This window comes from Spinacia oleracea, chromosome 5, assembly GCF_020520425.1.
Source record: "Spinacia oleracea cultivar Varoflay chromosome 5, BTI_SOV_V1, whole genome shotgun sequence".
Classification (NCBI taxonomy): domain Eukaryota; kingdom Viridiplantae; phylum Streptophyta; class Magnoliopsida; order Caryophyllales; family Amaranthaceae; genus Spinacia; species Spinacia oleracea.
Window position 1 is genome coordinate 84,813,705 of NC_079491.1, and position 72,089 is coordinate 84,885,793.

General features: G+C 37.4%; 3 protein-coding genes across 7 annotated transcripts; all 3 read left to right on the top strand.

The window, feature by feature from the left end:
* Nucleotides 1-17,071: 17,071 nt before the first annotated feature.
* On the top strand, nucleotides 17,072-23,856 carry LOC110798674 (uncharacterized). 5 transcript variants are annotated; one of them, XM_056828827.1, is made up of 9 exons: nucleotides 17,072-17,225; nucleotides 18,475-19,275; nucleotides 19,471-19,734; nucleotides 20,145-20,887; nucleotides 20,993-21,167; nucleotides 21,264-21,383; nucleotides 22,982-23,119; nucleotides 23,248-23,448; nucleotides 23,535-23,856. In XM_056828827.1, exons 2-9 carry the CDS (start codon nucleotides 19,021-19,023, stop codon nucleotides 23,634-23,636), a joined length of 1,998 nt encoding a protein of 665 aa, XP_056684805.1. In that variant the 5' UTR covers nucleotides 17,072-17,225; nucleotides 18,475-19,020; the 3' UTR covers nucleotides 23,637-23,856. The 5 variants fall into 5 exon arrangements, with proteins under 5 accessions (XP_056684805.1, XP_056684806.1, XP_056684807.1 ...); XM_056828828.1 differs by having other exon boundaries at nucleotides 18,480-19,275; XM_056828829.1 differs by lacking the exon at nucleotides 17,072-17,225 and having other exon boundaries at nucleotides 19,139-19,275; nucleotides 19,493-19,734.
* A 755-nt stretch (nucleotides 23,857-24,611) lies between these two features.
* Nucleotides 24,612-25,468, top strand: LOC110798667 (beta-glucosidase 11-like). The gene is given in 5 exon segments (XM_022003857.1): nucleotides 24,612-24,681; nucleotides 24,771-24,842; nucleotides 24,935-25,022; nucleotides 25,139-25,218; nucleotides 25,221-25,468. Coding segments are annotated over 5 exon segments (549 nt in total). The 5' UTR covers nucleotides 24,612-24,620.
* A 17,544-nt stretch (nucleotides 25,469-43,012) lies between these two features.
* Nucleotides 43,013-45,108, top strand: LOC110798664 (uncharacterized). The gene is made up of 4 exons (XM_022003855.2): nucleotides 43,013-43,309; nucleotides 44,069-44,387; nucleotides 44,474-44,593; nucleotides 44,673-45,108. Exons 2-4 carry the CDS (start codon nucleotides 44,090-44,092, stop codon nucleotides 44,747-44,749), a joined length of 495 nt encoding a protein of 164 aa, XP_021859547.1. The 5' UTR covers nucleotides 43,013-43,309; nucleotides 44,069-44,089; the 3' UTR covers nucleotides 44,750-45,108.
* Nucleotides 45,109-72,089: the final 26,981 nt, after the last annotated feature.

Sequence of the window (72,089 nt, forward strand, 5' to 3'; positions counted from 1 at the left end):
TATATATATATATATATATATATATATATGGAAAATTGATTCTAAAAATACAACTTTTAAGCGATCTGCATAAAAAGGGCTGACTTTTTGTTTAACTAAGAATAACACAACCTTTTAGACCTTTCTTCTTTTAACTTATTTTAACAAGTTATTATAGAGGGGAGCGTTTTAAATGAAGACATATTACTTATTTTAACAAGTTATTATAGAGGGGAGCGTTTTAAATGAAGATAGGTCCAAAAGGTTGTGTTATTCTTAGATAAACATAAAGTCAGCCCTTTTTAAGCAGATCGCTTAAAGGTTGTATTTTTAGAATCAATTCTTCCTATATATATATATATATATATATATATATATATATGTATATATATATATATATATTGTTCATCCTCTAAAAAAAATTCCCACCATTGATCTCTCTATAAAAAAAAGCTTTTAAAATTTGCAAGAATACAATACCAAAGTTAAGAAAATAATTAAACATATAAAATAGTGTGTCTTACTTGATTTTTGCACTACTATATGATCATGTCCTTAATCCTTACTTTGGAAAATGTGGAATCAATCATCTCTATTATATAAGCCAAGAGATGCGGGATTTTTTCGTAACATCACTTTTCGTGTTCCCAATCAAAATGTCTAATATACCCTTCACCCTTCACTGCAACAAAAACTCTTTGGCCTTCGCTCCCCCCTCCCATTTTCTTCTCTCTCCTCCCTCCCTGCAACATAAACCCTTTGCTCCCGCGTTCGTTTTCTTCTCACTCCTCCCTCCTCCCTCCCGTTCGTGTTCTTCTCTCTCCTCCATCAGATCCTCTCCTTCGATCTTATTCATCTTCTGCAATATCAACATGCTCGAAAAAACCCATAAAAAATAAATAAACATGTACAATCGAGATATAATTGGTGAATGTTGGGTCCAATTATCGGAAAATTATCTCTATTATATGGGGAAGAAATGGGGGAAGAAATCAAGTTCAGAATCACGCTACATCCCTCTCTCTTAGATAAATCATTCAATTTCTCTTATTTCTTAAATATTTTGATTTCAAATTATTTAGATTTGGGGGTTTAATTTGTTCCAGCTCCATTGATTGATGATTAAGATTTGGCGAAGAAATCGAGTTCCAGAATCACGGTCTTTCTCTCTCAGGTAAATCACCCAATTTCTTTACTATTATTGATATATAGTTGTAGTTGATCAAGGGAATACCGGGATTTGTCTAACATTAACTGAGATGTGTTATAATCCCCTAAAGATATATTACCAACTTGTATTTTTGTGTTAATTATTTGAATTTGGTTGTTTAATGCCATTGTGTTTGAATTTTGATTACATTTTTGTGTTAAATCTTTGAATTTGGTTGTTTAATGCCACTGTGTTTGAATTTTGATTTCATTTTTGTGTTAATTCTTTGAATTTGGTTGTTTTATGTTTTGTGATTTGAATTTTGATTGCATTTGTGTGTTGATTCTTTGAATTTGGTTGTTTGAATTGATAGGTTGCTGCCATTGGAGTTATGATTATTGGTGATTTATCCAATCTATTGCTTGATGGTCTCTGGATTGAATTGATGAATTTCTTCTAATAACATAACAAGATCATGTGTGGCAAAAGACTTAAGAAAGAAGCTGAAGGAACTAATGAAATGCTATGAACAACTCAAGCAGAAATGCTGGAGAAGTGCTTGATCATCTCACACTTGTAACAAGTTCAGTTTCTCTCATTGCATAAAAATTCTTAGTGTTGTCTATGGACTTGGGAAATTAAAAAAGCAATGTTGATGAGGGGAGTGTAGGGTGAAGTTAAAAGAGCTGTTAGATTTGAATTTGATTGATTATCATCATAATGTTTGGAACTCGAAATGTGTTGAAATTTTGTATAATTAGAATCGAAGTTTGAAAGTTTCAGTTCGTATTCGATGCATTAAAATTAGATTAAGATCAATTAGTGTATGATGAAATGTTAAAACGATGTTGAATCGAGTCATATATGAATCTGATGTAATGCAGGAATACAGTTAAACATAATAACATGTGCGGAACAATCCCCAAAGCCAGGAAACATGTATAAAGCACAGATTAAGCAAACTTACATTCGAAGCGTGTTTTCCACAATAATCTGTCAACGAACACGAACAAAGAACTCCACTTGTCGTTCCTCTACTTGGTTCACCGACACGATCAGATCCGTCTTGATAATCGTAGCTTAGACAATTGATCAAGATACTTTGCTTTTGGGAAGAACTCACTTTGGAGGCACAGAGAGAATTAGGTTTCTCTGTGTCTCTAGGGTTTGAGTAATATGAATTGTGTGTTGTTGGAAAATACAATATGCCTATTGTATTAATGATGTAACCGGCCAAGAACCAAAGGCCTTGACCGGCCACATCACGCAAGCACACACGGACCGCACGCCCGCGCCCAGCGACACACTGCAGGCCGAAGCCCACAACGCGCGCGCCGAGCAGTTGGGCCGTGGGCCTTGCTCGCTCGTCGCTGCTGTGCGCTGTTGCGTGCTCGCGCCCAATGGGCTGGCCTTGCTCGCGAGCTTGCTGGCTCGTTGGGCCTTGCACGCTTACGTGCTTGGCTCGACAGGCCGGCAACTCCGATGCCCTTCGTATTCGCGATTTAATATATTTCCGATATATTATTTATCGTTTCGTATACGACGAATCACCGTCGTACTATACGATTTATTCGTGTCGCCAAGCTTACGAATATTCGCGATACGATATACGATTCCGACAAAGGTCGTATCGTATAATACGTTTCCAACTAATTCCCGAAAAGCTATTAAATGAATTTCCGATTCATTTAATCCGGTGATCTGTTACGTGTCATTGGTGTGACCTTGTAGGTTCAGTCAAGAGTAAGTTGTGAGTTCAATATCCATTAGAACTCACTGATCGGAAGCATTGCTCCAGCTAGCTGTGTCGATCACTTGATCTCACTGAATTAATTGTTCGCAATTAATCTGAACCTTGGTATTAGACTTAATGCACCTTGGGTGAAGGACATATTTCCTTCAATCTCCCACTTGTCATTCAGACAAGTGTGCATCCACATTCCTTTGTCACTTAGTGTTACTTACTGAACATAAGGTAAGATCCAAGCCATCCTTATTAGGTCCAGAAGTGTTTCTCGGATTACAGAGTTCAACTGTCAAACTTTTGCAGAAGGTTAAGCCTAACCATTCTGAGCACGGCCATGCATTTTACAGTATCTAACTCTCCGAGAGGCCTTGTTACACAACAAATACCGTATCCTATCAAAGATAGGAGGACAATCCATTCTTGCAATCTATGAACACTCACTTTGATTCATAGTACGCCCAATAACTGCTTTTATAGCCTCCTTTTACGGTGCGACGTTTAGCTAGTATCAAAGCGAACTAATTCTCAAACGAGCAGACATAATCGCTCATGTTCTGAGGAATGGTTCTAATCACCATTAATAAGAACTACTTATGACATTAATTTAATATCTTAAAGTGTTCTCATGGTCAATCCGATACAAGATCCAATAAGTATCTATACAAATGATTTCTGACATCCAGTCCATCTAGTTCAAGAAACAGAACTATAAATCAACTTGCAATCTAATCTTCATTAGTCATTGGTCGTCCACCTTTCAATGATCTGGATTAGGGATCCTTTGTGACTTCAATATTCAAGTTCACTTATGGGTGTTTCTTTGTCGAAGAATCCATCTTGACATCCCATTTGAATGATTTGAATCACATGGACTTATCATTTAATACTAAACCAAGATTAAATGAACTATGAAATATAATTTCATAAATGATAAATGTTTAAACCAAATTCTTACCAATATGTGGGCCTCTAATCCCAAAATCAAGCATTTAATGTTTTACAGATATAGGCCTTTCACCCAATACTTAAACATTCATGGAACTCAAACTTGATTTCATATCTGCATATGAATGTTGTGTATCATTCAATGCAGAGGTTTAGTTTATCATACTTTGCTATCCTTAGCATCTCTTCTATCGAAAGCCTTTCGATGTAAGATGAAAAGATATTTGAATATGTTTCTAGAATGATCTAGTCTTTCGTTGCTGTTTAGAATGATAATCATATCTAAAATAGAAAATCATCCAGGTAGCAGACTTGTGATCAACCTGAGTTCATTGAAGAACTCCCACTAAAAACAATTCCCTTTTATTGCTTCTTAGGCAACAATGAATTCATTTGAATTATGTAGAATTTCAAATGATGCTTCCCTTTTGGAATGCTCTAACCAGTTCACATAGATGTGGGAGATACATCTTTCAACTGAGAACTTCGAAACTAATCATTGATTCAGTTTCCCATGCATCACATATGGTTTAGAACCTATGTAACCACCTTTTAATCACGACGCCTAATTGCCCGCGTTTGTTTGTGGTTTGCCTAACAACAAGATTCAACTTTTGCTTAGGCAAATGCATGTAGCATCAAAACTTTAGTTATCTTCACTTCCTCTTATCAAGTGCTCATCCTACATCTCCAAATGTATTGGATGTTCTTGATACTGTTCCAATGATCTTTGATCCAGATCAATAGAGATTGGTATAAACTCGTCACGATACAATGTTCACGAGTTATCTTGGCGATCTATATATCACATTATACATGATTGATTGTAATGCAAAAACCATTCGCATTTAAAAATCCATCCATGTGACTTTTAGCTTTATTCTGTTTCAAGAGATACTAAATCTTGCTAAAATCTTGGCATTTCCATGTGATATAAGGTGAAGGTACCTCTTCAAGGTCCTTCATGCTTAACTCTAGTGATAACAGCCTAGCTTTATACTTAGTTAAAGCATTCATAACTTAGACTTAGTCATATGGGTTGAGAGTCTCTTTTGAGTCTCTCCATTGTGTTTGATTTAGTAATTACTTTTACAGAATCCAAACAACGCTTTAGATCCTATCCAATAGATCTTTAACCCAGTATGTTATAAGTTTCGCCATGGTTCTAATATTGACAAATACTTTCAAATCTAACCATTTGAATGTCATTTTCAATAGAGAGATATGTATCTCATATATAGAACCAATAAACATGACTTAGCTCCCACTAAACTCCTCATCTATAAGATGATCCATATTTTCATAAAGCTATGATTTCTCAATAGCCTTTTATACAAATATGGTCCAATTCCCACTTGCATGATTTATTCTACGAATATATTTCTTAAGCTTGCTCATTTATCTAGCATCCAAAACTTTTACATTGTGTGATGTACACAATTCCTTTCTACAAGTCCAATTGAGTAAGGTGTTTCGTTTTCCAATTGCCATATTGCCATATGCAATGATTGCTAGATTTATCCAAAATAGTTCAAGAATTCCGACTTTGTGAAAAAGATTTCAACATTATCAACGCCGTAAAGTTGTTTACAATATTTTAACCACCAATCTAGCTTCTCTTTTGTATGTGAATACAATATCATCTTTGTATGTTTTGAAAACATGTTTGCAACCAATGGGAGTAAACCCTTTATGCAAATCAACGTTGTATGTTTAGAAAACATGTTTGCAACCAATGGGAGTGAACCCTTTATGCAAATCAACGTTCTATGTTTAGAAAACATGTTTGCAACTAATGGGAGTGAACCCTTTATGCAAATCAACCAAATCATAGATTTGATTCTTCAAGATGAAGGTACTTTGGATGAAATGGCCTCAAACCATTTTGTATGGCCTCGAACCATACTTGGGAATTTTAATTCGTCGTAGCTAACCTGTAAGTCGTATGTTTTTGAAGCACTTTCCAAAGTCTTCATAGTTTTCAATCCTCAAGATATCTATGTATCTATCTTGGTTGAATTCTATTTCTTATACGATTTACCTAGGTATTGAACATCAAACGTTAGTGTCTATAAAGACATTACTCAAGTCCTTTGAGTATTAGGATTCTCTTGAAGCACTTCTAAAGTCTTCATGAAGCTCTTCCAAAGGCTTCTAAATACGGAGCTTTTCCAAAGACTCCTAAGTATCCTACATTTGTTTGTTGCTTGACTCGAAGTCCATTCGAGGTCATTTTTCTCCCACTTGCCTTTTTGGAAATATGATGGTTTCTTAAAAGAAATTATCTTAAGCAACAACCATATGTTCTCAGATTTGTGGTAGAATCAATACCTTTTGTTTCTATGAGTCGCTCATAAAGAAACATATATCTATCCTTGAGTTTGTTTGATGTAAACATTAACTCCCACTGGGTTCGACAACCCTAGATATATATGTACTGAAAAGATGTACTGAACCGAAGTTCAATCCTTATGACATCTTATCCTTAGCTTTGACAACCTTGTTTAGTGTGATAGTAACTTGAGAGTGTAATTAGAAACTATATAGGAAAATAGTCGTGATTATCGTTAATCGAAATAGATTCCGATTTCTCCATTTGGACATACCATATTCTTATGGAGCTTCGATTGTTATAATGCCATATAAACAATCTAGATAATCTTTCTTGGCTCATGCAAACATCACCTTGACCCAGCCTAGATGTTCCAAAATTCTTGCCAAGTTGATTTTATACTCTTTTGTGAATCGCATTGAAGCATTCACATATTTCACTTTGAGTAAATATAGCCATATCTTCTCAAACTCTTGTGAAATAGGTAAGTCATAAAATCCATCTTTGGCCCATGAACTTCATTGTCTAGAAACTTCTAACAATAGTCCATTTCTATGTCATGTTCAACAAGCAAGACCCACGTGTCTTAAATTAAACAACTTTCAGATGGAATCCTAGAATGTTGTCTTGTTGATATGGTCGTATGACATTGCCAAAGATATGTGGAACACAAATCAAAATGTTTGATTTTAACCTTCTGAAGTTTGAGTGTGAAGAGATTCGTTTGTTTATTAATCAATCATATGACTCAACCCTTAAATGACCATTTCATTCAAATAAACACTCAACGAATGTTTTTGTTTACTTTGAATGTGAGTCTTTCCGTTGTCCAAACAGAAATTGATTATGATGATTAATGGAACATAATACCATTAAGTTCCAGCCTTTAGAAGGACTTTAAAACAAACACGATGACCCTACAATTAATGTAGCACAACTTTGCTTCATTTCCTACTTGTAGGTCAATAACCAGACTTAGCTCCCGGAATTTGAGTTCTTAACAAGAGTTTAGAACCTCAAGCGGTAATCTAATACCATAGGAGTTTATTTGCTAAGTCGTTTCTCTTTAACATAAACTTCAAGGTAGAAATTGAATATTGAATTCATTTCTTTTGTTCCCCTTTCCTATCCTTTCTAGCACATTTTCTTATAGTCCTAAAGATTTTACTCTTTGCTTGATCTTCTTACTTTGTTACGCTTACAAAGTCCCTTTCTTTTGTTCACTTTGAATGACAACATCCAATGAGTCTAATTCATCATCGAATCAAAAGAAAATTGGTTGTTAACCATTGGTTATACATGAGTCTTTAACTCAATACTTCATTATTTCAAAACCACCCAGTATTCTGAATATATGAGGTCCAATTGGTCTACCATTCAAAATTTTAGTTTGAAAACAACCATGAAGATCACTATAAGAAAATAGCATTCAAGCTACGCTCTCACTCTCCTTTTCTTTGAGAATCTCTCTCAAAATAGTTACCAATCAATCGAGGAAATATCGCAGTTCTATTGTCCGAACGCAATAAAGTTGAAGATTTACGATTCTATAAAATGAACTAGCAAAGAAAAACACTTATCATACTTTAATAACTTTAAATAAAAGCATTCACGCAATCATCAAAGCTATTAAACATTTCATTCATGCAAAAAGCAAAAACATGGTCCAAAATGAATGAAACGATTCCAAGACCCCAAAAGTCCTAAATCCTTAAGCAGCTTTAGCATGTCTTAAGTAGTTTAAGATTTTAGGTAAGCAAAACCTATTGCTAGTAATCTCCAAATTACTCTTGGTTAATAAATTAATGCCATAATTTATCCCATTGCCACAACATAATGCCATTGTAGTTTGAGTTGAAACCACAATCAACGTGCTCCTTTAGGACGCCTTACCACCTAAGTCAACTAAAATAGCACCTCGCTTTAGCGTAAACCTACTATCTTAGATCCTTAGATTTTTGTAAGTGCTTGATTTGGAAGGCAATTTTTAAACTCAATATTACTTGGACCTAGTTGTTTCTATGTTGGTTCGATTATTTAGTGAACTTAATCTAATTGATTCATAGGAAACAACCTGTTCATGCAAAGCATACATACATTCATACATTCACGCATAATATATATATAGAAGTGCATAAATAAATGGTGATCTAGTTTGGCCCAAAACATCTTGTCTTGAAGCATCCAATCTTCATCACCTTCTTGTTAGCTTGGCATCGTCTTGAATCTTCGTTCAAATGCTAACTTAAAGTTCTAAACTTAGTAATACTTGAAAATAATAAAATTACATCAAAATTTCCATGGTACGCAGACCATATTTAAAACTTTACATTCAAAGATAGAACGGTACGTAGACCGTATTTAACTACCCTAAATTGGCCATACTAGTCACTTGGAGTACCTGTATTACATAAAATATACATTCTATGCATTCACCCATCCGTGTGCTAAAACGAATGGCCCATATAAATATGCAAGTATTTACGTGAATTAATTAAAATCCACGTTCACATTAACGCGTCCTAAAAGATTAATCAATTTCCAAATTATTAATCCTTAGACTTTATTCTAATTAAAATTGAATTTAATTAAAATAATGCGACCTACGAAAATAATTAAAATAATTATTTCATTTTAATTTCATTTAGTGGCTCCCACTCAAACCAATAATTATTTCGGATAATTAATTATGAAATATTAAATTAAAACTCGCGGCCCGACCCAAGCAAATAAAATATTAAATTAAATATCCCGTTAGCCCAAATTAGTGCAAATCTACGAAGCCCAACGAATTAAACGATTTTTAACAAAAAAGTCCAATTACTTAGTCGGGCTAGGCTTGCGCCCAGCCCCGCCTTGCGTGAGGCCCAAGAGCGCACGAGCAAGGCTCGCACACCCCTAGCCCCATCGCGCGAGCGCACCGCGTCCCCGCAGCCATGCTGCCCATGCGTGCGTGTTGTGCATCGTGTGTGTGCTGGACGTCGCAAGGCTTGCGCCTTGCTTCGTCGCATCCCCGCAAGCTCACCCGCCTGCCCCTTCCTTGCCCAGCGCGCACGAGGCACGCAACGTAGCTGCTGCTGCCCGTGTCGCATGCGGCTCGGTCCAAGCACAATGGCCTCGTATGGCTCGACGAGCCATACGTCCACCATGCTCATGTTCGTGCCTTTGGTTCGTAATACGGACCAACTTAATTAAAATTAAATTTAATTCACGAACTTGCATTAATTTTATTTTTCAAAAAGTTACTATTTTTATTTTCGAAAAACAACGATTTTTAACGATTTAATAAACTTTAACGACAATCCAATTTCGTAAAATTAATAAATCAAGGGCTAACAATATTCAAACGTTTAAGAACGACCGAATCAACATTAAAGTTTGAACTTTTAATTAATAAAATCCGAAGCTTTAAATCGTTCATAAACAATTAAATTTCAGATTTTTAATAATTTGGTTTAAGTGCGATTAAAATTAACGAAACCATTAAAAATTTTAATCCAATAATTTTTAAAATTAGCCACTGACCCATGAAATTATATCCCCTTTCCCAATTAACCGAATTATTAAACCAAAATTAATTAAAATTCAATTAGGGTTTCAAATTTTACGAATTGGGGAAAGGAAAAATTGGGGTTTATACTTATCGGAAAAATCTGAAATTTTTACCATAGATCAAGCATGTACTCAGCAACATTTTGTCCAAAATTCAAGAAATTCCGAGTAGTTTAGGTTGACCTTTTAATTGAATTACTGTCCGACACTTTTAATTTTTAATGAAAAATTAACAAAAACGCCCAAAAAACGATATTTCGAGGCCTGTTTTCGCAATTCTATTCCCATTAATTGATCTTAGAAAATCGTTTTCCATCAGATTCGGGTTTTAAAAATCGAAAAAGCGAAGATTTTTGATTTCGGACCTGATTATTACGCAATTCATCCAATAATTCGTAAAAATTCCGAAAAATCAACAAAAATTCCAAATATTTCGACAGATGCAAAAAAATAATAATCATGCTAATTCATGCTTTGAATACATAAGGCTCTGATACCACTGTAGGGGAATACAGTTAAACATAATGACATGTGCGGAACAATCCCCAAAGCCAGGAAACATGTATAAAGCACAGTTTAAGCAAACTTACATTCGAAGCGTGTTTTCCACAATAATCTGTCAACAAACACGAACAAAGAACTCCACTTGTCGTTCCTCTACTTCGTTCACCGACACGATCAGATCCGTCTTGATAATCGTAGCTTAGACAATTGATCAAGATACTTTGCTTTTGGGAAGAACTCACTTTGGAGGCACAGAGAGAATTAGGGTTCTCTGTGTCTCTAGGGTTTGAGTAATATGAATTGTGTGTTGTTGGAAAATACAATATGCCTATTGTATTAATGATGTAACCGGCCAAGAACCAAAGGCCTTGACCGGCCACATCACGCAAGCACACACGGACCGCACGCCCGCGCCCAGCGACACACTGCAGGCCGAAGCCCACAGCGCGCGCGCCGAGCAGCTGGGCCGTGGGCCTTGCTCGCTCGTCGCTGCTGTGCGCTGTTGCGTGCTCGCGCCCAATGGGCTGGCCTTGCTCGCCTTTGCTCGCGAGCTTGCTGGCTCGTTGGGCCTTGCACGCTTACGTGCTTGGCTCGACGGGCCGGCAACTCCGATGCCCTTCGTATTCGCGATTTAATATATTTCCGATATATTATTTATCGTTTCGTATACGACGAATCACCGTCGTATGATACGATTTATTCGTGTCGCCCAGCTTACGAATATTCGCGATACGATATACGATTCTGACAAAGGTCGTATCGTATAATAAGTTTTCAACTAATTCCCGAAAAGCTATTAAATGAATTTCCGATTCATTTAATCCGGTGATCTGTTACGTGTCATTGGTGTGACCTTGTAGGTTCAGTCAAGAGTAAGTTGTGAGTTTAATATCCATTAGAACTCACTGATCGGAAGCATTGCTCCAGCTAGCTGTTCCGATCACTTGATCTCACTGAATTAATTGTTCGCAATTAATCTGAACCTTGGTATTAGACTTAATGCACCTTGGGTGAAGGACATATTTCCTTCACTTGAGGACTGCAGTTATGCTTCTATAGTCAATTATTTTGTTTTTAAAATGTTGGTCTTTTTATTACAAATTTGGGATGATTCTTTTTTCATCTTATTTTGGGTACTGTAAACTGATTGAGTGCACGGAGCAAATTTGTGAATATTTTGCACTCGGCTTCTCTATAGAAATTCGTCGAGCAGCTTGAGTGCAGGGAGCAAATCACCGGCCAGGGCGTTCGTTGAAGCTGTCAGCGACACGCTGTCGACGGCATTTCTGGTATGGGTTGCTCTAGGATTTGAGTGGGGAATTTGCGTTGCCTAAAGAAGTTATCGCCGGATGTTTTCTTCAGTACCGGTTTGTTTCTCATTACTGGAACTTTTAGTATGGTTTGTTCTTTCAATTGTTCAATATGTTTGTTCTCTTGATAATTGGTATAGATTGTGACTGCAAATTATACATTCAGTTAGTTTTAGTTTTGTATAATTATACTTTTTGTTTTTCTCTTGGATCATTTTGACTACTAAATGACTAAATAAAATGAAAACCCATGTTTTTTTTCCTTTGATAATTTCATGATTTTTGATTTGTCACAAAATTAAATTTGGAAGTTTTTTTTATGGGATTTGACAGTTGGTTGGTTGGATGATTTTGGTTGAAATAGTACTTGCTTTGATGAAATTGAATAATTCAAGATCATTTATTTTTAATGAAATAATCATGGGTCTGATCATTTCTTTTTAAAAATGGCAGGTCGTTATGATCTCAACCCTTTCGAAGAAGAAGTAGAGGTCAATCCCTTCGCTTTAACTCAAATTTAATTTTTTAATTCAAAATCATGGATTATGGCTTTGGTCCTGTGTGTTTGATTAAGTTTTTGCATTAGTAAATTTAGAATTTTTTGGTTTTGTTCAGGGATTTAAGTTATTAATCTTTATCTGTTTTGTTTGTTCTGGTGAAAATGGATTACTTTAGGAGAGATGTGAACAAATGATGGTTTACAGAAAAGACTCTGGCTTTGTATTCTGTGGTTCCAAGTGGTTAAAGGAGGGTATATCTTAGAGCAAGATAATCTCCTAGAGTTGCTGCAATTGGCAGAGATAAAATGCTCGATGGGTATGATTTTTTTGGTTACTTCACTTAGTTTAGTGAGAATGGAATAAAGTTTTGAAGGCGAACAATATATCTTATATAATAATCTTAAAATTCTAGGCTATTGTTAAAGTGAAAGGTATTGTGAATGTTTTGTGAGGGGGGGGGGGGGGGAGTATAATGTTGAAACAGATAGGCCATGATCTATTCCTAATTCTACAATGGCATTACAATACCTAATTTGTGAATATTTTGCACTCGGCTTCTTTGTAGCTATTCGTCGAGCAGCTTGAGTTCATGGAGCAAATCACCGGTCAGGGCGTTCGTTGAAGCTGTCAGCGACACGCTGTTGACGGCATTTCCGGTATGGGTTGCTCTAGGATGCTTAATGGGGCTTCTAAAGCCAAGTGCTTTCAGTTGGGTCAGTCCACATATGTCTATATGGGGCTTGACTATAACTATGTTGGGTATGGGCATGCCAATTAATTTGGATGATTTGAGTGGGGCATTTGTGTTGCCTAAAGAAGTTATCGTCGGATTTTTTCTTCAGTACTAGGTTTGTTTCTCAACTGGAACTTTCATTATAGTTGTTCTTTCAATTGTTCAATATGTTTGTTCTCTTGATAATTGGTATAGATTGTGACTGCAAATTATACATTATCTTTCTTCAGCTAATGCATTGTTACATTTAGTTATGATTTTGCAATGTTTAGTTAAGCTTTGTGCCTATCAATGTCCCATGGCTTCTTGCTCTTCATTACGTTGCCCTTTGGCTTGCCCTAGACTACTTTCTGCTTGATCTTTTGATTATCTTCTAGTAGAGAGACTGAGAAAAGTTAATGAGAGAATCCTAGGCTTTCGCCACATGATACTGCTATTGTATGTATTTAATTGGCATTGCTCATGTCATGGATAGTTTCTTAAATGCAGAAGCCCATTTCTAGATATAAATCATGTCTAGCTTGGCTTTGCCTTTCTGTTTACTTTTTACATTCTTATTCACCTTTTGTGATGTTTTAGTAAATGAAGTTAAGGAGTTAATGGGCTATGATCGGGTTATGGTGTATGAATCAGTTTCTATGAATCTTTAGATATTGCATAAGGAAGAAATAGTTCAATTTGGGAGCTTATTTATGTAACAGAAAATTAGTTCTAAAAAGAAGTGTCTGCTTGCTTGATTATAACTGTTATAAACAAACGTATGTTCAATATTATTACTGCTAATTGACATCACATTTTTGACTCATTTTGTATTTTCTGTAGCAATTGAAACTTCACCATCCAAATGAAAAACATGTAGATTGTTGCGGGAAAAATCTGCAACGGGAAAAACACGAAAAAAATTGCAGCTACTATAGCCCATGGATTTTATTAATTCTTTGATTTTTAAGAGGCCGAGAAATTCTCTTGGAACTTATCACATGATATTGAGTTATTCACTTACGATAGGTCCTCTGTGAAGGATTAGCTTCCATGTATTTCTTACTTTATCTTTTACCACTCTCATGTTTGAATCCCAGAATCAGGCTAACATAACCAATGCTTATATTATATCAAGGGTTGTAGAGATTGTATCTAATTTTTCTTCACATGAACTTTTTGTACAATTTTTCTTGGATAGTATTTATTATGATTAGTTTATATAATCTCGCACGCATAGCGTGCATATAAGACTAGTATAGTAGGATAAAGCTAGCAACATATAACAATAATGTTAATTAGTGAATTGCTTATTAACCTATACCTAGTATTTAAAAAGGAACACCATAAATTATTAGATGACATGTGTCATCCCCATCTTTCATCCATTAATTTGTTCTTTTTTTTTTCAAATTTTCCTTTTGGTTTTTGTTATACGAAGTATTTTACAACTTCAACACCTTTTCAACTTCATCTTTCTCATTCAATATCAATTCACCATTGAATTCATTTTTTTTCCAACTTTTAAATTTTATATATTCCCACTAAAATCACAAGCTTTCAACAAAATTAGCACTTTAAAAGACGTTTAACAACCACTATATAATTATCCGTTCATTGAACGGGCTCACAAGCTAGTTATATAGAAGATTAGACATTACCTACTATCTAGCCTACAATTACATAATTAGTTTTTTATATAATTTGACGGTGGTCAAGCTCTTGAGTTCAGGGAAATAATACTTATCTTTTTCCTCTTTCATGCATTAAGACTTTCCAAAAAAAATCTAATTACGTAATTTTCTCTGATGCATTAACACTTTTTGTTTTTATTTTATTAATTTTGTGATTGCATCTGTAAATTTTGGGTCATTCTATAATTAGTTCTTCCGTATTTTGGTAATTTTTGTAATTATTAATGGACTACATTTTTGGTATTCTTTTGATTTTTCTGTGTTATCTCCTTTATTAGTGAGATTTTACCGTTATTTCATATTTTATTCGGATATCTTATTGACTTTTTTTTCCTTCTTTCTCTGGTAATCAGTAATTATGCAATTGGAATTGAAATTTTTTTGATGTGAAATTACTTCATTGGAATTGTAATATTTTACAGTAGAATAATTTTGGCAATTGTAATAATTTTGTATATGATTTTTTAATAGTTTGATTATCAGTAATGTAAGATTATAGGTGGATTTTCCTTAACTTTAACTTCTTTCATGATTTAAAGATTCTCGATCAAAGATTATATGATTGTCAGTAACCTAGTTTATTTTAGGCGTTTATTTTCCGTGTTTACTGATTTGTTACTGCATGCATTTAATAATTAGGTTTGTAATTGAATTAAAAAATAAAATAGTAGAGGATTTTTGAGTCTATTCCATAGAGGGGCACAAAAAGTGCAATTACTAAATTGACCTCAAGTGTTCCCTTATATATACTAGTCTTATATGCACGCGATGCGTGCAAAATTATATAAAAACTTAAAATTGTATTATTACAAAACTAATCATAACAAATATTAGGCAAGAAAAAATTCGCAAAGTTCATATTTAAAAATGTCAAGGTCATTCTATAGGTCAATTTTGCAATCTAAGTTAATAGTTAACTAATCACAACGATTACATCAATCAAAAAATCTATGTATGTAAGAAAAGTAATTATAATATTGTAATAGCACAACGATTTGGATACAATAATTACACAAGAGAAATGTACTCCGTAGTTCACACTCTGTCCAAGTCGATTCATACATGGTGCTTCAAGTTTCTAACTTTCGATCATACGCCACAATGATATACCTGCCAAGTAATACATTATTTTAGCATTGAAAAAAATCATTAGAGTTAAAAGGGAGAGGTCAGGGAAGTGAAAGTTTTCTGAAAGTCATTAGTTTAACTGCTTTCCAAAGAGTATGAATTGAATAATGCAGAGAGTAGTGAATGAAGTCGAACTATTTAACAGTTATGAAAAGCAACCTTCCACACAGGGAATGGTTGCATCAATCCGTATTATTTATTATTTGTTATTTATTATTTGTTATTTGTTATTTATTATTTATTATTTATTATTTATTATTTATTACTTATTACTTATTACTTATTACTTATTACTTATTACTTATTACTTATTATTTATTATTTATTGTTTATAGTTCAGTTCAGTTTATCTCCATTGAGTTTAGTTCAATTCAGCCAAACAAAGTTCAGAAGAACAGGGCTTAAGGCTTTATTTGGCCAGGAGGAATTGGAAGGAAAAGAAAAGGAAAAAAAGGGATAGGAAAAATAATATTTCTTGTGTTTGGTTCTAAAAATTATACTTCGTATGAGAAGTGGAAGGAATGGAAGCGAATTGGAAGGAAATCTCCCTTTATAAAAGTTTCACTTTCCTTTCCTCCCAAAATTGGAGGAATTTAGGAGGAAAGAGAAAATAAAATATGTCAAACAAAATATTAATTCCTAAACCCACGTTTTCCTTCTCTTCCTTACTAATGTTGTACTAAATATGGGATTACTATTACTTTCTTTCATTATACCAAACATGGAAAAATATATTTTATTTCCTTTCCTTTCTCTTCCCTTCTCTTACTTCTCTTCTCTTCCCTTCCTTTCTCATCCCTTTCTTTCATTATATTAGTTTTTGACTTCGAATTGAATTTCATTTTAGATTTATTTTTTAATTATTAGAGTGTTTGATTTTGGATGAAATTGTATATGCGTAATATTAATAATTAATTAATAAAAATATCTGACACCTAATTATTTATCTACATGACACTCGACTTTTTTAATTCAAAAATAATTTCGAAATCTTATTTTTCATTAGGCGAAACCATTATATTTCCTACGTGACGCTCTAATATTGGATTATTGTTTGATTTTGGATTGAATTTTATTTTAGATTAGTGTTTGATTTTTGATGAATTTTATTTTAGATTTATTTTTTAATTATTAGAGTGTTTTATTGTAGATGGAGTTGTATATATTAATAATGAATTAATTAAAATATCTATATGACACCTAATTAATTATCTACGTGACACTCGAATTTTTTAATTCAAAAATTTAAAAATAAAATCTTATTTTTCATTGGCCGAAACCATTTGATTTCTTACGTGGCAATATTTCAGCAAATATGCCTCCTAAATATGCCTCCTATATGTGTGTATATATATATATATATATATATATATATATATATGTTTAGGCTCACGTGAGAAGTGCTTATAAGGTGAGAAGTAATCTGGGCCGTCGATCAATTAAATCCTACGGACGAAAATAAAACGCGCGTCATTAATGAGTTTAAAACTTCCCGTCCACCTGTTCCTTCCAATTTACTCTCGACGGTTTCCAAAAAAAGGGAAAACTCTCCTTTGTCCTTTCTTCCCTGCCAATTTGCTCCCTGTTCGAAGAGTTGATGATGATAATCGATCTAAATTGCGATCAAATTTCTGTGTAATCGATCAAATTATTTTCAGAGGCTGAATATAAGGTTCGGTTTTCACCTAGTTTTTGCAATCGCATATCCAGTAGCTGGTAATTGGTTTTCTGCAATCGCATTTTCCATTAGTTGATAATTAGCACTTTTCAGACATTGATTTGTTTTTATGAATTCGAAATTAGAAGTTACTTGTTGTTTTAATCTGTAGTTGTTAATTATTTGCATTTTATCTCATTTATTTTTGCAAATTGTGCTAGATTTTGCCGTTAGGTGTTGTTTCCCCAGTTGTTTGTTTGCTATTGATAAATTGATGCTTAATTAATTAAGTTCGTGATTTTCTCAATTTTAAATGTTCACTTTAGGTATAGAATTGGCACTGAGTTTTGATATATAACTTGCTGTTGTTGCTATTTTTTGTTTGATTTCCTTTTAATTTAGTTTTAATCGATGGAAAACCTATCCTAGTAGATTATTTGCTACTGCTTACTGATGTATCTAGTTGTATATTCTTATGTATTTCCTATTGTGTACTGATGTATCTTTGCTTGAGAAATGATGAAGATGATTAGGTCTATGCAGGATTATAATCATAACAATTGAGACTGGCAACTGATCTTAACTTTGCCATATTTTTATGCATATATATAACGGTAAAGGTGATTAAGTTTATGGTCCACTGTGCTGGAATATCATTGAACTGGTAGTATTATTTATGTCTTTGGCATATCCACAATTCTAACCCCACTGCCTCATAAAAATGATTTGTAACCTAGCCGCGTAGGCGCAAGAAGAGAGAATTTATACTAACTGGCAATCTTGTTTGCTGAAACAAGATGATTTGTAATCTTGTTTGTGAGAGAATGTGAACTACTAAACTATAATCAATGTTTAGTACTCTGTATAGCTGAATAAGAATGCCTAAAAGAGTAGTAGGTTAGCATGAACTACTATATTGTTTTTTGAGGTAGGACAAAATGAAGAGTACATAGATTTTGATAAGCTAATGAATCCTGATGCTGGTTTATGTAGAATATAGGTTTGTTGATGTTCATAGAAGAAATATCCATGATTCTCCTTGACTCTTGTACAACCTTGCATCATTACCTTCCATATTATCTACTGATGTATCTACAATTATATTCTAATGTATTTGCTATTGTCTACTGATGTATCTTCTACTGTTTACTGATGTTCTGAATTTGGTTTCTTATATTTCGTATTGTTATCTAGATTTAATGTTATTCACTTGAATATGATTGATTCTAATGATATGTTCTCTCACTCTATGGCATGTATCTAGTGTAGAGGATTGGAAAGATGCGTGACAAAAAGATTAACAAATTTGGCCAAGAGAATGATTCAAGGGGACTTGAATTAAGTACCTATGTTGTAAAAGCTCCAAGGAAAACACAAGTGAAAACTCTTGAAGTGTCTAAGCCGCGTGTTTGTAAAAGCACGACAATCGAGAAAGCCGCACCAAACATCTACACACAAAGTCAAAGTACTCTTTGTACTCGAATGTCTCTTGCTAGTCTTTCCTACATGATCAAAGACCTGGATCCTAATCAACGAAAAGCTGTCGAGAACATTGGGTTTGGTTCTTTACTTACTCTAGGTTTTGGAGAGTTGTACTCTAAGCTAAACCTTTGGCTTGTTCAGAATTTTGAACCAGATGGCCGCACTTTGTATCTACAAGATGGGATACTAAATATTGATGTGGAGGATGTGCATTTGACTCTTGGTCTTCCAATGGGTGCAAAAGTTGTGAAGGAAGCAAGAAGTGATAATGATACTGAGGAGTTTAGTGTGTTACTGAATAAGTGGAGGGATATATGAAACAAGCAAAATGTGTCATAAGATTCTGAAGCTTGGATCTGGTGATGATTTTAAGAGGAGTTTTGTGGTATTTGTTGTTTCAAGTTGTTTGAGTGGTCATAAAAGTTCAAAGTGCAATTATAAGATATTGTTTTCTTTGATGAGAACAAATGAGATAAGTCAGTTGAATTGGTGTCAGTATACCTTGAAAAAGTTAGTAGAGGCCGTGGTGTGTTGGAGAGAAAATCCAACTGCTAATTTCAAGGGTTCTGTGATATTTCTCATGGTAATTATTCATACACACACTTATATAATATAGTTTCTGTTTTGGAACTCATTCTTATTATCCATCATCGTACAAAATTATCCTTTTATGATAGTTTATGTTTTGGAACTCATTCTTATTATTATGTGTGTTATGAGTTACTTATATGTCTTATTCATGAACTATTGTAACTGTTTTTTTTTGGAGGTTTAACAGCTATTCTACTTTGATAGAGTAGAATTTATGTCAGGCCAAGTTGATAGGAAGATTCCGGTTATTTCATATTTGAATGCATCTGCGATAGGACAAAGAATCACAGAGGAGTTAAAGGCAGGAAGTTTTGGTTTAGGAAGAATTGTGCCTTCTTTGAATGATCTTAAATCGAGTGACACTAAGAAAAAGAATCTCAAAAGAAAAGTTGCTCATTTATTAAATCTGCCATCTGCTGAAGAGCTTGATACTTCCCATCCATCTAAAAAGGTATGATCTTCTTATAGTAAGTTTTAACAATATAGTTAGCAGTGCATTTGCCGTATTTACATTTGCTACTGCTTACTGATGTATCTACTCGTATATTCGAATGTATTTCCTATTGTCTACTGATGTATCTTGTACTGTTTACTAATGTATCTTCTACTGGTTATGTAGTATGAACTGTCAGTGGAAATTTAATGTTGGTTTCTTCAAATTATAGAATTGATTGTTGTAACTCTGTAAACTTACCCTGCAAATAAACTCCGTTCTGCTGGACCTTTTCTCTTCCTTGATAAAAGTTACTGAGAAATCTTTGTTTACTATTGTACTACATTTCTTGTTATGCATTCTCTTTATGTTTTTTTTTGGGTAGTACACTTGCCGTATTTAGAGTTCTTCAACCTCCCCAATTTCAGGAATTCGCTAAGAAGATTGTCTCCATGACCAACCAGATAGCACACAATTTTGTTGAGCTAGGAGAAGTGATTGTAAAAGCTGACAAGGATTTTCCAGGCACTGAAAACATAAAGAAGATACAAGGAGATGCTACTGAGGCGTTCACTAAAATTTCTAAGATACAAGCAGATGTAAGTGACTTTGATGCTTTTCTTAGACAACCTGGAGTTCTCGATGAAATTGATCATGTTGAAAAGTCTTATAGCAAGAGTTTGGAGCATAAGAATTGTGAGGAAACATGTCCATTAGAGCTGCCCGAATTTGATGTTCCGTCATTTAACCTAGGACTTAATTTTGCACCACCAGATGCGGATGTGCAAACAAACAATGAAGTGGTCCAGACTAAAGGAGGCAATACATCTGCTAACAAGAGTCCGGAGCAGAAGAATTGTGAGGAAACGTGTCCATTAGAGCTGCCAGAATTTCCGTCATTTAGCCTAGGACTTAATTTTACACCACCTGATGCGGATGTGCAAAGAAACAATAAAGTGGTCCAGAATAAAGGAGGCCACAATTTTGTTGATCCCACTGATAACACAACTACAGAATTTGAAGTGAGGAGAGATTCCCCTCGAAGAGAGAATAAAAACCTTTCTTTATATCAAAGGTCTCCTTATTCTGACCGATACGTGGATGTGCTTAAAAGGATGAGTAAGATTGAGAAACAGTTGTGCAATTATGTTTTAATGGCCAGAGATTCCAAGTAAGTTATCTTCCTTTCTTTTGCATCTAATTTGGTAATAAGTTATAGCTTACACACTCGAATTCACTTATTTCTTTCTGGTTTTTATTTGTTTTGTGGTTGTAGTGGAATCTTTTACAGTAATGGAAATTTTAAGATTGAACGCCATAATCTTTCATCGCTTTTGGAAGATGGGGTGAGCATGAGTGTTATTGATATTTGGGCTCTGATATTAAATCAGAAGGACTTAGGGCGTGGGCTAGGGTCACCTAAGAGATTCTTTTGTTCAGCCACGGCTAGTGTAAGTAGTATATGTTATTCCTTATACACATAAGTTATTATTCAAAATGAAGAATGATTAACATGTTACTGTATTTCAAAATGATTGAATTCTTAGGTTGACGTGACTCAAAGTCATATACAAAGAGAGCAGATGATTAAGGGTACCCTTGACTTTAAGATTAGATTGGTCGGTATGGTGAAATGCTCCAAAGTATCCATTTCAGATATTGATCTTGTAAGTTACCTTTCTCTAATCTATTCCTTATCTAACGTACATGCAAGTTCATGTTTATAATAATTTTAGTTTCAGATAGTATATTTAATGAATTTTGATAGTGTATCTGCTAGTTTTAGATGTTGTATCTGCTAGTTAATGATGACGTATCTGCTGTTAATGATGACGTATCTGCTAGTTTTAGATGTTGTATCTGCTAGTTTTTGATGACGTATCTTCTAGTTTTTGATGACGTATCTGCAAGATATGGTTTGTGTACCTGCTAGATTAAGTCCATAATACTTCCACATGCACGTCATGAGTAGAAGACATACACACTTAGTAGACAAAATTCTTGTTAGCACTGGATAGTTAAGATCAGTGGGAATAAATCAACTGCTGATTGGCAACACGTGATCAGAAAGCACTCTAAATTTAGAAAGTCTTGCCACACTAGCAGGTCTTGGAGATGTCAACTAATGCATTAGCTTTGTTGTTAGGAGTGTTGTTCTTGTAAATACTAAGATGCATAGAAAAAAAATCTGGGTTGTTGATTATAGAAAACCACTTTGGTACTGAACCACACACCATCCAATGTACAACCCCTTGATAGAAATGAGGAGAATCATATAGTGGAAGTTTCCCCCTGCCTCTAACACAAACAAAGGGAGCGAATTCGAGGGACATGGTTTAATCCTCCATGTGTTGGTACTGATTGAATAAACTGCATACACATTTCCATCTCTATCGAAATCGAAAGCAACCACCTTGTAATCATTACTAGAAGGTGAAAGCCCCAGAACGTAAGTCTCCCACTTAAAATCAGATGGGATAAAAGGGAATTATCAGAGATTTTCTAACAAAAGGGTTCCATAATCTTAACATGACTTGTTCAGAGGAAGGGAATTATCAGAGATTTTCTAACAGAAGGGTTCCGTAATCTTAAAATCCTGTGTATCTGCTAGTTACTGATAACGTATCTGCTAGTTTTTGGTGACGTATCTGCGAGATATGGTTTGTGTACCTGATAGTTTAAGTCCATAATACTCTGCAAGATATACTCTGCAAGATATTCCACATGCACGTCATGAGTAGAAGACATAGACACTTAGTAGACAAAATTCTTGTTAGCACAGGATAGTTAAGATCAGGAATAAATCAATTGTTCAGGTAAGACTGACTTGAGCGTGGAGCACTTTATAGGCAGCTTAAGGGAAGCCAAGAAGGGCATACCTGAGATTAGTTATACACGTACACACCTGTGAGTTCAAGTCCCAAAACAAGCTCTTGGAACTGGTCTTTTTAAAGGAAAGATTCACTCCCAAGTGCACAATACAACACACTAACATTTCCAAACCTTGCAAGCTTACCTGAAGGCAGTTCTGGCACCACTGGACCAACGAGAAGCACAAGCTTACAATAGTTCTTATGCACAAAGTCACAATAAGGCCCTTCCATCTCCGTATAGGTCTTGATACAAACAGCATCACACTCTCAGAAAGCTCGGTTCCCCTGTACTATAGGCCTTAACTTGCCCTCATTCATTACACATTCATTACACATTAATTACTTAAAAGGCTTTTACCCTATTACACATGCTGATTTTAAATGTTTGGCAGGCATTTTTCCCTATTATCCATGATGGATGTTATGTCATTCTCTGCTTTAATTTCAAGTATTCCAAGGTTGATGTGATTGACCAGAGGATTTTGATCGGAAAAGTGAATGAAATTTATGGTGGCTACGTGACAATTATGGTAAGATTTTAGAATCTTCATCTTCCAATTTTTCTGAAATGATTGCCTGCACATCTCGTTTGTTCTAGTACATTGCCTCCTCGGATTTACTAACCATATTTTGTTGTATTATATTTTGCATTTTGTAGGGTTCGTTCTTTTCAAAGTTTTTGAAGGATATGAAGGATCCAAGAGCTAATTTGGTAAAGAATTTTGAGCCAAGGGTAATCAGAATGGTATGGAAATCCAATGAGCTTTATGTTGTCGATAGTGGTGTCCTTGCTATGAGACACATGGAAACATATATGGGGCAAGCAACTTCTTGGGATCCTCTCCTAAAAAAAATTGATGTAAGAAATTAACTTTCACATAAAAATATTAATGTTTTTCTAGACCTTTTATTAGTGCAAGCTAACTTAGGTTCTTGTGCTTGCAGGGCCATGTTCTTAGAAATTTGAGAGCAAAATATTGTTGTGAGATTTTGAAGAATGAGTACAACGTGGTCAAAGAAGATGTGTTGAAGAAAGCAAAATTGTGAATTGAGCTTTGTTATTGCAGGGAAGATGGACTTCTGAGGTTGATCATAGTTGTGTGTTCATTGTAATATTGAGAGTTTGTTAATGATGTAAACTAATCGTTATACTGGATTGTAGCGTTATAGGCTCTAAAACTTACCATAGCTTGATGTATTAACAATAATATGTTGTGATGTATCCTCTACACGATAGTGATGTATATATACAGGATTGTGATGTACCTACAGGTGTTCTGCATTTTATATTCATACTGTTAGGCTTTTTTACCAAAATTGACTTCACTGAGTAAAAGTGTTTACTGTTGATGCTACTAATCTCAAGTGCAACTCTTGATGCTGAAAAGTTACCAAAGTTGACTTTACAGGTGTTTACTAAAGTTGACTTCACATGTATTAACTCTTGAAGTTACTAATCACAAGAATTCAAAAATACTGCGAACTTTAGTTATTGAGAGTAAACAGGTACTAGAAGAAATCTGCAGCTGCAGAACTAGTGGCAATTAAATTTGCGTTGTAGTGGATTATTGTCAGGAAATTGGAAATTTGTGCTACATTATGTTAGTTACTGAGTGTAAACAGGTGTTAGATGAAATCTGCAGGGAGGAAAACAGAAAGACGGGATTGAGGATTGACTAATATGACCATGAAATGCAGGGAATGCATTGAAAAACTGTCGTGAATACAGTTGAAGTTTAAGTGAAAGGGCACGAACAAATTAGCAGTATTTTGGCTAAGGAAGCAAGAAGATTTACTTACTATTTTCGTACCCTTCCCCTGGTCTGTAACGAACCTATTTTGCGCGACCAAACTGTTCTCTGTCTCAGAAGCAGATCAACCGGCTCAGAAATTCAGCAGCGGTATATACCACGTACTGCTCAGTGCCTAGAGAAACATGAGACCAGTTGTTGTACCTGATGCAACAAGCCGGTGTATCTGATAAACTGTTCTGTTGGGAATGATTGATCTATTCAGAAAGATGTTGAACTGATGGCAGAAATAGGATTAGATGCATACCGATTCTCTATCTCCTGGTCAAGACTAATACCGGGTAAAAACATGTAACATCCTTGAGATAAGTGTGACCAATTAACTCAAAGAGCCAATTCGAAATGATTTTCTTGCTAATTACACTTTCAGATGGCAGAGGACCTATTAACCCCAAGGGTTTGGAATACTACAACAACCTCATTGATGAGTTGATTAGCCACGGTAAAATCTTATCTTATTCGATCTGTTTAACTTGAATCGGATATCATATTTATCGCTTATAAATGACACACTTGTTTCAATTCAATTTGTAGGGATCCAACCACATGCTACATTAATGCACTTAGATACACCACAGGTGTTGGAGGATGAATACGGTGGTTTTCTTAGTGCGCGAATTATGTATGCAATTCTTTGATAGCCTCAATTACTTTTGTTATCCGACTTACACCAACCTTTTGTTTCTTATGAATGCTATTTTGTATAAGTTCATTTCTCATATGTGTACGTTGTTACAGAGAAGATTTCACTGCATATGCTGATGTTTGCTTTAAAGAATTTGGTGATAGAGTTGTATATTGGACTATTATCAATGAACCCATATATTTGCCTTAGGTGGTTATGATAATGGCGCTTCACCTCCTGGTAGATGTTCTTACCCTTTCGGAATTATTAACTGCACGAAAGGAAATTCAACAACTGAGCCATATCTTGCTGCTCATAATATGTTGCTTCAACAGATTCTACAGAAGATAAAATTGCAACACAGAGAGCGCATGAATTTTTTATTGGCAGTGTATCTGATGCAACCAACTGTTGTACCTGATGCTAAGAGTTGTTGTACCTGATGAAACCAGCTATTGTATATTTGTATCCGTATGATATCATGTTGTACCTGATGCAAGCATCTGTTGTAGCCTGCTACTGTATCTTAGCAGATCGTATACTTTTCCATTGTTGCCTGTCACTGCCCTATCTTGGTATCGATTTGTGATTTGCTCAATTTTGGTATTAATAAAATTACTTTATTTACCATAAAAAACACTTCTTTATTAAAGTATTATATTAATAACTGTAAAAAAGAATGTTAATACAAGGGTGTGAAAAAAAACACCCGCCAAACAAAAACAAACAAAAAAACTAGAGTAAAGAAGAATGACAAGTACTAAACCTAGAGAAAAAAAACTCAGCAGAAACTATCCATCAACAACAGTTAACAACACTCAGCTAAGTAGATAAGCCCATGCTGTTCACAAACATATACCGCGTGATTGCTGCTCCAAATCAGCCTCGAAATGTTCTCATCCCCTCTTTAGTTATATATGAAACTTCCCATTTATTCCCTAGAGCAGCATTTGGAAGTCCAATGCCCAATTCAAGGTCGAATCAAAATGTACGGCACCAGCAGCAGCCACTCATCCTTGCAGTTTCAGAAGACAAGGAAACCGAGTCATCTCAACAACAACACTCCACAAAAATCAAAGCAAGCATTTCAAAGACAAGCTGATGCAAACAACCAACAAATTCCAAGGAATAGACCTCGAAGTCAGCCTAACAGAGTGGCCAGAGAAGTTGCTGTGGCATCTGAAGGATTAGCTTAACACAATTTACAGCAAAGTGGCCAGGTGGCTAGGTGTACCTGATGCAACCAAATAGGAAACTTAGAGGCACAACTAGTTTCTCTACCAGCAATAGACTGACAATAGTTTCAACCACAATTCTTTCATAGCTACCAGACACAACTGGTGTACTTGATGCAACCAGCTGGTGTACCTGATGCAACCAGCTATTGTACCTGTTATAGCTTGCTACTGTACTGATAATAATAAAAATGCAGATTGTAAATACTTCCTTATTGTAAGTATGATGTTAAGGGTGTGAAAAAGAACACCCGCAAAACAAAAACAAACCAAAAAAACTTTAGTACAAGCAGAAAGACAAGTACTAAACCTAGAGAAATAAAAAGCTAAGCATAAACTACAAAACATCAAAGTCAAGTTCATCAACAAATGCCATAATTAACGGCACAACTCCTAAGATGTGGACGGCACAACTCCTAAGACGTGGCTCACCACATCAACATGCTTTCTTGCTTTCTATCCTGATTGTCTGTCAGAAGCGCAACACCAACAACACAGCAGTATAGTAGCAGACCCTTCCAACGCAGCCGCATAGTAGCAGACCCCTCCAACGCAGAAGCATAGTAGCAGTGACCAAGTGGGCATAAGTCAATTAGGCCAAGCCATGGAAAACCTAAAACAGACCCTGTTAACGCAGACATGAAACCAACAGCCTATCTATCACAATCAACAAGAGCACCCAAAAGGCATGAACAGAGGATTGGCTAATGTTGTTGCTCCGTCACAAGCTGTGTTTGATCAAAACACTGAAAATACAAGCAATTAAAAAGAATTATATCAGAAGGCAATAAATAAACTTTCAGACATGTTTGCAGAACCTATGCCTTATTTTTGGAGTATGAGAATCAAACAACTATGCCGGATTTACTATAGGAACACGTCGTATTTACTATAGGAGAGTGATGTATCTACTATAAGATTGTGATGTATCTAATACGGTAATTCTGCCAAAACACTATATTAAAACTAAAATCATCATATTTTACTTAAGGAAAAAAAAAATTATGCAAATATTAAAGGAAGACATGTTACCGTATTTAATGAAGCCTTTTTGCTGGGTGTGAGGGTGTCGAAAAAGCACGAGGCTAATGCTTGACCTCGTCCCTCGTGGGTGTGACGCTTCTTTTTGTCAAATCAAGTGTAATTGGATTTCCTGTGAGTTTACACCCAATTGACTAGTAATATAGGAGTCGCCATTCAGTTTTTAACGACAATGAGAAAAACTGACAAAACCCGGTTATCGTGACATAAAGGGAGTGCAATTATGTTTGACCACGACGGCCGTAGGTTCCCTTGTGATCCCTGGTGGTGGGGATCGCTCAACGTACACCCACGGGGTAGAGATTGAGGGTTCGGGGGACTGTAACTACCGAGATGAGTACTCGCTCGTCGATAACTCCAGAGGCAGGATATCCTTACTAGCTCAGCATAAATAATTGAAGGGACATGCGTTAACTATTAAACTAATCTGAGTTGATTTTAGCAATATGCAACATATAATACTAGACCGATCGCGATTATCTGATTTAGATTGCATTAAGGGACCTAGCATGATAATCCAATTTCCCAAAAATATTATATTTGTTAGGCGTGGTAGAACAATCAGATTTAGTTAGTTTAACAGTTCATAAAAAGGGCGAGGAAAGCAATTAAATCATAGAAAAGGGACACATTACGACGCACCCTTGAGAGGTGCGTCACGGTTCTCAGAAAACTAACCACTTTGACTTTGCTATTTCTCCTTTTTATTTATCGAATCTCAAATTATGGGACAGGATACGTTCTGTTCGATTTATGGATCGATTGCGACAGAACGCGTGAACAATTTCGCAGCGTGAGGCTTAGGCTAGGGGTTGGAGTCAATACTCAGAATATGAATTGTGTGTTGTGATTTCACGTCGAACTTGGGCTATATTTATAGAAAAGAGTTTGTGGAAAGATAGAATTGCAGAGCTCTAATCCACAAAGAATTAGGAAAAAACACGTACCCAGGTAATTCCAGCGCCCAGGCCTAGGCGCCGAAGATTTCGGCGCCCAGAGCCAGGCGTTGAAAATAGGGTCTGGGCTGTTTTCTTAGTCAGATTCGGATTCCTGAAATCCGTAGTGTTTGAGACTTAATCGAGTCTTTTAGTGCGTATCAATTTCATGACGGAATGCGTCTGGGCCTGTTACGAACTCTAGGCTCGTTAGGATTTTAATTAATACGTAACTCTTATTTCCGAATCATATTAGGAATAGGATTCTCGTAGTATTCTATCTCATTTAGGATTTATGTTGGAGTGCAACACCTAATTCTGACAGGTTTTCATCTTTTATGACTTGCCACTTTTAGAAGCTACCCTTTACGGCAGTTACTATTTTTAGCAGGTTTCCATAAATAACAGGTTTCTATAAATAGCAGGTTTCGGGTGAAATGAGAATGGTGATTGGGATTCGTTATTTTATAGGAGATGCGTTGTCAAGTGGAGATTTATGTTTTCATCATCGAACCTTCCCTTTCGGGAATGGGGACAAAAGTAGGTGTCTACAGTTAGCCCTCACTTTGACTGAGTCTTGGAGTAAGACGATGGTCAAAGTATTAGACGGAGTGCGTCACACAAGCCATGGTGACCTGTTTTTGCGAGGGTCTCACGAGCCCCCGAGTGATAACATTTGACTTAAGGGTCATCACTTTGAAGTGTCGACATATCCCTCACGTGTCATTGGGATTTGTCAACTGATAGTATAGAAACTTCCTCACTTTGTCATTGGAAGGATCTAAAGGTGCGTAGAAACTCCCTTACTTTGTCATTGGGAGTAACTACAGATGTTTTCGAAATCAAAGCTGTAAAGTGTAATTGGGCCTGGCCAAGCCCAATCACGAGGTAAAAATGTTTTTAAAGATTCTCATTTTCAGGGTTAGCTAAACGAGAAAACCCCCTTGTTTTTATGGGACGTAAAACGAAGGAAAATCCAGCACATCGTTCTTTTTTTGGAAAAAACGGAAAACCAATCTTTGAATTTTTTTTGGAAAAAGGAAAGCTACTCACATCGTTCTTTTTTGGAAAAACGGAAAACCAAAAGCTACTCACATCGTTTTTGGGAAAAATGGAAAACCAAAAGCTACTCACATCGTTTTTTGGAAAAACAGAAAACCAAAAAGAGTTATCGCTGCAGCGACTAAGGACCTGCGCAGTTAGTTACGCAGACCCCGCCGGCTAAAGATGGCGAGCCTGTCCGCTAAGGGTGGACACCCCGTCCGATAGAAGTGGACGAATCTGTTTTGAAATTTGTTTGTGTTTATTTTTTGAAAATAAGGACCTACGTGGTTTGCGCCGTAGACCCCGCCGGATGAAGATGGCGAGCCTATTTCATTTTGTTTTTGAAGATTCTATTTTTCGAAAACTGAAGACCTGCGCGGCTAGTGACGCAGACCCCGCCCGCTGCGGGTGGGCGAGCCCTGTCCGCTGAGGGTGGACGCCCCTGAATTCGTTTTTCAATTTGGGACTCGCGTGGTTCGTGACGCGATCCTGCCCACTAAGATGGGCAAGTTTCCTATTTTTTTCATCGTGATTTCTTTTTTGAGAATTTCTTTTATTCATTCTTGCAAGAGCGAATTCTTTCGAGGGATGCTCGGATTTAGTTGTAACCTGAACGTGGGTTGACAACGGGTTTAGACGGACCTTTGTCATGCGACCGTCTACTTTCGTGGTTTTGAGCTAGTCTTTACAGCTCGATTTTTGCCACCACTTGGTCTTTGATCAGAGGACCATGCACAAGTGTCAATGACGACCTTTCTCTGAGGTCGAACCTGTTTTTTTTTGAGATATCCAAACATGAGATGGTGTATAGCGTAGTCCGGGGATGTGATTTTGATTGTGCGCTCCTTGTTGGAGTATATTTTTTCGCGAGCCCCCAAGCACTTGGGCTCGTCGGTCGTTTTTCGCATCTTGTAATCATGTTTGGGGTCATGTACGTATGCGCGAGCGACCTTTTATAGTAGTTTGCTTTTTTAGCGAAGCCGTGGAGTGCGACTTCAGTTTTCAGGCGACATCCGGTTTTAGCTTGGCCCGGATTAATCCTTTGACAGACAAACATTTTTTTTATTTGGGAAACCAACGACTTAACGACACACATTTTTTGGTGTTTCGAAGAATGACCATGATATTTATTTTGATTTGAAAAGCGTACATAAGCATTTTCTGAGACAAGTCTAAGTTTCGACCAAGTTTTAATGTTTATTTTTGCTTATTTGGGAGCTAAAGGTGCTTTTGGGCTTGATCCTACTTGCAATAGGGCCTCGTGTTTAGCAACACGGTTTTAAGTCCTTTCCTGTTCCGCGTTTTGTGAAATCTGGGCCTTGGGCTGCATTTCCGGCGCCCAAGGCTAGGCGTTAAACATTTCGGCGCCCAGCCATGGGCGCTGGAAGTCTTTTCCTGGTGATATTTGACTTTCGGATTTCCTAACACGTTTCCGAATGGGATCAGGATGTCACTGGGTGCGTTCAGCTATATATAGGGGCTAGATACGTCCCTATTTTCCACCACTCTCAATTTCCTTCTCTCTTTTTTTGCTGTGTTTTAATTACTCATTGCTTTTGCCATGTTGATCCCTACTTTCTCACTCCAACGGACTGTTAGGCGTTGGCTACGGGCCCTTACTCCCACAGAAAAGGCTTTGTTAAAAGAATACCACTTAGAGGCACTTTTAGGCTTACAACAAATTAACATTGATTATAACTTTCTGCATGCTGCCCTAAGCTTTTGGGACTCTGATCATCATGTTTTTGCCTTTCGGGGCAACGAAATATGTCCTTTGCCAGATGAATTTGCTGCGATCCTTGGTTATCCTACTAATGCTACTCCTGCTACCCCTGACACTATTGAAGAGGGTAAAACAACCATAGGGGCTTTCCTAGGACTAGATGATAACATGTTTGCTGAAATTGTTGTAGGTGACTAGGTTAACTTGGCAAAACTTGTAAGACATCACTTTAGGCCTAGTAAGAATATGACCGAACAGAAATTGAATATTCGAGCCCTTGTATTTTTCTCGTTGAATCACTATTTGCTGTCGAATAACAATGGCGCGTTCGGTGACATAAGGTTGACCCCCTTGATTAGCCAGATGGAAAGTTGCTATTCTATTATGCCGTTGGTTGTTGCCGAGACTTTGCTGAGTGCGGATGAGCTGAAGAAGGATGCCAAATCTGAACATTTTAAGGGAAGCCCCCTATTACTGCAGGTAATCGATTTTCTTCTTTGCGCACGCATACGCCCCTTTTGCATATATTTCTTTTGCCTGGGGCTGAGTTTCAGCGCCCAGGGCTGGGCGCTGGAGTTTTCGGCGCCTGGTCCTGGGCGTTGAAACTGCGCCCCAGGGACCGTTTTTTTTGCTTTTCATTCTTTTGATTCGATCGTACCCTGTTTTTGCAGATTTGGCTCGCGGAACGGCTTAGGCTCTTAGAAACTCCTGTCGATCCTAAACATTATCGCCCTATAGCCCTGGGTAATCGAAAATATCAGCAACGAGGCCAGGACGAGGCCGAATGGGCCTCCTTTTTTACTCATGGTATATGTTCTATTAAGTGGGTGGTACCATGGTGGGGTTTGACTACTATGACGGGGGGTTCTGATGTATCGGTTTATGTTTCCTTGTTGGGGCTATCTCGGCCCATTTACATTTTCCCTTACCGAGTCATGCGTCAATATGGCTTAAGGCAGACTATCCCCTTTTCTGATACGGTACCACCTACAGTAGCGGCCCTTTCACAAGCACGGGTTCAAGCATGGGCTAAGTATTATGATGGTCTCCCGCGTTGGGCCGTGGCTACAAATGGTTTTGTGGGTCTTTCTGAAAACTACAAGTTGTGGATGAGTTCCGATTATAAGGCTGTGAGGACCGAGGCTCGAAATGGGGAGCCGGCTGAGCTTTTGATACCTCGCATTCGGGTTAGATATGAGGGCCGTGATTCTGCCAATCCTCGCACCCATAGTTTTAAGACTGTGAAAGCTCGCCCTGATCGAAAGTGAAAGGAAGTTCCTCCCCGTTCCAGTTCTAGGCCTAAGAAGGTGCCTAACATGAAGGGGCCTGCTGTTGTTAAAAGAAGTGCAGGCTCTCGCGGAGATCGTCGGCGGAACAATGTATGGGCCAGGAAGGCTCAACCGCCTGTAAAAACAGTGACTAATCTAGTTGATATTAATAACCTTTCCCCTACCATTGTCTGTGCCCTTGAGGCTGAGCGGTCTATAACTGAGAATGTTTCTGAAGCCTTGGCATCTTTGGAGGTTAGTGTCCAGGAGCCGGTTCTTATGGAGATTGATATGGGGGCAGTGCAGAAGACTGTGGGGGTGGATCCTGCGAACATTGCCCTCTATAAGACTTTATTTGATGATCCGGAAGAACTAGAGTAGTGTAGTTCTTGCTAGGGTGTAGGTGCCCTTTATTTATTTCAGTTGTGTTTGTTTTTATTCTTAGCACTTTGTTTTCCTTCTTATTATTTTTTCAACAAAGGTGTATTTTAATTTTTCATTTTCATTTATTTTTGTTTCTCCTCTTTTTTATGTTTTTATATGTCTAACACTTTTTGCACAAAGAATATGTTTTTTTTTATTGGACCGAATCCTTGGTGAGGATTGCCTACGTATCTTGTCAGAATCAGGTCGCGTGTAGTTCTAGCTTAGAATAAGTTCTAGTATGCCGGATTTCGGTAGATATGCCCTGAGGTGGAAGCATATTACTTAATCGGTCAAATGAGTGAAGTATTATCATTATTTTCATCTGCCGTTTTTTTTCCATAAGTCGCGTAAAAATGAAATTCGACTAATTTGTATGGCTATATTTTTGGTAAGCCTATTTGGATACGTACTGTACCCCCCAAGTATTCGTTATTTTTCCGTTGTGTGCGGATAAAATGACGAGCACTTCTGAAAAGAAAATTTTTGGCAGGCAGAGAGTTTCAACGCCCAGGCTGGGGCGTTAGAAATTTCGGCGCCCAGCCCTGGGCGCTGAAAATGATTTCTGGCGGTCGTTTTTGACGCTTTGCTTCACATGTTCTTGCATTTATTTCTTTTTTGTGCCTTGATTTTTTGCTCGTATTTAAAGTCAATTTTGAGGCTATTTTGGAGGCTTTTTTTACTGTTAGCGTGAAATGCATTTTTGTCCGGGTTAATTTTTTCTATTCGTGACTCAAAACAGTTTTGAAAATGGAGTAAGGGTGTGGAAGTTATGAAGATCTTTGTGTAGGCTTTTGAGGTGGGTTGAGGTGCGTGTCGTTTTTGAAGGATATGGCGGGGTTATATTTTATTAATTCCCCTTTTAAGCAACATTTGCTTTCGTTTTGGATTTTGATTTCCTTTGACTTCTTTGGGTTGTATGGGTTGACTTTTATGGTTACACTGGTTGACTTTTATGTTTTGGGGATATGAATGGGATGGTGCGGTTTATTTTGTGAATTTTGGGAATTGGCTCCCATGGCACTATTTCAAATCCGAGTGGGCTTTGTTTGTTGGGCCTAGAGTGGGCCGCCTCTTTATTTTTGTATTTTGCAAGTACATTTGGTGCTTATTTAGTGTTAGAATAAATTTTTTAGGAGAAATATTACGCCTTTATTGATTCGGAAAGTAAGGAAAACACACTGAAATAAAACTGACCTATATTCTAAGGGGCCTTAGGACCATCTAAAGTTTCTATTATTTTTTTCTACCAATCTAAAGAACTACTAGGCGCTTTTTACTAATGGTGCTCTATGTGGCTCAAGCCTGGGGTTTAGTCTCATAAAACTTCGGTCCTTCACCGGTACTCATCTTGAATTCTATTCCTTTTGCATTGACCCACTGATATGTCTTCACCCATCCGTTCTCGATCTCTTCTAGTGTTGATGCAGGAGAGATTAACCGGGTTGGATCGAAACCTTCATCTTGTAAATCTAGGGTAGTCATCACAGTCTCGTCCTCCATAGGCCTCGATTCGTTAAACAATGTCCATAGAGCCTGGTTGTCCAATATTTCAGCTGTTTTAGTCTTGGTGAGGTGGGGTGCCTCATCCAAGGTGTGGCAGTCATGGAAAATTTCAAATCCGGGTTTTAGCAAGCCGTCCTAAACGAAGGGTTCAGGGAAATCGCTGCATGGGTGTTCTTCTCCTTCCCGAACGAACATCCCGTTAAGGGTTCTTTGATACGGGGGAAGGAGGGTGGTTTGTTTGGCTTTGTTAAGGCGTAGCCCAGACAGGCGGTCAGCAATATCTTCCTCCGTTGGTTCATAGCGTAAGCCAAAGGGAGTAGATTTGTTGGGTAAAGGATGGAATGTGCATTCCTTCTTCCTTATGCCCAATGGGGTTCCTGGGAAATAACCTTGAGCTAGCAGCATTATAGGGATGACCCGGGATGCATGCGGGTCTAGGAATGCTGGATCATAGTCTTCAATGAACTGGATTGCTTCTTCCATTTGAAACCCATAAAGGTCGTCTGCAGTTTCGGCCGTTCCAACCATAGTACAACTGATGTCGAGGGGAAGGGCGCGGATTTCTAGTATTACCCCGTTATGGTTAAGTTTAACCATTTGGTGCAGGGTAGAAGCCACACCTCCTAAGTCATGGAGCCAAGGTCGCCCCAATAGGAGGTTGAAAGTGGGCTTGATGTCGATTATTTGAAACTCCGTGGTGCGTGCCACAAGCCCGGTTTGTATAGTAAGGTTGATTTTTCCTAACACAGGCCTTCGAGAGTTAACATAAGCTCGTACCCCTTGTGTGGAGGTTTGGAAGTCATCGCTTCCTAGTCCCAAGCAATGGGCGGTTCGCAACGGGCAAACGTTAACCGCCGAACCGTTATCTACGAGCGCTAAGGGGATGTTTTGCCCTTTGCATCCAACTACTAGATAGAGGGCTTTGTTATGGGCACCCCCCTCTCTGGGTAAATCTTTGTGAGTGAAAACTATGGCCTTTTCTCCAGCATCTCTCGTGACGTGGTTAACCAATGAGTCAGGTGTGATATCTGTAGGCACTGAGATGAGGTCAAGTGAGCGAATAAGCTTTTCGCGATGTTCTTTTGAGGTACACATGAGATCCCAGATGGTAATTTCGGCCTTGGTTCTTTTCAATTGTTTCAAAAGAGGATTTTCAATGACTTCTGCGACGGTGGTGTGCCGTCCATTCTCAGGAGCTTGTCTGACTGGGATATCGTCCATAGGAGGTGGGCGAATGTCAGGCTGGTATATTCTTCCTGATCTGGTGAGGTTGTCGACTTCGGGTTCTTGAGTGGTGGTGTCGATGAGAGCATACCGGGCCAAGTTTCAGTAAAGAGGTCCTGGCCCGACACTTGAGATAGGTAGATATCTTCAGCATCATCATCCCACACACCGCACACTTCTCTCTCGATTCGATCCATAGGGACCACAGCGAGTGGTGCACCTTGAGGTGTAATGTACACCGTAGGGTCGAAGTTCTCATTTTCTGGTTGGTCGAGAGAGATGTGACAAGAGCCGAGTGGGCTCTTGTTGTTGGGTTTGCCAACGTTAGGGAGAGGTATCACTTCATCCTCTATCATGTCCTAGATGGTATTCTTTAGGTTCCAGCAGTTTTCAGTGTCATGCCCATTTCCTTGATGGAATTTGCAGTAAATACCTTCGACCCAATATTTGCTTTTGACAGGAGGGTCACGGGTGGGGCCTATAGGTCTCAACTTTCCTTGATTGATTAATCTTTCAAAGGCTTGTACCAAAGTCGACCCGAGTGGGGCAAACTTTCGGTCTCGGACCCATCTTCCAGGGCTTCTTCGGGCGGGAGTCTCTTCTACAGCATGGACTTCTTGGGCTTGGGATGTGTTACCCCGATTATAGGTGTTGTTTTTATATGTGGGTTTGCTTTGTATGGTTTTGGCGAGGTCGTCCTCGATCTTTATTCCCACATCATAAACTCTTTTGAAAGTGTCAAGTCCCAGGTACCTAAGGTGTTGTCTGTAAGCCGGGTCCAGGTTGTCAATGAATTTTTGGACCAATTCTGTTTCGGGAGGCCTATTGATTAGCTGGGCCGCCTGGTCCCTCCATCTAGCAAAGTAGGTTGTGAAACCCTCATTTTTCTTTTGGAAGAGAACTTCCAGCTCGCGCATGGTGACTTGGAAATCCATGTTCGACGAGTATTGCTTGATGAAGACATTGACAAAGTCTTCCCAAGTGGGGAAGAGCTTAGGAGTGATAGTACCATTTGAGCGGCACAGGTTCCGAGGACAAAGGAAAGGCAGGTAAATACATGGACTTGTCCACGCCTTTCAAGTTCATGGCATTCACAAAGCTCAGTAGGTGATCACGGGGATTGTCCGTGGCCTTGAACTTTGGTAAGTCAGATGAACTGAACTTTTCTGGTAGTTTGCCAGGAAAAGGTTCAGGATCGAGGGAGAAGTATTTTCTCCCCATGGTTTGCTGTAGGACCATTTTTTCAATCCTCTTCTCGTTATCGAGGTCATTTTTGGCTTGTGCAGCCGCTAAAGCTTCATTTTCCATTTTCAATTGGCCCATAAGTTGGATCATTTGGACCATCTGGTCTCGCAAATCTTCGATGGACATGTTTGAAGGTGCGAATCGAGGTTGGGGAAGCAGAGATCCTTGAAATGAGGGATGACGGACGGAGCTTGGAGTCACTAAACCTGATGTTGGCGATGTATCTTCGAGACGCACTAACCGTTGATTCCCTGATCGGCACGAAGTGGCAGGACCAGTCCTAGGCATAAGATAAGCTAAAGTTTAGGTTCCCAAAGTTTCAAGCATTACTTAGTCTAGACTTCGACTCTCTCTATTGGGTTTTTTTTTTGCTCTTTCTTTTATTGGTACACTTTTTGGTTTTTTTTTTGGTCATTCTTTGAATTTTCGAAACACTTGCCCGTGTGACATTCATAGTTATTAGCGTGTTCGGTTTTGGTGCCGAACATTGTCGTCGTAGGAGGCCTATCAACGACACAAAGAGTTATTTATTATTTGTTTTTTTGAGTCGCCTCTAGAATCGAGTGCTTTTTCTTACGCCTTCGTAGCAATTCTTTTTTTTTTTACGAACGTTTTTTTTGTGCTACGTATTTTCCTTTTGCGCGGGCACCGAGGCTGCTGCGCCTGACTAGAAAGCCAAGCAGCAACTTCAGCGCCCAACGTCGGGCGTGAGAAATTCTGGCGCCCAGCCAGGGGCGTTGAAAATGCGTCCCTGGCTGATTCTCGTTTTCTGTTTGCGTCTACTTTTGTTTATGCGACTTCGATTTGCATGCTTGCCTAATAACGTCCTTTACGCGTTGTGCAGCGTTTGTGGGATTCGTTACAGGCCATCCCGAGCGTCGCTTATTTTTGTGGCGATCATTCGAGTTTGCTGAACACGTATTTCGGTATAACTCTTTGGCAAATTAGTCTATGAATGTTTGGGAAATTTTTAAGGTAGTTGATTTTCTAAGATAGTTTGTCACACACAATCACATATTTCGCTACACATAACTAACATTCATCATGAGGCGATAATAACATGTCATGTAGTTTATGATAGGCTTCTATGGGTAGTTATTTGCGCCTGGTTTGGTACCGCTTCTATCGTAGATCCAACACATGCCCCGGTCGAGGTAGTGTCTTCAACAGACGAATTTCGCCCAAGAGGCCAACCCGCAAGTGCAAGCCAAGGGGGCATGCAGGCGAGAGGGACCTAGTGGGCGAGCGATTGGGTTTGGGACGGGTGTACTACTAGCGAGAGTGCCGAGTGGACAACATTCGAAGCGTATGCACCCCCCGATTGGCGATGGGTATCCTTAGTCCAAACTCCCCGAGGGAGCCAAGATTCATTATGCGGTTCTGCCCGTTCACATTAATATGCTGATTTTCAGGTCGTCCCAACTTGATGGGGAAATAAACGCGGGGTAGGATCGTTTCACCCTTCGGCTATTTTGATTACCTACAAGCACGAGTATTTCCTTCACTATCCCCAGTGGAGTCGCCATTGTGAGGGGGTCGAAAAAGCACGAGGCTAATGCGTGACCTCGTCCCTCGTGGGTGTGACGCTTCTTTTTGTCAAATCAAGTGTAATTGGATTTCCTGTGAGTTTACACCTAATGACTAGTAATATAGGAGTCGCCATTCAGTTTTTAACGACAATGAGAAAAACTGACAAAACCCGGTTATCGTGACATAAAGGGAGTGCAATTATGTTTGACCACGACGGCCGTAGGTTCCCTTGTGATCCCTGGTGGTGGGGATCACTCAACGTACACCCACGGGGTAGAGATTGAGGGTTCGGGGGACTGTAACTACCGAGAGGAGTACTCGCTCGTCGATAACTCCAGAGGCAGGATATCCTTACTAGCTCAGCATAAATAATTGAAGGGACATGCGTTAACTATTAAACTAATCTGAGTTGATTTTAGCAATATGCAACATATAATACTAGACCGATCGCGATTATCTGATTTAGATTGCATTAAGGGACCTAGCATGATAATCCAATTTCCCAAAAATATTATATTTGTTAGGCGTGGTAGAACAATCAGATTTAGTTAGTTTAACAGTTCATAAAAAGGGCGAGGAAAGCAATTAAATCATAGAAAAGGGACACATTACGACGCACCCTTGAGAGGTGCGTCACGGTTCTCAGAAAACTAACCACTTTGACTTTGCTATTTCTCCTTTTTATTTATCGAATCTCAAATTATGGGACAAGGTACGTTCTGTTCGATTTATGGATCGATTGCGACAGAACGCGTGAACAATTTCGCAGCGTGAGGCTTAGGCTAGGGGTTGGAGTCAATACTCAGAATATGAATTGTGTGTTGTGATTTCACGTCGAACTTGGGCTATATTTATAGAAAAGAGTTTGTGGAAAGATAGAATTGCAGAACTCTAATCCACAAAGAATTAGGAAAAAACACGTACCTAGGTAATTCCAGCGCCCAGGCCTGGGCGCCGAAGATTTCGGCGCCCAGAGCCAGGCGTTGAAAATAGGGTCTGGGCTGTTTTCTTAGTCAGATTCGGATTCCTGAAATCCGTAGTGTTTGAGACTTAATCGAGTCTTTTAGTGCGTATCAATTTCATGACGGAATGCGTCTGGGCCCGTTACGAACTCTAGGCTCGTTAGGATTTTAATTAATACGTAACTCTTATTTCCGAATCATATTAGGAATAGGATTCTCGTAGTATTCTATCTCATTTAGGATTTATGTTGGAGTGCAACACCTAATTCTGACAGGTTTCCATCTTTTATGACTTGCCACTTTTAGAAGCTACCCTTTACGACAGTTACTATTTTTAGCAGGTTTCCATAAATAGCAGGTTTCTATAAATAGCAGGTTTCGGGTGAAACGAGAAGGGTGATTGAGATTCGTTATTTTATAGGAGATGCGTTGTCAAGTGGAGATTTATGTTTTCATCATCGAACCTTCCCTTTCGGGAATGGGGACAAAAGTAGGTGTCTACACTGGGGCAAGTGCGACTATCATGGTAATCATAAGCTCCGCAAGCTCTACAATTCCTTTTAGTTTTTTGTTGTTGTTCCATAACCTTTTCTTTTTCTCCTTTTCTCCTCTTACCTGTCCCTTTGTTGCTAGATTGCTTCGGGTTTAGGATATTTAAATCAGATGTTGCACTAGGCCCGACAAAAATCTCCATTTCTTGAACTTTGGTAAGTTGTGTTTCAGTACTATTTCTTTCCAATACAGTCTTGCTAAAACCTTTCAGAATTCCAGCAAGATTAACCAAGTCTTCCTCATTTCTCTCGGAAAGTGCCACACAATTGTATATCTCTGACCAAATCTCACATAAAAACTTCTTCTTACTGTTTACTTGTCTACACTCTTCAAGTAGATTGTCATCCATGCCAAAAATAGGCTTTTGTTGTGCATCTTTAGTCCAACGACCCAGTACATACGAGCTTGGTAGTTCTTTAATATCTCTTGAATTTAAAACACACAATGAATGCCTACATAATATGCCTAGTCGCTCAAAAAACTTACACGAGCAAGTTATAACATCATTTTGCGCATTGAAAAGCACAATTTAATTCTTACTTCTAGCAGAATCTTTCACAACAACACTCTCTGTATCATGTTCCTTTGTTATTCCAATAATCCCACAATAAAAACATGATATAGTTAATTCTCTTTGAAACATATAAAAGATAGTATGTGTGTATACCTTAGAGGCGTGCCTTTCCAAAGGCAAGGGCGTCTTTAGTTGGGGGAGTGAATGTTTCGAATCATAATTAAGCTTCTCTTGCCTATGTCTTTGTGAGTCCATTGCGCTTTCAAAACGCATGAAGAACTCACCAAGTGTGACATGAGGGTTCGTAAAGTTACAGAAAAAACTATTCTCCTTCTCTGACCTAGAAGTTGTCCTCATGATTCCACCTAAGAAGAGATCCCTGAAATACGCCGGTATCCACTTTTTCCTGATCGAAAACATGTAGTTAAACCATTCATTACTCTCTAGGTTATATTTTACTGTAATTGACCTCCATTCAACTTCAAATTCTGCAGGTTCATTGTCCATGTTCCACACACAACCATTTAATTCTTCAAAGAAAACTTTATCTTGGCGAAGCTCTGGGGTGATTTTTTCAGATACCTTCCCCATAATGTGCCACATACAAAGTCGATGTTCAGTGTCTTTGAACACTAGCTTTATAGCAGCTTTCATTGCCGGATCTTGGTCTGTGATGATGCATGTAGGCTCATAGTTCCCCATCGCTTGAAGGAAAGTCCTTAATAGCCATTCGAATGATTCTGCAGTTTCTCTTCCAATCAAACCCACACCAAAAGTAATGCAAGACTTATGATGGTCAACTCCTGTGAATGGCACAAAAGCCATCGAGTACTTGTTAGTGTCGTATGTAGCATCAAAAGAAACCATGTCACCAAACAACCTATAATTTTTCCGACAAATAGCACCTACCCAGAATAGTCGACAAATATGATACTCGTCATCAAGTTCATAATCGAAGTAAAATCCCTCAAATACATCTCTCTTCATCAGAAAATTCTCAATCAGCATCTTCCCATCTTGATCTTTGATGTACTCTTTCATATCCTTGTGGAAATTCTTGAAATCTTGAAGTGTAGCACCAACATTCCCATAGCCTCCTACTTGTTCTTTATACATCCGGAATGATTTGACCGGTCCTATATTTACTCTTGCATTGTTAACTATGATGTTTTTCTACATCATTGTCATTTTCCTTGAACTTTTCAAGTATTGAGAAGACATAGGACTAGCGAGACAATGGTTATGACCTTCATGAAAAACCAATACCCTATAGGTTCTATCTTCAGCATAGTATTTGAGCACATATTTTGCCTTGCAACCAGTTCTAATGACCTTTGTTCTACGTTGAAGAGTGCCACTTTCCCTTTGTTCTACGTTGACCTTTGTCCTACGTTGACGAGTGCCACTATGAAATTTTATCAACACCATCTGATATAAGGATCTTCCTATCAACAACATCTATAACACACAAATTGCACACACGATGCAGACCTAACTTGAACCATCCTGCAGACAGAACATGTACAAGACCCCCAGTAAACCAACTGAAACCAGGAATCCGAGCCAAACCAATGTAGCAGTACCCACCTCCCCCACCCCCACCCCTCCCCTCCCCTGCAGCAACAACACACACAACAACACTTCTGACAGCCTTAGCCGTAGTATCTGCTATTACTATTTAAGGCATTCTCTTATAACTTTTTAAGGCATTCTCTTATAATCAGGGATCATAGCCTCCTTTCTACCATGTCCAACAAGTATATTGGTGCCTTCAAACTAAAATTCAAGACAACTAGCTCAATTACTCTGTACACAATATCCAATCTATTCTACAAAGTTATTAGCTATTCAATGTATCTGCAAGTTATACCTATTGCATACCCAAGTTCTACCTGTTGTATCTGCAACTCATAAATGATGTATTTGCAATATTAAGATCACAAACATGCCAAAGAAAGACAAACATGAAACCATCAGCAATAATCATCCTTACATATTTTGCTTGAATAGCAGAGTACTATGAATCAAAGCACTAATCTATCCAAAAATCAGCATATATTGTACAACAAATACAATGTAAACAATTAAAACATAATTTACGCTAATCTACTATGAATTTACCTGATTCCAATCTTTGTGTTTTGGTGTGTAAGAGTTATGTTGCTACTTCTCCAATTGAATGCTTTTAGTTTTTGATTACTGTAAGACAATTGAGAGATGAGATAGAATATATACTTCAACTTCAATCACCGATTCGAAAGAATTTAGGGTTCAAAATTATCTCGTTACAAAACTCGAAATTGAAGAAGCAAAATTTTGAAGAATTTTAGGGTTCGAATTGACGATAATCGAATGAAAAATCTAATGGTTGCGTTAATTTCGCAGGATCAAGAACAACAATGGCTGAAAATTAAAAATACAAGGGCGGAAGAAGAAAATAGCGTTGAAAGGTCGATGAAAGATTGAATTGGGCTTTGTCCCGCGTTTTTGCTTTGTGTTTGGTGTTTTGGTTTTGTTTTATTTTCGTCCGTCTGATTTAATTAAAAAGGACGGCCCAGATTACTTCTCACGCTTCTCACGCTAAGTACCCTTCTCACCGGATCCCGCCCCTATATATATATATGTATATTAGATTAGATTGAACCAACTGAAGCTTAAGAGACGGAGGAAGTATGAGTATAAAATTCTAATAATGTCGATGGAAAAAAAAAAAAAAAATCTTATATGACCTTCAGAGCCGATCAGTTTAAACCCGAACTCAACCCATCCTACAATCCGATTAGTCCCTAGTCCCTCAACCAACCATAAATCGACCCGGCCCATGATCAGCTTTACGCCTCCATCTTAAAAAAGAACCCACAAATGGCCCATGTTCATAAGATTTAGACGTCATGGTCTCATAACTCCCTTAATAAGATTACGAAGTACTCCTATTTGGGTGCAATCGTGCATGTTAATATCACCGGAATCGATACAATCTCCGAATGAAGCAGCGCTAAGACACAAGATTGCATAAATCGACTCGGCTTTCATTATAAAACTCAGATCCCGAGACAATTTCTTTCAGCTGTCATCAATTTAGGTAACCTTATATAATTTCATCCCACATTCTTTAAATTTTGCGTTACATCAATATGTTGTGATTAAATCTTTGTATGCCGATATTTGTTTTTATATATATATATATATATATATATATATTTTTTTACGGTTTAGGATCTTTTAATAATCATATACTCTTAAACAATTGATATTTTTGTTGAGAAATAGGGTATTTGATAGTTAATTCTAGTGGAAAGCTATTGTGTAATAGTTTCTCTAGCTAGTTTCTATGGGAAATGTGATAATTGATTCTTGGTCATATGAGGGCACGGCAGACACACATTGTACCCTTTTGGCGTGGTGATTTATTTTGGAAAAGATTACTTTTTTGGGGGATTATAAATAACTTGTTCAAGGAACATTGAATATAAATATTATACGTTTCAGTGTCATATTTTTCAGGTTTATACGTTTTGATTTGATATCTTCTTTCATGAACCCTTGCTACATAGTGTAACTCATTTCTTGTGCAATGAGGAAGTCCCTGCATATTTTGGTGCATCAAATTCAATTGAGTGATTTGAGGGATGAAATTCAACTACTTATATAAGTGTAGTACTCCGTATGTAGGAATGAATGACATGTTTCGAGTTTTCATCGTCAAATCTAAAATCTTGACAATGTAATGGAAGTTCTGCAGCTAGCTTAATTTGTCATGCAAACTCTATGAAAGCACTTTGTTTTTTCAAACATGATGTGCAACACTAGTTCAAGTATCGATTTTTTGGGGTGTTTTTAGTTTAAGCAGAGGAAAAGGGGAATGAGTTCAAAGCAGCAAGCAGAAAGATTGGATGCACAAGCAATGCAGAGGGAGAAAGAAAGGGAAAGGCGGCGTCTTAGAGACAGGATAAGAAGACAGAACATGAGCCAAGAACAAAGGGATAAACATCTTGCAAGACGCCGTAGAAATTATCAGCTCAGGAGACTCAGGGCTCAGAATGCTAAATTGCCAACAGAATGCCAACAAATTCATGCAGCTGACCTCCTTCAAATCAATAACCTCCTTTCTGCCACTTCTCCTATGCTTGATGACTTGCCATCTAGCTCTGAAACTCAAGGTTAATTAGTTGATAACATCTCATGATATACCTCTTAATTAAAACAATAATCTTAACAACAACTTTCTTCTACTAATAATGTTCAGAAGGAGAAGCTCAGAACATGAGGAAAACCCCCAGAAGGTTACGCGTAAGTGATATAAGACATTTAGCTAGAAGATTACATGGTGATGACCAGCAGCAAAATGGGGAACTTCTGACAAACTGTGAGTTATACTTTTTATTATGCCTGCCTTTTACTCTGATGTTTTTGAGTCTGATGTGGTGGTTATTTAACTGTTTCAGGTGTAGTAACCACTAAGAGATTGAGGTTAACTCATGTCAAACGCCTGGCTCGAGCAGTTAAGCTTACTGACAACTAGAATTCTTTCATATTTATTCACATATTGCAAGTCTATCTAATGTGTAATGTCATGCTGAGGTATAACCAGTCGACTGACCGGTAAACAGATTCTCAGGAGCTGCACCTTAGTTATGCAGTGGTCATTGCAAAATGTATGGTGAATTCACAGTGTATTGCACAATTCTGATATGTTTGTACTATACTTGATGTTTCTCATGTTGATACTCAATGTTCTCAGAATCCACGATAGTATAGTAGTCCACCCATGGGTATGGATACTTAATTACCTTACACTTCTTTCGACACGTACCTGTTTGGCTGTTTCTGATAGAGTATTCAAGTCTTAGTTTGTACTTATAAAAAAACACTAATGCCAACCGACATCAAATGGTTCTCGATGGATTATAGCATGGAAGTTGGAACAGATTATTGGTTTCTGAGATTCAATTTATATTGGTGATCAAATTCATACTTCAACATCATGCAATGATTCTTAGATTATTCTATATCAATACCATAAGTCTGTTTTACAAACTCCTTAATTGGTTTACAGGAGCTATAAAATAAAGTTTACAAACTCCTAACAAAATTATACGGAGTATGTTGTATAATTATAATAAATTTGAGACGAGAGATTATTGATTTATCACAGAAAGTACCATAAGAATGATGAGAGACTATTCTCAAATAAATTATTTGCAGTCATTTTGGGGTTCGTAACACACATGGGAATTGGGAAGTGATTTTGCCACACCTTTGCGAGAACACAATTTTCTGCCTTCTACTCTTGTAGAGGTAAGCTAGTCGAAGTCAACAAAATGGAGTGTCAATTCAATTTCCCACACATTTATAATCATCACACTTCACTACTTCATGTAGAGGTGGTAACAAGTCATCTAGTTTTTTACGGTGTTTTAATGAAATGGCCCTGAAGTTTAACGAAATACACAAAATATCCTCAACTTTTTGAAATACACAAAATACCCCTAAATGCACCAAATACCCCTATCGACTAACGGTCGTTAACGCCGTTAGTCATTAACGCTTAATCAATATAATTTATCCCTAACTAACTAGATTAGTCTCTAAATAATTCTAATTAATTTGTAATTATTATTTTTAGCGGAAAAAAAACTCTTTTTTCCATTTTTTTTCTTTCATCTCTACTGTTCTTTTCTCTCCTCCATGGAAGACCATCCATGGGCGGTAGCCCCTGCTCCCCTTTATGGCTGTACATTTTCCCTCTCCTCTCATACGACCAACCACCACCCTTCAACCACCATCTTCTCTTTGTAACTGCCACCAGTAAGCCACCACAATTTACCCGATTAATTATAAGCCCCAATTTCTGAAGCAGACTACACGCGAATATCGCTCCTCAACCAACGATGATGAAGCAAACGGTGATGCTCCTCAACCAGCCACCACCACGAACATTACAGGACAACCATCATCCCTACTTGCAAGTGTGGATGATAACTCTCATTACCATATTAACCAACAACCATTTGTGATTTATTTCTTCACATTAATTTATAAATGAATGTTAACATGAATTTTACAACAACTAAACTTTTATGTGACTTTTTATTTTCTATTGACTATTTTGGAAAAAAATAATAATTAAATAATTAGGACAACTATGAATAAACATGATGTCATAAGTCTCATAAGCATCAACTACAGAAATGTCTTGCATGGCTGCATATATCTAATTTGGTGTTTGTTAATTTTGAATCACTTATTTCCACTAGAAAACAAATTATACAAATTGTAACATGATGCAATTGAAAAATTATTTCTCAAGATAAATGACTTAGTGTATTTGTGTAGTTGATGAACTTGATGAATGCTTTCACTTAATGGTATACATGTATCTTATCAAATACTTTGCTCAAGAAAAATCTAAAATTTTAACTATTCAATGTAGCAATCGGGGCATCGCCAGAGCCACACACCAGTTTTATTTTAAAATGTGATGTGCAGAAATCTGGAAGTGTTTTGTTCCAAGTTTTGTGAATTTTTTTTCTGGATTTTGATGAGAATGTTTAGGGTGATTTTAACAAATTTTGGGTGGTTTAATGGCTAAATTTTGTTGGCTTTGATGGCCGCTTTTTGTTGGGTTTGAGAGTTCAAGAAACTCTGGTACATAATTGAGTTTATGTAACACTGTTATCATAGACAATAGGTAACATTTTAGTGGGTGATACACTGATATACTCGTCCATGTTCCCAAAGGTCTTACGTAACACTTTGGGTAACATATGGTAACAGTTTTAAATGTGTTACTATAAACCCTCTTATGTAACACTTTTCAATATGCTTAGTATCATTTTTGAAGTGTTACTTGTTATTTCTTATGTAACACTTACTTATCTGTTGGAACACTTTCCAATCATATAGTAACACTTTATCCGACATTATTAGGGGTGTCAAATCGGGTAATCGGTTCGGGTTGAAACCGGTTCATTTTGCTATCGGTTCGGTTCGGGTCGGGTTGAAAAATTAACGGTTCGGTTTGGGTTCGGGTTATGTGGTACGGGTTCATATCGGTTCATATCGGATCGGGCTCATAACGGGTCGGGTTCGTATCGGATCGGGTTCATATCGGGTCGGTTCATATTTGGTCGGGTCATAAATGGGTTAAGTCGGGTTCATATCGGGTCTGGTTCATAACGGGTCGGGTTCATATCGAGTTGGGTTCATACCGGGTCGGGTCAGATCTGGTCGATTTGTAGTCGGGTCAGGTCAATTCGGTTAGGTTTGTTAACGGGTTTAGCAGGATTGTAATCGGGTCGGGTTCATATCGGGTCGGGTTCATGTTTAGTCAGATCAATTCGGATACAAATTACGAACAATGTCGAGTTATTACTAAAATCACATTTTTCAATACGTTTATACTATAATATCTACATTATTAAAGCAAAGTGACAGGTAAAAGAGGCCATATAATTTGATTACGTGATTTATAACTAATGTTATTTTATTTTTTGACGAACAACTAATGTAGTAATGTTCACTATTCAATTAATTACATAAACTTAATTAAGAAAAGTCAGTCAATGTCTTTTATTATGTCATGTAATATTTACCAATCAAATGATTCAAATGGAATCAAAATCATCTATGCCCTCCCCCCAACATGCCAGAGTATTACGAAACATGTATTGATGAACTAAATACTAATAACGTAGTAATTAATAATCGATAATGATGAATTAATACGTAATGAATTTGTAAAGTTTGTAAATACAAGTTTGTCATACATTCATATTGGTTTAAACAACAATGATACTAACATGTTCATTAACGAAATGAGATAAACAAGTTCAATTGTTAATGAATTAAGTACGTTGATTCAATTAAAATAGCATAGTTTTTCGATTAGTTCTTAGGTTACAATTAAGCTTATAAGCTTAGAAGGTATTGAATTAGATCAACTTAGTTTAATGATCGATTAGATGATTAGTCAGTTGAATACGAGTCAATAAAAGGGTGCAAATTCAATTCTACAAGACTATAACTATACAGTAATATAGCTATATTGGAAATACATCTAATAAAGAACAATATGTTAAATGATAACATGTTTAGTTACTTAGTCGGTTGATAAACAACAGTCCGAATACTCGGTTGAACAATGCACATTGAATTATATCTTTGGTTTATAAAGGTTTAAGAAGTACAATTACTTACGCATTATATCATTTGATATCTTAGCATTTCGGCTCTGTTTGGTTTGACGGAAAACATTTCAAGTAAAAACTTATTTTTGAGGCGGGTTATGAACGGTTTGAATTAAACGGGGTGTAAACGGGTTACGGGTTGTAAACAGTTCGGGTTGTAAACGGTTCGGGTTGAAACAGTTCGGGTTGTAAACAGTCCAGGTTGAAACTGTTCGGGTTGTAAACGGTTCGGGTTGAAACAGTTTGGGTGGTGAACGGGTTTTCTCCGGGTAGAAACGGTTCCGGTTGAAAAAATCGGGTCATTAACGGTTTTTGGGTCCATTCGTTTCGGGTAGAAACAGTTTCAGGTTGACGCATGACGGCTTGTTATCGGGTATCGGGTCTTAATAGGTTTAATATTTTCAAAACGGTTCGGGTTCGGATTGAAAGTTATCGGTTCAGTTAGTTTTCGAGTTCCAACTAATGGGTTATTAATGGTTCGGGTTCTTAACGAATCGAATTAACCCAACGGGTTCAACGGTTCGGGTTGAGATTTGACAGCTCTAGACATTATGTATCATTTTTGCAAACTAATGTAACACCTTGTTGATTATTAGGTAACATTTTTCAATCATCTTTTGACATATAGTAATAATTTATTCAACATTATGTATCACTTTTTTAACACCTTGTTAATAGGTAAAATTTTTCTTTTACAAATTATAAGTATTATTACTACAACTACTATATTAAAACATTTTTATTTTTTAAATATAAAAATTATATTAACATGTACAAAAATAATGAATGTGAAATTAACATATACGATAGACAATAATTTAAATTGATATAATTTCATATTTGCTTACAAAAACATCTACAAACACCAATTTGTTTTTGTTTGGCTAAGCAATATAATAATTAAAACAAAAAAATCAACCGAAGTCAACTCTGGTCTCTAGACCACCAAATTCCAAAATAGAAAAAAAAAACACTTCCTAAATAACCAGCCAAAACATCAGAGCAGACAACAACTCCAAGCAACAGTATCTAGCTCCAAGCAATAGCAGTCCCTCACCAACAACATAATAGCAACAACAACACCTCAACCCAGCCTGGAAAAAAGAACTAGCAGACCCAGACAAGCTAAAATTACAGTTGAAACTACTTGATATCCAACATCTAAGACCCAATGTACTCCAGTACAAGAAGAAAAAACAATAAATCTCAATTAAGACATTCGGAACTCAAACATTTATGAAATTCATGGTTCACCATTGCCACAAAGATTAGGGACCTCTCCAACAATCATACGAAGGGTTTGAGTATCCTCTGCATTAGTAGCAGTTACTTTGGTAGCAGTACTGATAGTAAACCGACACCTCCTTGGGCCATAATCAGTTATTTGTTGGTTTCTGAAGTGACAAGAAAAGAGAAACTTAATAGCATAAAAAGGGGTTTCTTAGAGTTAACAAGCTTGTTGACCCTAAGTTTTGGTTGATGACATAAGAAAACTACCTGATGTTGTTGGTTTATGTTCAAGGTTTATTGCTCGAGTTCCTGTAAGGAACTAAGTATGACTACGAGAGTTCCTGAGTTGGAAGTAGTAAAACTAGAGCATCAAGATTGACACATATCAGAGATATGACTAAAACAATTAGATGATTCAAATATTGAGCAAAGAATTGTGAAGTTCCTACATATGAGTTCCTCTATACTCTACGAGGAACTCCTCTGTTCCTGAGCAGGAACAACTGAATCCTCTGAGTTGCAAGCTCCAGAAAGGGAAGGCATGAAGACTAGGTCATATGTGTGTACTTAGAACTTTTGTAAGCTACTTCTAATGCTTAAATATATATCATGGAATAATGCAGAACTTAAATTATTAAGAGATTTTAAAAATAAAATATGGCCGCAAATTTTATGGAAAATAAATTAAATAAGTAAATGTTGTTTTTACTCTTTTTAATAAAATCAGATTTTTGTTTCTTATTTCCTAAGTAAAAACAATTTTTATCTTCCTAAAATTTTCCTAAAATTTGTGTAAATAAGAAACTGATTTTGGAAATAAGCATGGGTTTGATTTGGTCACACGCAAAAGGAAAATTCTTGTGTGGACCCGGTCCACACTAATTTTACTGTGCACCCATATAGGTCACACATGCTAACTTATAACCTTTTCCGTTGCCTCTCTCAATCTCTCTCAAGTCTCAATCTCTCTCCTCACCTCACTTTACTTCGCCCCTCTTCCGTCCATGAACAAAAATTTCTAAGGAAATTCAATGAAGAAAATCCGATCGAAAATCTTGGTTCAGACTCATCAAATCGAAGGGTTTACCTCGCTTAATACTTGCAAAGAGTTTTGGAAAATAACGAAAGACATTCAAGATATCACAAATTCATGGTAGAATTATCATAAATCGTCTTCGATTTGAAACCCTAATTCGGGTATGATATCTTCCCTCCTTTTCTCTTGTGGTTCATTTGATTTCGTTGTTTGTTCTTCAATTACAATCGGTTAAATTTAATTTTTGGGGTTCAATTCAATTATATCAATATTTTGTGATTGATCTTTTTCCGATTATGTTGGTATTTTACTTAAATTTTGATGAATTTAACCAATTTTCCAGATGTGGTGATATTTGATTCTTTTGGGCATGTTTGTTTTTGGTTTACTTTTTGTTCAATTATTGATGCACTTGTTAGGTTATGATACATATAACTGAATATAAATCCTGCGGAAAAATCATAAAGCCAGGAATCCAAATTAATTGCCACATAACAATTAGCATAATTTAGGACACATACACGTACTTTGTAGCGTGCCCTCCCTAGCTGCGCCCGAACCGAACAAGAACAAGTCTAGGACTCCAAATGTCATCCCTCCGTAGATAGTCCACAACACGCTCGGATCCGCCTTAGATTTAATTAACTAGAATTGCACCTAAGGTTCTATGTAATTTTCGGATTTTATAGCAAAATAAAAATCTGAGTTTTAAGCCTAAAACTTGAATGAATACTTGAATTACTCGTTATAAATTGTGAACTATGATCACTTATTTATAGGGTATGGAAATCGGATATTAGAATCCTACTAGGAATCAATTTAGTTAATCTGAATTTAACTTAAATTCAATCACTTAATTTTCTAGTAGATTTAGGAAATTAATCTAAAAGAATCCTAATCGATCAAGGCTTCATACACAAACACAAACACACACACACGCATAACATCCCACGAAGGGCGTCGTGCGCGCGCTCGCTGAGGCATGGCCCAACAGCTGCTCCCAGCCCACGAAGGGCGCGCCAGCTCGCTGGCCTTGCTCGCGGGACTAGACTTGCTCCTGCTTGGCTGGGCTTGCTTGCTTGGTCGCAGTGGGCTGCGCCCATGCGTTTGCTTGTGCGCGCGGGCTTCACTAGGCGCGGGCCTAGCTTCGTGTTGGGCCTTGCGTCTAGCAAGCTCGTCCGATGTTTATTTCGTACGTCGCACTTCCGATTAATTTTCCGATTCCGGAATTCATTTCCGATACGAACAATATTTAATATTTCTGATTCCGGAATAAATTTCCGTTTCGAACAAATATTTAATATTTGCGTTTCTGGAATTATTTTCCGATTCCGATAATATTTCCGATTCCGACAATATTTCCGTTTCCGGCAATATTTCAGATTCCGGCAATATTTCCATTTCCGATAATATTTTCCGATACGTACCATGTTTCCGTTTCCGGCAACATCTACGACTTGGATAATATTTATATTTCCGATACGATCCATATTTCCGTTTCCGGCAATATCATCGTTTCCGGAGTATTCATAATTTGCCTTTGACGATCTCAGCTCCCACTGGAACCAAGATCCGTCGATTCCGAATATCCATAGATAGGGTATTTAATTCCATTAAGTACTTGATCCGTTTACGTACTATTTGTGTGACCCTACGGGTTCAGTTAAGAGTAAGCTGTGGATTAATATTATTAATTCCACTTGAACTGAAGCGGCCTCTAGCTAGGCATACAGTTCACTTGATCTCACTGAATTATTAACTTGTATAATTAATACTGAACCGCATTTATTAGACTTAACATTAAATGCATACTTGGACCAAGGGCATTATTTCCTTCAGTCTCCCACTTGTCCTTAGGGACAAGTGTGCATTTCCTAATTTCTTTGTCGCTTGATGCTTGCTCTTGAACATAAGGTAAGTGTTGTCATCCTTATTATGTCCAGAGGTGTTTCTTGGTTTCAGAGTTCAACTGATCAAATAAACAGATAATCATAGCCTATGATTCATCTGAGCACGGCCATGCATTTTACAGTTTCTAGCTCTCTGAGTGGCCTTGTACAACTTTCAGCATCTCATCCTGATTTATGGGAGGACAATCCCAATCTTGTGATCTTGAGATTAGACTTCGTTTGATAGGTGATTACCCGAGCGTTGCCTTTATAGCCGCCTTTTACGGTGCGACGGTTGACAACGTCAAAGTAAGCAGTTTTCAAACAAGTAATCTCAAATCACTCATGTATTGAGGATTAGTGTCTAATAATTTTAATGAAATTTACTTATGACAGATTTTCATCTCTTACAGTAAAGTTTCATAGTTATGTCCTATACTAGTCTTCCCAAAGTAAGTATCTATGCAAATGATTGCGACATTGCCATGTCCACATAGTTCAAGAAACAGAACTACTAGTCATCTTGCATTCTAGTCGTCTAACGTTTTCTATGCATCCATCTTTGTAGAAAACTCCGACCAGGGACCATTTTCAACTTTTGACATTCAAGTTCACTTGATAGACATTTCTTAGTCACAGGACTAGTCCTGACAGTCTATCTTGAATATATCGTCAAATTGAAGGGACTCATCATTTAATAAAACACAAATTAAATGGAAAAATGAATTCTATTCATTAATGTGAATGGTTAACCAATAATGTTTTACAAAGTATTAAACTCTAAAACTTTAAAACATTAAATAAGGGCATCAATGCCATTCTCCAACATGCTTGATTCCCATAGCTGCAGTGTGCGAGTTGTGCTTCGCCTGCGGCAAAGGTTTAGTTAATGGATCTGAGATGTTGTCATCAGTTCCAATCTTGCTTATCTCGACTTTTTTTCTGTCAACGAACTCTCGTAGAAGGTGAAATCTACGAAGTACATGCTTGACTCTCTGGTGGTGTCTAGGCTCCTTTGCATGTGCAATAGCTCCGTTATTATCACAATATAGAGCTATTGGTCCTTTAATGGAGGGGACTACACCAAGTTCACCTATGAACTTCCTTAGCCATATAGCTTCCTTTGCTGCTTCATGTGCAACAATGTACTCCGCTTCAGTTGTAGAATCCGCAATGGTGCTTTGCTTAGCACTTTTCCACACCTTCGTTGAGGCAGAAGATAAACCCAGATTGTGATCTGAAATCATCCTTGTCGGTTTGGAAACTTGCGTCCGTATAGCCTTTAACAATTAATTCATCATCTCCACCATAGACCAGGAAATCATCTTTGTGCCTTTTCAGGTACTTTAGAATATTCTTGGGAGCAGTCCAATGTGCCAATCCTGGGTCTGACTGGTATCTGCTCATAGCAAGGAGTGCGTACGCAACATTCGGGCGTGTACATATCATATCATACATTATTGAACCAATCAATGATGCATATGGAATCCCACTCATTCATCTACGCTCATCTAGTGTTTTTGGGCACCGAGTCTTGCTTAGAGTCATTCCATGAGACATGTGTAGGTAGCCTCGCTTGGAGTCTGCCATATTGAACCTTTCAAGCACCTTATTGATATAAGTGCTTTGACTGAGTCCAATCATCTTCTTAGATCTATCTTGATGCCCAGTATGTACTGTGCTTCTCCTGGATCCTTCATCGAAAAACATTTCCCAAGCCAAAAAATAGGAACATCATTTCCGATAACTAATATGTCGTCGACATATAATACTAGAAAAGAAATTTTCTTCCCACTGACCTTCTTGTATACACAAGATTCGTCTGCGTCTTGATGAAACCAAAGTCACTGACTGCTTCATCAAAACGTATATTCCAGCTCCTTGATGCTTGCTTCAATCCGTAGATTGATTTCTTAAGCTTGCATACCTTTTTAGCATTCTTTGGATCCTCAAAACCCTCAGGCTGTGTCATAAACATAGTTTATGTTAAAACCCCGTTTAAGAAAGCGGTTTTGACATCCATCTGCCATATTTCGTAATCGTAATAATGCAGCGATTGCTAACATTATCCGAATAGACTTTAGCATTGCAACTGGTGAAAAGGTTTCATCATAATCCACACCGTGGACTTGCCTGTAACCTTTTGCAACCAATCTAGCTTTGAAAACTTCAAGTTTCCCATCCTTGTCCTTTTTCAGTTTGAAAACCCATTTGCTTCCTATGGCTTGGTAGCCATCTGGCAAATCGACCAAATCCCAAACTTGGTTTTCAGACATGGAGTCTAATTCAAATTGCATGGCTTCTTGCCATTGCTTGGAGCTAGGGTTCGTCATAGCTTGTTTGTAAGTCGCAGGTTCATCACTTTCAAGTAATAGAACTTCATAGTTCTCGTTCGTCAAAATACCTAAGTACCTTTCCGGTTGAGATCTATATCTTTGCGATCTACGCGGGGTTACATTTCTAGATGGTCCTTGATTCTCACCAGATTCTTCTAAAGATCTCTGAGTTTCAACCTGAATGTCATCTTGAGCATTCTCTAGAGTTTGTTGTTCGACTCGAATTTCTTCGAGGTCTACTTTTCTCCCACTTGTCATTTCGGAAATGATCTCTTTCCAAAAAGATACCATCTCGAGCAACAAACACCTTGTTCTCAGATGTATTGTAGAAGTAATACCCCTTTGTTTCCTTTGGATAGACCACAAGGATACATTTGTCAGATTTTGGATGAAGTTTGTCTGAAATTATTCGTTTGACGTATACTTCACATCTCCAAATCTTAAGAAAAGACAGTTTTTGAGGCTTTCCAAACCATAACTCATATTTCTTGAACTTACCCCCACGCACCATAAGCACATCTAGCTTATCACTTTTGAGCGTCTTTTCAGCGGTCTTCAGCATACCGTGAAGCTCAGTGAGAGTTTTGTCCAGACTATTCATACTATAGTTCAGCTTGAACTGATTATACCCGCTATGAAGAGAATGGAGGATGGTGTCTATAGCCATTTCCTGAGAAAATTGCTGATCCAGCCGACTCATATTCTCAATGAGTCCAATCATTTTGAGAACATGTGGACTTACGGGCTCACCTTTCTTAAGCTTGGTCTCAAGAATTTGCCTACGAGTCTCGAATCTTTCGACTCGAGCCAGATCTTGGAACATGTTCTTTAACTCACTGATGATCGTGAAAGCATTTGAGTTGATGAACGTTTTCTGTAGATCTGCACTCATGGTTGCAAGCATTAGACATTTCAAATCCTTGTTGGCATCAATCCAACGATTGAGGGCTGCCTGAGTTACCCCGTCGCCCGCGGCTTCGGGCATCGCCTCTTCCAGGACATACTCCTTTTCATCTTGCATAAGAACTATTTGCAAGTTCCTTTGCCAGTCAAGGAAGTTTTTCCCGTTCAACTTCTCCTTTTCGAGAATTGATCGGATGTTGAATGAATTGTTGTTTGCCATAGTAAAACTACAATTGAAAAAAAATAAACAAATAATAACCATTCACAGTTTCTCTTAATAAACTTAAATTCTAGCAGACATGCATAATTTATCATTTATTAAGCATTTTATTCAAGTTATGTGTTCCGGTAGGTGTGAATAAAATGATTCCAAGATCCTTAAATCATTGAAGAACTAAGCACATTATGTATTTAGACTCAATTCTAAAATATTTTAGGTAAGCAAAGCCTTTTCTAATAGCCTAGAAACTACTCTTGGTTGATAGGTACGTCGAAGAACTTATTAGGAAAACCTATCTCTTTTGCCACGACATAAAAGGACTCCTTACTTATATCGCTGAGTTTCACCAAAACTAATATGTACTCACAATTATTTGTGTACCTTACCCCTTTAGGATCAATAATTAACACCTCGCTTAGGCGGAAAACTATTACTAAGATTGATGTAAAGGTTTATCCAAGTAAGTGTTATTTTGGCATGGCACCTTTTAACTCAATTTTAAAGTTTGGAACTTAAGGCTCTTACTATGTTGGTTAGATTTTAAGTGAACTAAAATCCTTAATCATGCAACATAATCAAGCCACAATCTCATGCATAATTAAGACATATTTAAAGCAATAAATAACTTAAAGCATGCATAAGATATAAATGTGATCTAGTATGGCCTGACTTCATCTTGAAGCTTCAACTTCAAACTCCATCTTGAAAATGGATTGGAAACTCCGTCTTGTATTTCACCATGGGAGGCGCCATTTTCTTTAAATAGGATAAGCTATAATTTAAACTAATTACAACTATTTGATGGTACGCAGACCATATTTAAATTAAAAAACTTTGGTGCATTTGACCAATTTTACATTCAAATTAATGGTATGCAGACCATATTTACTATCCTATTTGGGCCATACTAGCACTTTCAATAACCTACAAAACAGTACATATACAATATATACCATTCACCCATTCATTTATCAATGAATGGCCCACATAGCTGGTTAGTAGAACATATTATGCATCACATAAACATTTGCAGCAATTAATCAAGGTTCTAATAATCTACCAATTATTCAATCCTTATTAATTCTAATCAAGTTGTTTTAACCTTAAAGGAATGTAGACCTAATCAAGAGTTTATGACTAAAATGCTCCCACTTAAACCAATAAATTTACATGCTTTACTAATTTTAAATATAAATTGTATTTCCTAGTCTAACCGGAAACATACAAATTTAATTAATATTTAAAGCTCATATAAATTATTAATTGAATTCTTAATTTATTTTCAGTTTATTAAATTAATTAATTAAAATTTAATCAAGGTTTTAATTTTAGTAAAATAATTAGTATAAATGAAATTTATAATAATTAAATTATTCAAAATTAAATTCCGAGAAAAAATTAAAATTACGAATTTTAAAATTAATTAAAATCGTTTTCCAACTGAAAATACAAAATTAAATTCAAAGCGCATCAATCGGATCAAGACGAGGTACATGGGCTTGCGCCCATGCCCCGTCGAGTGCCCGAGGCATCAACGCCCCTCGACTGATCGCATAGCAAAGCAATGCACGAGTAGGCCACACGCATACGCAGCCAGCCCACCCACGCATGCGCGCAGCCCGTTTGCTCGATGCGTTCTGGTCTGCTTGCTGGGCGAGGCAGCGCGCGCTGTGGCGCAGCAGCGCGCGCTGTGGCGCAACATCCATCGCTTCCCACACGCGGTTGCTCGCTGTGTGTTGCTTGCTTGCTCGGCGAGGCAGCGCGCTGGACGAGCGTGCTTGCTGCCCGCGCTGCGGCCTCGTCTTGCATGTGCCTTGCCTCATCGCCCCATCGCCCATGGCTCGCAGCACACACGCCCAGGCAGCCCTTGCCTTGTGCGTTTGCTACGCCCGTTGCTCGCTGCATTCGTACCGCATGGGCGATGAGCTCCCTTGCTCGTCGTCGCATGCCCACACTATACAACACCCCTTAAGGGTAACACGTAGCGTCCATTGCTTTGTGCGTTCAACATTCATGAGCGAATTATAAAAAAAATTAAAACTTTTTAATTCAAATTAATATATTATATTAATTTCATAAATTTAGGGCGAAAAATCGAAAATTTATTAATCAATTAATTTCCGATTATCATGGATTCAGGTAGTGTTCTCTTCACCTGAATTTCACTTATCTTATCTTATCTTATCTTATTGGCCCTGAACTTATCTTATTTTATCTTATCTTATATTATTGACCCTTATCTTATCTTATCTGAACTTATTGACCCTTATCTTATCTTATCTTATCTTATTGACCCTTATCTTATCTTATCTTATTGAAACTTATAGTATTACCGTATGTAATATTTACCTCACCTTATCTTATCTTATCTTATTGGCCCTGAACTTATCTTATCTTATCTTATTGGCCCTTATTTTATCTTATTTTTATCTTATCTTATCTTATCAAACCTGAAATAAGTGAAAATAAGGTGAAGAGAACAGTGCCTCAAATCTAGGTCATAAAAAAAATTTAAAATTTATAAAAAATTAACAATTTTTATGGTGGTTTTTAATCATGGATACCTAATTAAATCGTCAATTAATTATGAAAATCAAATCAAATTCTAAATTATTCGAATTTCAACAAATTAATTACAATTACAAATTAGGTTGTATAATTAACAAGCTTAGGCATATAAATTTGTTAAACATATAGAATAGGTCAATCAAAAATTCAAGATTTAACAACAAGAAGCGCAAATATTTGAATGTAACATCTTAAAAATTACAAATTTTGCGTTCGAAAAACTAAAACCTCCGAAAAGTCATAGTTAGGCTTCGAATTTTGGAATTCTGGGTTCAGCCTAAAAATAATAGTTTTGTCAAAATTTTAGAATGCCTTTTACATACGGAATTGACACAAAAATCACTCGATTTCGTTAAGAAACGAAGAAACTGCCGAAAAACTGCGAACATATAATTAAATAATCGCAAATTTGCAATTAATTACAAGTATGAAATTAATCACCCCTTTTAATTCTTTGCAAATTTATAAAATTTAACCATGTTAACTAATTATTATGGAATTAATTAGAGGCTCATGATACCACTGTTAGGTTATGATACATATAACTGAATATAAATCATGCGGAAAAACCATAAAAGCCAGTATTCCAAATTAATTGCCACATAACAATTAGCATAATTTAGGACACATGTACTTTGTAGCGTGCCCTCCCTAGCTGCGCCCGAACCGAACAAGAACAAGTCTAGGACTCCAATTGTCGTCCCTCCGTAGATAGTCCACAGCACGCTCGGATCCGCCTTAGATTTAATTAACTAGAATTGCACCTAAGGTTCTATGTAATTTTCGGATTTTATAGCAAAATAAAAATATGAGTTTTAAGCCTAAAACTTGAATGAATACTTGAATCACTCGTAATAAATTGTGAACTATGATAACCTATTTATAGGGTATGGAAATCGGATATTAGAATCCTACTAGGAATCAATTTAGTTAATCTGAATTTAACTTAAATTCAATCACTTAATTTTCTAGTATATTTAGGAAATTAATCTAAACGAATCCTAATCGATCAAGACTTCGTACACAAACACAAACACACACACACACACACACACACGCACAGCAGCCCACGAAGGGCGTCGTGCGCGCGCGCTGAGGCATGGCCCAGCAGCTGCTCGCAGCCCACGAAGGGCGCGCCAGCTCGCGGGCCTGGCCTTGCTCCTCGCTTGGCTGGGCTTGCTTGCTTGGTCGCAGTGGGCTGTGCCTATGCGCTTGTGTTTTCGATTCCGATAATATTTCCGATTCCTACAATATTTCCGTTTCCGGCAATATTTCAGATTCCGGCAATATTTCCATTCCCGATAATATTTTCCGATACGTACCATGTTTCTGTTTCCGGCAATATCATCGTTTCCAGAGTATTCATAATTTGCCTTTGACGATCTCAGCTCCCACTGGAACCAAGATCCGTCGATTCCGAATATCCATAGATGGATTAATTCCATTAAATACTTGATCCGTTTACGTACTATTTGTGTGACCCTACGGGTTCAGTTAAGAGTAAGCCGTGGATTAATATTATTAATTCCACTTGAACTGAAGCGGCCTCTAGCTAGGCATACAGTTCACTTGATCTCACTGAATTATTAACTTGTATAATTAATACTGAACCGCGTTTATTAGACTTAACATTAAATGCATATTTGGACCAAGGGCATTATTTCCTTCAGCACTATGCAACAAATAAAGGTAACTATACTTGTAAACAAAACAACTATAGGGCAATTAGATGATATTGAGCAATTGGTGTTTGATTTTTGTATATTCTTTCATTCCCATGGTTCTGAATTTGGCTAGTAGATAATATGACAGTGAATAATATGGCATCTTAAATCAGTGCTTGATTTTGGTGAAGCATCAAGTGTTTTGAAATAACATGAAGATAGAATGGGTGAAGCCTAACAATATACCTTATTGTATGTTTATTTGTTCGGGAAGGATGGTCTGACAGTGTTGGTTCTGTAGAACAAATATAATCTAAGTTGCTCAAAAGGCAGGAAGCTGCTGCTAAGCATGAGAGGAGCTATGGCGTATGCCCTGGATCATCAGGTATAACTCTAGTGATACATGTTCCTGGTTTCTGTAATGATTTCCCCTGTCTGCTGGTGTTATGATAGTTGACAGAAAATTTAGTAATTTACCCTCAGCCCTCCCTTGTTGGAAAATCCATATTGAATTTGTTGAGTTACTACTCATCATGTGGTTTGCTTGGCTTTTCACTTTTACTATTTTTTTAGGTGCTTGAGTTTTGGGTTTGGATCTAACATTGGTGTCTGATTTTGTGGGCAAGCAGGATCAAGGTAGCTAGCTGCTTCTTCTTGGCGTAACATAAACAGACTGAAAATTTACATTTCAATCTCTTCTCAAAACAGTCCATACTTCTCTATTAATTGAACTGACCAGACATCTTAAATATCCCTACACAAACATCAGTAGAATAACCCAAATAATTAAAACTCTTATTGTTCTTTTGCAACCAGACACTGATAACAGAGTCAGTGAAAAACGTAGCATAAAATTTTCCCACATTAGATTTATTTTTGAACATTCTTGCTGTTGCAGCATCATTGAGAATTTCGCAACTCATTTGGAGACTCTGAGCGAGCTAAAAATCCTCTGCCAAACTGCAGCTGGATAGGCTCATCCAAAGAATAGGTGTAATTCATTATCAGCCTTCTACTTTCTCAATGAACAGGAGGAAGTTGGGCTATATAATCATGTAAATTCTATATCTTGGAGTGCAAAAAATATGTGAGGTGCATTATAAGCCTATTAGCTCAATTGGTCAAGCACTTTGTATTGGTACTTCAAACCAATACAAAGAGGATGTAGGTTCAAATCCTACATAGGTTATTTGTTTCATATAGCTACGTATTTACTCAATCCATTTTAGTAGTAACCCGACACCTCCTTGGGCCATAATCAGTTATTTTTTGGTTTCTAAAGTGACAAGAAAAGAGAAACTTAATAGCATAAAAAGGGGTTTCTTAGAGTTAGCAAGCTTGTTGACCCTAAGTTTTGGTTGATGACATAAGAAAACTACCTGATGTTGTTGGTTTATGTTCAAGGTTTATTGCTCGAGTTCCTGTAAGGAACTAAGTATGACTACGAGAGTTCCTGAGTTGGAAGTAGCAAAACTAGAGCATCAAGATTGACACATATCAGATATATGACTAAAACAATTAGATGATTCAAATATTGAGCAAAGAATGGTGAAGTTCCTACATATGAGTTCCTCTATACTCTACGAGAACTCCCTTGTTCCTGAGCAGGAACAACTGAAGCCTCTAAGTTGCAAGCTCCAGAAAGGGAAGACATGAAGACTAGGTCATATGTGTGTACTTAGAACTTTTGTAAGCTACATCTAATGCTTAAATATATATCATGGAATAATGCAGAACTTAAATTATTAAGAGATTTTAAAAATAAAATATGGCAGCAAATTTTATGGAAAATAAATTAAATAAATAAATGTTGTTTTTACTCTTTTTAATAAAATCGGTTTTTTGTTTCTTATTTCCCAAGTAAAAACAGTTTTTATCTTCCTAAAATTTTCCTAAAATTTGTGTAAATAACAAACTGATTTTGGAAATAAGCATGGGATTGATTTGGTCTAAACCTCAACGCAAAATTACAAGGTGTACGTGGGAATTGGTCTTCGCTTGTTCCTCAAGTTGAGGAAACGTGGGGATCAAGGCCCTATACATGACAATTGAGATTTTGAGGGAATTAACCTAATTAGACTTTCATATAAAAGGACAAGTCTTTCTATGACAAAACCACACAAACTTACAAAGATTTTATCCTTCTAAAAAGCGTCTAAGAGTTTTCTAAAAACAATTTGTGCCTTAATAAGTTTTGAGTTCCTAAGTTCCTAATATATATAAGCTTTATTAGTACTAAGTGTTTTATTATTATTATAATTTTAAAGGTTGAGTGATCCTAGTGAGGCTTGGGGTTAAGTGTGAGAGAAATAGAGGAAGAGCAGCACAGTAATCAAAGGGGATTGTTGTGAGAAAATCGAGTTATTGAGATTATTGTAATTGAGGCATTGCATTAATACAAATGAATTTGAGGTTTTTTCTTCTTGATTGGTATCAAGAAGTTTCCTCAATTGTTTATCTTTCGTCTCTTGGATTCACAGTTCCTTTGTTATTTTAAGTTCCGCAAGAAACTTCACTAAAGTTCAAATTACAATTCACACCCCCCCCCCTTGTACGTGTTCCTACTGGAATATCAAAGTTGTAGAGTGGTGTTGGTGGCGTAGCAGACGTGGAGAAAAAAGAAGATGATGGTTATGATGATAGTGAAGCAACAAAAGTGAAGAAGCAACGACATAATTAGTATTTGGGTTAATAAATTTATTTTATTTTGATAATAGGTAGTTAATGTTGTTTAGAAGTCTAATTAGTTTAATTTATTTAATCAGGGGTTAATGTTAGAGTTAATAAAGAAAGTCGTTGATTTGGGGTTAATTGGTTAATGGCGTTAACGGTCGTTAGTCAATAAGGGTATTTGGTGTCATATTTTAAAAACTCAATGAGTATACAATGTATTTTTGAAAGTTTGAGGGCATTTTGTGTATTTCGTTAAATCTCATGGGCATTTCATGTAAAAATCCGCTTATTTCGCACGAATGAACCACAAAGGCAATATAATTATAAATGAAGGCGGGGGAATTCGAACATGAGTCATATCGTACACATACCCTTAGTTTAATTTTAACCACTAGGTCAAGATCTCGTTGGTCCAACAACTCGTCTAGTTATTCAATGCAAGTATCGGGGATTTTTGTGGTTTCTTCGGATTTGATTCTGTTTTTGCGACCCCGATTTTACAAGTTAAGGATTTGAATTTCTATTTAGTTTTCGTTTTTGCAATTTTCATTACGAGGTTTTGCTTTTGATTAGGTTTTAGAAATCTGATTTGGATTCCTACTAGGTTTTAGACCGGCGGATGGAGGGCGGGGATGGCGATTTTCCGACAACAACAACAATAACAGCAGCAATAATCGTGGTGAGTTTCATTTTATTTAATTTTGCCAATTTGTTTTTACTAATTTAATTTTACCAATTTGGGAATTTTTTTGTTATGGGATTTGACAGTTGGTTGGTTGATTTTGGTTGAAATAGTACTTGCTTTGATGAAATTGAATAATACTCCAATATAAGGCTAGATATTGGTATTGATTTTTGTTGAAATAGCACTCCAATATATGGCTGTAAAAATTATCGACGGAGCTGTAAAAAGTATTCAATATTGTTGCAACATTTATTATCTGTATCAATTGATTCTATGTTCATTTTCATGTGAGTCAGATTCCAAGTTTCGTTGATTTTTGCTGGTAATTTGATATTTAGGTTAAAAATGACTAAAAATTCACTATTTTGTTGTAGAAATATCACAGAGATGTTGTTATATCTTCCAACTACATTGAATTGGGTTTATTTGAAACTTTGATTTTGAATTGTAATGTTGCTGGTTCTTCCGTATTTTAATGTATGCTGAATTGCTGATGAACAATGATGCATGCTCAGTTCACTAAAAATTTAGATAAATCCTAAATTAGTGTAATCATTTTAAGGTCTTATAAGCTCTACTTTCTAAGCTCTACTTTCACAATTTACCATAGTGTAATTATTTTAAGGTCACTTTAATCACAACCTAAACCAGACTCCTAACAATCAAATGCGTGTTTCGAGCACAATCACCTCAAAATCAGTTGAAGCCAAGCTTTTCAGTGAAGTACTCAATGAAAGGTAGATTTAGAAGCCTAGATAGGATTAAGAAAACCAATAGAACATAATCTATGCCAAACACAAATATCCAAGTTTGGTTCAGGTTCAGGTTCATCCAAACCCGAGTTCTGAATTGCAGGTTAAGAGGACAATGTAGGTCACTTAATCAGGCAAATAATGTATATTAAAACTTCAACACATACAGGACACAAGATTGATAAAGAGTTCAGAATAGTCAGCAAGATAACTCCTCACTTATATAATAGAGATTCAGGTTTTAGCTTACCTGAGGTGTCTTCAGAGGGAAAAATTAGTTATTTTAGTGCCTTAATAGTGAGTCTGTGGTGGTACTTCTATTTTAATCTGCAACAGGTGTGTTGGGAGCCTGTTGGCTTGCTACTGGTTTCTTGCTGAGTGCAGGCTGATAGCTTGCATTTGTTTTACTGTTTTCAGATTGGGCAGAACTTCTTCTTTGGGTTGTTTTTGTACTACGCTGCTACTATTTGTTTTGGTGTATGCAGGGGGTTTATATAGCTCTACTTCTAAATGCAACTGTGGTTCGTTGTTTGCAGGAACAAAGCCGAGACAAGGGTGAAATATCATGTTAAGAATTTGCAAGTTTCTGGGTTGGTTTTTGCTATATTGCAAGAATCGGCTACTAAGTTTTGGGTGGGCAGCTAGAGTTGGATTCTGATGGCTATGTGGTGACTACACCGGGGACGACGAAGACCAATGTTAAAGGTGTTTTTCTACTGGTGATGTTCAGGATAAGAAGTATAGGCAGCCCGTCACTGTTGTTGGGATTGGTGAGTGGCATTTTGTTTCTTCTATTGACAAAACACAGAAGATGGTCGACGCCTTTTACTTTCTATTTCTTTCTCTGATGATGTGTTGTTCTGCTGTTTTTTATTTTACCTTCAATCTTTTCTCATCCTTTATTTGTTCATATCTGTTCATCTCTGATGTAGGTTATTAATGGCGGATTATTGCAGTAATTGTTATGCATAAGATTGCTTAATGCTTACGGATGAAAATTGTTCATTTTTGTTAGACATTGAGTGATTAAGGAGCTAATTTGTTGATATTTTCCTTAAACTTTCTTTGATTTTATCGTAATATTTGGTGAAATGTGTTTGTTTGGGTGAATATTGAAACAGAGAGAAAGATATTCACGAAGTGTTACAGTCGCATACGGTGTTTTAGAATGTTTCAAAAGGAGTTTTAGCCAAATTTATATACTAGACTTACCTCAACATTGAACTAAAACTCCCCCGTATAAAATTATCAGTTCTTTTCTATTTTTCTCTACTGAGATTATGCTGCTTCTGTTCTGCGGTGATGAATTTCTTTTTACTATGTTCTGCTCTTTGGAATGGGCACTAAATTTTTTTCGGGAGATCTCCTCCAAATCGTTGCTGCTATATGTTTGGTGTGTTTGGTGGGATTAGCCAAAGTCGGTATGTTCGTGTGTATTCCTCTGTGAGAGGTAACAACTAACAAGTAATGAATACCTATAACGTGGTATCTCTCACCGGTAGAACTAGAGAATCTTTTTCTGGCAGACCATATTGGAACTCTAGATGAGATATGACTTTAGATCTTATTTATTTTCTTTTAGGGAAGCCAGAGATTTTTTTAGAACTAGAGCAGATTATGTCTTTTTGTTTCGTTATAAATATTACTCTTTGAGGTTATGGAATATGTAGTATATCAAATTTTGCATTTCCTTTCGGTCTAATTTGCAAGATTCTTGCTATGTGCCACCAAGCCCACGATTTCAAACATGTGTCTGTTACCTATATATGCATATGTCACAGTGTCTCCTTAACAATTTACTTCGTACATATTAATCGTTTCAAATGTGAAAATTGCACCATGTACGCTTGAAGGAATTAGCCTTTATTTGACATGTGAGAGCTTGATGCTCTCCTGTTTTATGACCTCACTCCTAAAGTTAACTCATATGGATAATCTCCCATCCAAAAATCATTATGATTGTGCTGGAAAGTTCATAGTTGTGATCTATTGCATTGCAAGATTTATCAGGTTTAACATTAAAACTTATATAAGCTGTTGGAAATTTCACAGTTAGTTGTTGGAAATTTCGGGTGTTATACGTCATTGCACCATGTACGCTTCAGTTGGAGGCATGCGTTTTTTAGGCGTGTTGAATTTTTCCAGGACTGGGTGTATGTGGCCATTTTCGTTCGAGTTTCTAAGCTTATGAGAAGCTTCATATGGTAATCCCGGTGTATGTGTCCGTTGTTCATGGTATGTGTGTCCGTTGTTAAGGTCTTTTTCCAACTTGGTTTTGTTTTCGTTATGTGAGTACACCAAGTATGGTATGTTTGTAATTTCTTTTTGCCTTCTATCAAATAAAATTACTACTAGGCTGCTGGCTGCAGCACCACAAGTGAATTATTTGCTGCCATTTTGTTTTTGTCAACAGATATTAGTAGTTGTAACTTAATTCTCTACTCTTGAATGAAAATATATATAATGATTGCCCAGATTTTTCAGGAGATCAAGGCAACCAAGATGGCGAAGATGAGGATAAGCGTGAGACTTTGTGGTTCTACCTGGTCGTGATGTCAGGATTTGCTACTGGGTTTTGGTGTGTTGTAGTAACTTCGTTGCTGAAAGAGAGTTGGAGACATGCTCTCTTTATTGTATGATATTTATCCAAGTATTTGTACCTTTGTATTTTATTTTTTCTGTATTAATGAAGTATAATTTACAAGGGAGTCAGGGATGCAACTTCTGTTTGTAGTTCCTTTGTTAGTATGGATTAAACAAGGAAAAAGTTGTGATTTGAGATAATCAGGGTTTTCGGAGGCTTTGATTCCAATAGAAATGCATAATTAAGTCAATACGTATTCATGGTAGGAGTAAACCTTTATGGTAAATGTAGACATCATTTTGCAAATACTCACGCACGCATCGCGTGCATATAAGACTAGTATCTAATACTCCAACCTTTGCACCCCTTTAACTTTTATTGCACCTAAATGAAGGAAAACCTTCTAAAAAGTCGGCAATATTTTTTTCTTATTTTAAAAAAAAACCATAAAAAGGAAGTAAAGATTGATATTTGATTTATGTCTATGGTAATAACACAAATACTTGTCAAGATACGAAACAGAGGAGGAGTAGAAAATGGGATGGGCTTCCGTGAGGTGAGATGGGTTGGGAGAAAATGAGCGGTGTTTATTTAAGGTGGCTGGAGGCACGTTGATAGGGTGGTGAAAAGGAGGTGGAGCCAAGGTTGTGTGGCGGACTGGTGGTGCACCAGATCGAGGAGAGAGAAAAAGAGGGATTGTGCGTGAGTTTTGTGTTGTGATTTTCAGCTACTGATTGCTTTATTTAGGCAGGTAATAATGGGTAAAGTTTGTTTGGACTCAGGTGGTGGAAGCCGAATGGTTTTTAGGGAGATGGCAGGCCAGTGACGGTGGAGCCGCGGTGGTGATAGTGGTTTCTCCTCTTAATATCCTTTCATGGATGTTTATCTGATTTTGTTTCATTAGAACGAAGTAGGAAATGTCATAGAGAAAAATGACGAGTACGTAGTTGCAGGTTGAGTGAGAGTTAGAGGAGAAAGTGACGGTGGGTTACGGGGTGGACGAAATGGGAGAGGAGATCAGGGTGGCGTTAGTGGGGGGAGGTGGTGGAAGAGCGAAGGAAGGCGATGGTTTTATAGTGAAGGTGGTGGATAGAGAGAGATCGAGAGGGGAGGAGCGCTAAGCTCTCCACTAGAGAAAAAATAACAGCATGAATGAAGGAGGAAGAAAGAAGAAAGAAAAAAATCAAAAGGAAGAAAGGATAAGCAAAAAAATATATATAATATAAAAAATTATAGCGAATAGATGCATGTCACGTGTACATGTTACCTGCTATATTGGGTTGGTGACCGGTTGAGTGCAATAAAAACTAATAAGGCATAAAGGTTGGATTATTAGATAATAATCGAAATGTTGGATTACTAAAGGAAAATTGTCAAAAGGTTGGATTATTAAAAGTAATTTTTCCTTAAACATAAATTTCAATTAAATTTAGTCAAATTAGTTTATGTCCTTACCTACGAGATCTTGGCATAGTGTGAAGGGGTCGATAAATAGAACGATCGCAAATTTTTAAGAAAACGGCTTGAACGGCTTTCCCTCGTAATGTGGGAATCATATTAGGTATAAGAGCGGAACTAACTGTGGGCGTTAACCTCTTTTTACTAGTCTGTAGGAGTCCCCATTCAGTTTTACAACTACATTGAAGAAAACTAACAAAACTCGGTTATTGTGATACGCCAATAAAGCCGAAGCTTAAGCAAGCGTATTCGACCACAACGACTATAGGTTCTCTTGTGATCACTGTTATAGAAATCGGTCAACGTACATCCGGCGGAGTAGAGATTGAGAGTTTGCGGGACATTTACTAATACGGGGAGTGCCCGACATTAGCCCACGAGGCGGTCCTTACTAGTTCAACGTAACGACGAACGGGACATGCGTTAGACTACATTACTAATCTGAGTTATTTTTAATGCACAAATGATTTAACTAAACAAGGCTCGGAAATGTTTTAAGTAGATTTAAGGTACCTAACAATCACAAATTTATCTAGAAATTATCTTATTAGTCGTGATCAATACAGATTATGTGAACATATTTATAAGGTATCGAAAGATATAACTAATGTAGATTACAGGTTACAGTATAGCTTAGGCTATACTGCGATTCTCAGGAACACTAACCACTTGTCTTTACTAGCTTTCCTTTTATGCTTCGAACTTTCCGGTAACTGGATGACTGCCTTATGCGATTCTTCCAGAGTTTCCTCTTAGATTCCTTAGTTTTGGCTTGTGATTTGGTCAGAGTTAGTATTTGGAGTGGGCTGAGTTCTTATGCGGACGGAGTCTGCTTAACAGTGAGTTAATACGGCATACGATTGCAAATACGGGACAGAGTGAAGTTTCGGTCAATACTTAAGCTTATGGTTTTTGGATGATATTTGACCCTTGATATCCGGAGTTATAAGGGTTGTATTTATAGTGTAATAGGTCGATTTAAGATAGACGTTTGAAGATATTGAAGTTTACTGAAAATCAAATGGCTGCGCTAGAATTTTCTAGCACACGCAACTGATGCGCAGAAACTTTGTAGCGCGTGCTAAGACGTGCCAGATTTTTTGTCTGTTGAGTCATTACAAGGACCGGCAAGGTCACCTACCGGCCCTGGGGAAATTCTTCACCAGAATCTTGAAATACAACATGCGACTGAACCCGCAGAAGTGCACGTTCAGAGTAACTTCAGGCAAGTTACTCGGATACGTAGTTAGCACACGGGGCATCAAAATTGATCCATCCAAGATCAAGGCCATAACTGAAGTGCCACCGCCGAAGTCCGAGAAACAGATATGGGGCTTCTTGGGCAAACTACAGTACATTAGTAGGTTCATTTCCAAACTTACTATGACGTGCGAACCCATCTTCAAAAAACTCAAAAAGGAGGACAAAGCTGAATGGGATGAACAATGTCAAGAGGCCTTCGATAAAATCAAGGAATATCTAAGCAACCCTCCAGTTCTATCCCCACCAATGCCGGGCATTCCCCTACGCCTCTATCTAACAGTCACCGACACCGCCGCAGGTGCAATGCTCTCGCAAAACGTAGAGGATTCCGAACGAGGCATCTACTACTTGAGAAAAAAGTTTATTGAATATGAAATGCGATATACTAAGCTTGAGAAAACTTGCCTTGCCCTAGTCTGGGCATCCAAGAAACTCAGGCACTACTTGCTAACGCATACCGTTCACATCGTATGTCAACTAGATCCACTAAAATTCATACTCGAAAATCCTTCCTTAAGCAGCCGTCTGTCACGATGGTTAGTACTCCTCTCGGAATTCGACCTAAATTTCGTACCCGATAAATCCATCAAAGGAAAGCCAGTGGCCGACTTTCTGGCAGAACTCTCCACTAACCAAAATACCACCACGGAAGCATATCTCCTCCCCGATGAGGAACTTCTGATGATAGAGGATGACTACTGGACACTATACTTCGACGGCGCATCCAACCAAAAAGGATGTGGTGTCGAATTACTCCTCGTCAACCCAGAGGGTGCATATGTGCCAATCTCCGTCAAATTAGACTTTGAGGCCACCAACAACATTGCGGAATACGATGCCCGCATAGTCGGGTTGGAAGTCGCGGCAAGCCTTGGACTCATCCTTAATTATCAATCCAATATCAAGGAAATGGAAGGTGCGAAGCACGAGTCTCTCAATGTATCAGGCTCATATAGACCAAATAGTTGAGCAATTCGAGGAAATCGAATTCACATACTTACCAAGAGACGACAACCAATTCGCGGATGCACTAGCCAAACTATCCTCTATGCTCAACATCCCGAATGGAATGGACGGAATGAACCTCCGAGTCGAAAGGAGAGAAGAACCGGCCTACTGTTGCACCATTAGCAACGAACCCGAGCTAGAGGCAGAAGAACCCTGGTATACGACATACTCCACTACACGAACGGAGAATTCTTGCTAGACACGTCGCCACGGGCCAAGCGCGCTCTACGATTGTTGGCTTCACAAGTATGAATTATGCGTAGGAGAGTTATACAAATATGCGCCAAACAAAGTCAAAATGCTATGTGTCCATCAAGACCGAGCCAAATGATTAATGGAAGAATACAATAGCGGAGTATGGGGCCCGCACATGAACGGGAGAATGCTAGCCATATTAATATCACGTTCAGGGTACTACTGGACCACCATGGAAACATACTGTCACCATTTCGTCAAAACATGCCCTAAATACCAAATATTCAGCAACCTGAATCACTTGCCTCCATCAGAGGTGTACACCTTTACATCCCCTTGGCCATTTTTCACCTGGGGCATCGACATAATTGGCAAAGTCACACCCACAGGTGTCGGAGGACATGAGTATGTCCTGGTCGCGATCGATTATTTCACCAAAGGGGTGGAAGCGTGCTCATTTTCGCAGATAACGGCCAAACATGTCGCAAAGTTCCTAGAAATGAACATTTTCTGCAGATATGGGGTTCCACACGAGCTCATAAGCGACCAAAGTTCCCACTTCAGGGCCGAAGTCCAAGAACTACTCGAAAAATACCGAGTTAAGCATCACAAATCTTCGCCATACAGGCCACAGATGAATGGAGCAGTCGAATCGGCCAACAAAAATCTCAAAGTTATAATTGAAAAAATGGCCAAAAATTACAAAGACTGGCCTAATAAATTTCATTTCGCTCTATGGGGATATCGACCCTCTATCTGCACATCTATAGGAGTAACACCATACTCCCTAGTATACGGAATGGAAGCTGTTCAACCTCTTCTTCGCATAGTCTTGGAAAGTAAGCTACCCGAAGCAGAATGGGTACGAGCCAGATACGAAAAGCTCACCTTACTTGACGAACGAAGATTAAGAGCTTTGCACCATATACAAGTATACCAGAAACGCATAGCGAGGCAATTCAACAAAAAGGTCAAACCTCGCAACATCAAAGAAGGATTCGTACTTAAAGAAGTTCGTGCACCAACTACATACCCCCGAGGCAAATTCCGATCAAATTGGACCGGGCCATATTTCGTAAAAACCATCCTCCCAGGAGGAGTGGTAAAGCTATCTGATATTGATGGGGAAGAATTCCCAAACCTCACTAATCTAGATCAGCTAAAGAAATATTACATCTAAGAATAGGCCCAAACGGAGATCAGTTCAAT

Excerpts from the sequence above, each read along its gene's own strand:
- LOC110798674 (XM_056828827.1), top strand. The coding sequence starts at position 19,021 with ATGTGTCATAAGATTCTGAAGCTTGGATCTGGTGATGATTTTAAGAGG. Across the intron at positions 21,168-21,263 it reads TTTGTTCAGCCACGGCTAGT|GTTGACGTGACTCAAAGTCA; the intron begins GTAAGTAGTATA and ends TTGAATTCTTAG. Across the intron at positions 23,120-23,247 it reads GTGGCTACGTGACAATTATG|GGTTCGTTCTTTTCAAAGTT; the intron begins GTAAGATTTTAG and ends TGCATTTTGTAG.
- LOC110798664 (XM_022003855.2), top strand. The coding sequence starts at position 44,090 with ATGAGTTCAAAGCAGCAAGCAGAAAGATTGGATGCACAAGCAATGCAG. Across the intron at positions 44,388-44,473 it reads ATCTAGCTCTGAAACTCAAG|AAGGAGAAGCTCAGAACATG; the intron begins GTTAATTAGTTG and ends AATAATGTTCAG. Across the intron at positions 44,594-44,672 it reads TGGGGAACTTCTGACAAACT|GTGTAGTAACCACTAAGAGA; the intron begins GTGAGTTATACT and ends TAACTGTTTCAG.